Here is a 60,861-nt window from a genome sequence, read left to right on the forward strand (position 1 = left end):
TTGACTGTGTGGAGTTTACACATTCTCACTGTGACTACGCGGGTTTCCTCTGCTGTGGTCTGGTTTCCTCCCACATGAGTTTGTAGGCTAATTGGCCTCTGTAAAAAAATGCCCATAATGTGTAATCATTGGGTGAGAAAGTAAAATAACGTAGAGCTAATGGTTGGTCGGCTTGGACTCTGTGGGCTGAAAGGCCTGTTTCCATGCTGTATCACTAAACTAAACTAAACCAATTGGAAGAAGTTGGAATGTGCATTAAATACTCTCACATCATGCTTTGTCTGTCACCTTCCAATGAATGTACCCAATGACTAAATAAATCCCCGTTCCAGTTACTTCAATAGCCTGCTACAACATTTCTATCCTTTCTGAGAAGTAGCAGCTTAATTTACATAGAACATAGAAGAACAGAGAAAATAGGTGCAGGAGGAGGCCATTCGGCACTTCGAGCCAGCACCGCCATTCATTGTGATCATGGCTGATCATCCCCAGTCAATAACCCGTGCCTGCCTTCTCCCCATATCCCTTGATTCCACTGACCCCCTAGAGCTCTATCTAACTCTCTCTTAAATCCATCCAGTGATTTGGCTTCCACTACCCTCTGTGGCAGAGAATTCCACAAATTCACAACTCTCTGGGTGAAAAAGTTTTTTCTCACCTCAGTTTTAAATGGCCTCCCCTTTATTCTAAGACTGTGGCCCCTGGTTCTCGACTCGCCCAACATTGAGAACATTTTTCCTGCATCTAGCTTGTCCAGTCCTTTTATAATTTTATATGTTTCTATAAGATCCCCTCTCATCCTTCTAAACTCCAGTGAATACAAGCCTAGTCTTTTCAATCTTTCCTCATATGACAGTCCCGCTATCCCAGGGATCAATCTCGTGAACCTATGCTGCACTGCCTCAATTGCAAGGATGTCCTTCCTCAAATTAGGAGACCAAAACTGTACACAATACTCCAGATGTGATCTTACCAGGGCCCTATACAACTGCAGAAGAACCTCCTTACTCCTATACTGAAATCCTCTTGTTATGAAGGCCAACATTCCATTAGCTTTCTTCTCTGCCTGCTGTACCTGCACACCAACTTTCAGTGACTGGTGTACAAGGACACCCAGGTCTTGCTGCACCTCCCCCTTGCCTAACCTAACTCCATTGTGATAATAATCTGCCTCCTTGTTTCTGCCGCCAAAGTGGATAACCTCACATTTATCTATATTATTATACTGCATCTGCCACGCATCTGCCCACTCACTCAACCTGTCCAGGTCACCCTGCAACCTCCTAACATCCTCTTCATGGTTTACACGGCCACCCAGCTTTGTGTCATCCGCAAACTTGCTAGTGTTGCTTCTAATTCCCTCTTCCAAATCATTAATATATATGGTAAACAGTTGTGGCCCCAACACTGAGCCTTGCGGCACTCTACTCGCCATTGCCTGCAATTCTGAAAAGGACCCGTTTATTCCTGCTCTTTGCTTCCTGTCTGCCAACCAATTTTCTATCCATGTCAACACCCTACCCCCAATATTATGTGCTCTAATTTTAGTCATCAATCTCCCATGCGGGACCTTATCAAAGGCTTTCTGAAAGTCTATATACACTACATCCACTGGCTCCCCTTCATCCATTTTACTTGTCATGTCCTCAAAAAATTCCAGATTAGTCAAGCATGATTTCCCTTTCATAAATCCATGCTGACTTGGACTTATCCTTTTACTGCTATCCAAATGCACCGTTATTACCTCTTTAATAATTGACTCCAGCATCTTTCCCACCACCAAAGTCAAGCTAACTGGTCTGTAATTCACTGTTTTCTCTCTCGCTCCTTTTTTGAAAAGTGGGATAACATTAGCTATCCTCCAATCCACAGGAACTGATCCTGAATCTATTGAACATTGGAAGGAGAAGGTTAAATCGGAAGTGTCCGTGTTGCAGTTGAACAAAGGGGACTATGAAGTATGTACATTACCTGCAAAGTATCTACATTAAAAAAAAATGTTTTCCATGAAGATCTCTACCCTGAAGTTATAATCAGTGATGTTTGGCTCATCCTGACATGGTTTATGACATCAGGAAACCTTCTTCGCCATTGAGCCTTTTTATGAAATGCTCACACCTCAAGACGCCTCATGCTAAGGGTTTTATCCAAGAGATAACCAAGATATATCACTTCGCAACATCATATTTCACAACAGATTTACTCCTGCTGATAGAATAGCATTGAGCATAGTTCAGCCAAATCCTGCAGAGAGCGTGGAAAAGAGGTATTAAAGGCAGAAATAAAACCGTGATTGCAGTCCAGAAGCCAGGATCCTACGTGGGCATTGAATATTGAAGCTAAAAATTAGTGGATGCATTGTTCTGTACTGGGGCAGTATATTCAATTTTTGTCAGTTTAACCAATTACTGCACTCAAACACGGACACTAGTTTGCTTTTTAAAACACATTTAGCATAGTAAACTTTTCAAAGATACTTCACAGGAATGTCTCCAAAGCAAAATTTGATACATGCGATGAGAAATGTCAAAGAAGCTGAGTCACATGAGGAAAAAGAGATAGGTCGAAGGGCATACACAAAGAGAAGGAGACTGTGGGAAGAAATGCCAATGTCTGCCTGGGTAGCTGAGGCATTAGAAAGCTGGGATTTGTCAGAGCCCAAAGATGTCTGCCAGGGTGAAGGAATTACAAAGGGCAAAGATTGTAGAGAGATTTGAAAATAAGAATGATGATTTTTAAATTTGAGAACTCGTCTGACCAGTAATTATTGTCGGTCAGCGAGGAAGAGTCATGGGTGAACAGGTTTTGGTCTGGATATTTTTAATGTTAAGTAAAAAAAAATGCTTGCAATTACTAAAAACATCTTCCGAGGCACCATCAGTATTTAATATATTAGGCTGCATGTGACCTGATGTCTTGGTCTCAGCTTACTTTTCCATCTGCCAATGCTTCCTGTTTGTTTGGTCACTGAAGTAGCTGAAGGGTCCCGACGTGAAACATCACCTATCCATGTTCTCCAGAGATGCTGCCTGACCCGCTGAGCAATTTGTGTCCTTTTTTGGTTACTGAAATAACCTATTTTGTCATGAAAGATTCGCAAAGCCATTGTCTTGGACTTACAAAAAGCTTACATGGTGCAAAGGTTAATTTACTGGCGTATAATTTTTTTTAAATGTCGGGTATTTTGTGGGTCCATTCTTTCACTGCATTTCTTAATATTGCCTTTACATAGCAGAACAAATACTGTCTGGGTGCAGGTCTGCTTCCTTCCCTCTGTAAAAAGAGAGACAAGATTCTGGGGTAACTCAGCAGGTCAGGCAGCATCCCCGGAAAACAGGTATATGTTACATATTTTGGGTCTTCACCCAGCACTGGGTCTTTTTTTTGTATCCAGCACTTTGTTCCTTCTTTTGTATACCTATTCATGTTCTCCAGGGATGCTGCCTGACCTGTTCATTACTCCAGCATTTTGTATCTTCTTTTGTAAACTAGCATCTGCAGTTCTTTGTTGTACCTTCCTTCTATATTCCAATCTAGTTTAGTTTTTTTTAAATGCCCTTTTGATTTAATGTTTAATTTTCTTCGTTTTTAACAGAATAATTTTCCCTCGCACGCCAATGAATAAAATTCTTCTGTTGAGAGTTAACGAAGATATTTGCATTTCTTCTCCAACCTTCTGTGAAAATTATCACGCAGGCAATTTAACAGTGCTTACATAAATGTCATTCTGTAAATGGCCTCTATTATTTATGATAGCAGTGTAAATAACAATAGTAAAGCAGATGGTTAAACAGGTTCCTTTGTTCCTCTTTCAGGTCTCCACCAGCTGTTTTTTTGCAGATAACCATTTCCACCAGTTTCTAAATTTCCTGAATTGCAAATAAAACCATTGTATGCTAGGCTGTGTCAGGATTACTTTCATAATGTAAGCAGCATTTTTCCAAGGCCCTTTTGTCAAGATTGTGGGAATTTCAGTCGCTTGTCCATGCCGGTGCATTTGACGCAACACATGAGTCAGCCAATAAACTTTGGAGAGCAAAATGAGGAACCTAGAAGGAATCAGAGTTGTAAATTATTTATTCAGAAATTAGAACATCATCTGAGAACATTTTGACACTTCAGAATTATGGTGCCAGACAAATAATCTAGCGGCCTGTGGTTCCTCAGCACGGTGGATTTCAGATTTGGTTAATCATGTGCATTTTGGGGAAAACTGTCCACCAACTGTGTAAAGTTAAGCATGAAAACTACTTTATTGTTGTAAAGATGTATTTAGTTCACAAACATCCCTTAGCAGAGAAAATATGCCAACAACCTTAACCAGTCTGGTTTGTCTATGACTCCAGACAACCCAATGCTGTAGAAACATAGAAAATAGGTGCAGGAGTACGCCATTCAGCCCTTCTAGCCAGCACCGCCATTCAATATGATCATGGCCGATCATCCAAAATGAGAAACCATCACTGAGAATCTAAAGAGAGAAAGAATAAAACTGATGGACCATCTAGCATCGACCTTGCCCTAGAAACATCCCGTCTTCCATCAAGACAGATCTATCACAGGTAGCAACGTAGTGGTGTGCAGGTGGAGGGGAGTAGCCTTTGGAATCCTTTACCTGGCCACAACTGCCCAACTGTAACAGGCTGTGAGCCACGGAAGGGATAAACTGTCTTGAATTTATCCTCTGTTGCAGATACACATCGATACATCTGTCACTGTCAGTCTTGATAGGTGACCATCTTTTGGAGATAAAACGTCACGTTCACATCAACGACACATTCTATCATGTTGTACCGCATGCCAATTGTGCTAGATGAATGAATGAATGAATTATACTCTATTGTCACTCACATATGACAAGTCACAGTGATATTCTTTGTTTTGCTTACCCAAGGGCACCAACAAATTTACAAAGTATTCCATTTTAACACATTCCATTTGTGGTCCCCCTCAGTTCTCTGCGGTCCCCCCAAGCAGGGTCCCCCTTTGTTTTCCCTCTCGGCGGTTTCCCCCAAGCAGGGTCCCCCTTTGTTTACGGCGGCAGGTCCGACCTCCAGCACCCACCACCAGCCCGTCCTCGAGCGTCAGCGCCCGTGGTCTCATCCGCCTTTGCCCAACCTCAACCTCGTGCTCGTCCTCAACCACCGACCCTCGACCGCCGGCCCGACCTCACTACCAACTCATTCCCTTTCCTTACTACCAACTCAACCAGTAAATTAACCCTTTGGGCATCCTGCACCAGTGCTCCCAAGTTCCTGTGTACCTTCGATTTCTGAATCCTCTCCTCATTAAATAAATAGTCTACACCTTTATTCCTTTTACCAATGTGCCTAACCGTACACTGTGCTACGCTGCATTCCATTTGCCTTTTCTTTGCCCACTCCCCCAGCCTGTGCAAGGCCTTCTGCAGTCCCTCTGCTTCCGCAACACCACCTGCCCCATCACCTATCTTTGTATCATCCGCAAACGGCCACAAACCCATCAATTCCATCATCCATATCTTTAGCATATAACTTGAAAAGTGGGGACTCAACACCGACCCTTGTGGAACACCACTGGACACCGGCCATCACCAGAAAAGGCCTGGTTTATTCCCACTCTTGGCCTTCTGGCTCTTATTCCCACTCTTCCCACTCTTGGCCTCCTGGCAGTCATCTCTCTCAACTGTCCTTAGTTCGCTAGTATACATATATTTTCCTGTGGTAAAAACAGAGGAGAAATATTCACTGTGTACCTTACTCATCTCCTGCTGCTCTGAGCATAGACGATCACTTTGGTTTCTGAGAGACCCTCTCTACTTTTCTTTTTCCTGTAATATTCTTATAAAATTCTATGGCTGTTGGTTCTAAGGTTCTAAATGTGGCTCTAGCTTCTTCATTTTATGGTTCTACAGCTTCTAGCTTCCTGCACTGCCCTGTGTGAAATTATCCGATTCTATCCGATGTTACACGTACAAGGCACAGAAATCTGGCTGCATTTTTTCAAAGTATTCTGAGTGGGACTGTTGCTTCACCATCAGCCTATTCAGTGCTGATGGTACTGACCAGTTTTACACTCATAACTCATTCTCTTTTCCGCAGGTTGCCGAGGAGTGGACCAAAGTAGGTGGAGGAAGCTCTTGACAGCACTAATCTAGGCTCCAAGCTGGGTAATGAGCACAGAGAAGAAAGAGAAAGTTTTCTTTCATAAGGAAAAGTTTATAAAACATTTCCGATGTGGGCTGGAAGAGTGGCCTGGAATCGGTAGATGGATAGGGGTGGGACCAGAAGAGAAGTTAAGCTAGTAATGGAAGAGGGTAGCCCTGCAGTTATAAAATAAGTTATCAATTATTGGGATGAGAACGTACATGGCAAGATTAGCAAGTTTGCTGATGATACAAAAGTTGATGATACAAAATTGCAGATAGTGCTGATGGTTGTCAAAAATTGCAGCAGGATCTTGATCGGTTGACCAAGTGAGCTGGGGAATGGTTGAAAGCTGCCCACCTTGTTTGCTTCTCCCTTTATTCACCTTTCCCACCTCTTTCCCTAGCTGATTCCATCTGCCGATCAACCCTATCTCATCTCATTCCACTTCTGACATCCCATCTCTATCCCACTGATGCATACTGATGGTCTTTCCTCATCCCTTGTATTCCTGATGCAGGGTCTTGACTTACAACATCAACTTACAACTTTTGCCCCATAGATGCTGTGTGACCTACTGAGTTCTTCTCACATTCTGATTTTTTATTTCAGTTTCCAAAATCAAGAGTCTCTTTTGTTTCTGTTGATACAGGAGTCCGTTTAAAATATTTTATTATTAAGGCAGGCTTTCCACAGTGGAATACCTCGATATCCAATGTGTCACAGTTAAAGAAGCACATATCTGGTTGGCTACTGTCTCCTTTTTGCATATGATTATATGCAAAAATATCTGATTATATGACAAATATGATTATTTTACTGATTTATTAACACCCCCTTACTCCTGTGTGTCACTCCTATCTATAACAAGAGAATTACACCAAGCACTATGCATCTGTTCTGCCTTCACCTGACATCAGTGAATTTGTCTTAAATTGAAGTAGGCTACACAATCATAAAATGAAGATAAGATGGCACTCTTTGCTGGGGCAAAAACAGACTCGGCTTCTTCACCTGGAGAGGGAGTTACTCAAACGCCTCTCCACAAGCTTCAAAAGAATGATTCTGTTTGAAATATATAAACTACATTTACTATCTTAGCTGCACGGATTGGTTAGACTGTCTTAGATTGTTTTCTCTGGAGCGCCGGAGATTGCCGGGAGACCTGATAGAAGTATATATGATTGTGAGAGGCATAGATAAGATAGACAGTCAGAACCTTTTCCCCATGATGGTTATCATAGTACTCCGAATTTAGCCTAACCAAAACTTTTTAAAACAGTGAAATGACTTCCTGAATCTTTTACCCAATTACCCTCGCCATACCTTTTTTCAACATTCTATCTATTTGTGTTGCTACTTTCAGGGAGCTACTTATTTGTACACCTTTGTCCCGCCCCCCTGACATCAGGCTGAAGAAGGGTCTCAACCCGAAATGTCACCCTTTCCTTCTCTCCTGAGATGCTGCCTGACCTGCTGAGTTACTCCAGCATTTTGTGAAATAAATACCTTCGATTTGTACCAACATCTGCAGTTATTTTCTTACACTACTTGGACACCAAGATCTCTCTGTACATCAATACTGTTCAGGGTGCTCCCACTGCGTACTTTCCCCTTGTGTTTGACTCCTCAAAGTGCAACACCTCACACTTGCCCGGAATAAATTCCTCCTGCCTTCAGTTTTCAGTGCCCATATCTTTAACGGATCTATACCTTGATGTATCTTTTAACAGCGTTCTTCATACAACAGAGTTTCCAACACTGATCCCTGGAGAACACCACTGGCCACAGACCTCCAGCCAGAATAACACTCTTCCACCTCTATGCTCTGTCTTCTACGGGTAAGCCAGTGCTGAATATAACTACCATTTCCTCGTGCATCCAGTGCAACTTAATCTTCTGGATCAGATGTTGGAAATATGGTTAGAATTGGAAAAAATTGATTAATATAGGAAATTGAGGCTTTGGTCAAGAATAAGGAGGCATGTGACAGGTATAGGCAGCTGATATCAAGTATATCCCTGGAGGAGATTTGGGATCTAAGGAGCAAAATGAAAAAGGAAATCAGGAGGACAAAAACGGGGATAGGAGATAGCTCTGGCAGATAGCTTTAAGGATACCTCCAGGAGATTTTATGTACATAAAGGGAAAAAGGGTAACTGGAGAGAGAGAGTGGGACCCCTCAGGAATCAAAGCGGTCAATTCTGCATGGAGCCACAGGAGATGGGTATGGTCCTCAATTAATATTTCTTCTCTGTTTTTACAGTGGAGGACTGAGGAACTTGGGGCAGACACTGGAAGTGTCTTGAGAGTAGTCAGTATAAAGATTGAGGAGGTGCTGAAGTTTGGGACCCATATGAAGATCGACTAATCTCCCAGGCCTGATCAGATATATCCGAGGACACAGTGGGAAACTGGAGATGAAATTACAAGTCATCATTAAATACAGGCAAGGTGCCGGAAGACTGGAGGGTGGCAAATGTTGTGCCTCTATTGAAGATGGTCTGCAGGGCAAAGGCTGGGAACTACAGGTCAGTGTGATGGAAAGTTACTGGAGAATATTCTGAGGGACAGGATATGCTGGCAATTAGATAGACAAGGGCTGATTAGGGATAGTTGGCATGGTTTTGTTTGTGGGAGGTAGTGTCTCATGAACCTGATTGTGTTTTTTGTTGATTTCACCTAGAAGGTTCATAAAGGTAGAGCAGCATACGTATAAATGGATTTCAGCAAGGCATTCAACAAGGTTTCGCATGGTAGGCTGCTCTGGAAGGTTAGATCCCATGGGAACCAAGGAGAGATAGCTGAATGGATAGAAAGTTAGCTTCATGGAAGGAAGCAGAGGGTGATGGTGGAAGGTTGCTCCTCGGGCTGGAGGCCTGTGACTGGTGATGTGCCTCAGGGTTCAGTGCTGGGATCATCGCTGTTCGTCATCTATATCAATGATTTGGATGAGAACGTACATGGCATCATTAGCAAGTTTGCAGATGACATTAAAGTAGGTGGTATTGTACCTAGTGATGATGGCTGTCCAAATTCCAGCAGGATCTTCATCGGTTGGGCAGGTGGGCTGAGGATTGGTTGATGGAATTTAATACAGAGAAATATGCCAGTTTCATACACAGAGGCTGATGGTGCCTGGAATGCGCTACTAGTGGTGGTGGTGGAGCCACATATGATAGTGCCGTTGAAGAGGCTTTTAGATGGGCACATGGATATGCAATGAATGGAAGGATAAAGATCATGTGCAGGCAGGTGGGATTAGTTAATCTTGACACAGATATTGAGTGCCAAAGGGCCTGTGACTGTGCTATGCTATGTTCTATGTCAACTGGTTTGAGTGGGGGGGGAGAGGAGCCTTGCCAAAGATGGGGACTCCATCGAGACCAGTCGATTTTGTGGATTCACTCCCAAGAAGGTCGACCAGACATCTGTAATGGTAATCATGGGGACCACTGCACGCAAGACTGTTAGGGTGGATAATGTAATTCCACTGACCTTCTGTTTAATGGGAGCATTGAATTCAATGAGCTTGTTGGGGGGGGGAGATGCGTTGATGTCAGCAATGTTAAAAGCAGGACAGGACAAACACAGTGAATTACAAAGGCAAGGGGAAGTGTTGTTGAATAGAAAGACGTACAGGTACGAGTCATAGTTTTCTGAAATGGGCAACAATGGTTGTAAACAACTTGATGAATAAGGTACATGGCACACTTGAGATGGGGTGCTGAGTACTAGACATGGGCCATCGTGCCAGAACTGTACAAGATATTGGTAAGATTGCACCTGGAATATTTTGCCCTGTTCTGGTAACCATCGGGATATGATTAAGTTAGAGAAGGTGCAGAAAAGATTAACAAGGATGTTATTGGGACTGGAGGGACTAAGCTATCAGAAAAATATTTAAACATCACCCATGTAAGCCACCATATTTTGTATAAACCTCCACACAATAGATTAGTTGGTAAAATTAAAGCTCACGTGATTCTAAGGAGCAGTAATAGTATGGATATATAAATTGGCTAAGGAACAGAAAGGAGAATTATTTTGCTAAGATAGTCCCTCAAGCTTGAGGATGCCTTGCTTACACTTGGGTGCTGGTATACTCTAGCTCAAATAAGCTCATATAGTTTATCTCATGAACTCATGGGTCCTTCCACCACTTACATAGAAACTGTATACATCTTGATTTGTAAAGAAGATATATCACCATTAGCTTTCTTTAGCACAGTGGTGCAGCTCGTAGAGCTGCTGCCTCACAGCGCCAGAGACCCGTGTTTGATCCTGACCTCGGGTGCTGTCTGTGTGGAGTGTGCATGTTCTCCTCCATGCGCTCCATTATTCTCCCACATCCCAAAGATGTGAGGGTTTGTAAGTTGTGCAGTGTACAGACAGCGGATGTGAAAGTACGATAACATAGAAACGGCGTGAACGATCGATGGTTGGCATGGGCTCAGTGGGCCATCATGTTTCCATGCAATACCTTTCAATCAATTTGATCAATATAAATGATGTTTCTAATTTTTCCAATTGTAATTTGTTATACCGCCAAAACTTTTAAGTTTATCTAATATTCACAGCTGGATGGCAGGTGTAAAGAGAAAGCAGAGAGGCTTTGTGGGAAACAGACAGGCCCAGTGAATGGGCAAGGACATGGCAAATGGAAGGGTAAATATTGAAATTAGTGTAGAAACAAGGAACTGTAGATGCTGCTTTACAAAAAAAGACACAAAATGCTGGTGCAACTCAGTGGGTCAAGAGGCATCCCTGGAGAGCATGGATAGGCAATGTTTCGGGGCGTGCCTCTTCCTCAGACTGATACTGGTGAAAATGTGTGTTCATCCACTTTGATTGAAAAGTAGCGAGGCATATTTTTAAAATGGTGAGAGATTGAAAGGTGTTGGTGTTCGCAGTAACTGGAATATCTTTGTACGCGAATCATCAAATAATAATATGCAGGTACAGCAAGTAATTGGGAAGGGAAGTGGTGTGCTAGGCTTTATTTGCAATAGGGTTTGTGTACAAGTGTAAAACCATTCTACTGCAATTGTATAGGATCTAGCATGACTGCTCCTGAAGAATAATGAGAAGACAAAGGTTGACCAGATTGATTCTTAGGCTGGAGGATAGTATGATGAAGAGAAATAAAATAGATTGGCTTCACAAAGAACTGCACATAATGATTTCCAAAAAAAAATGAAGTGCTGAAGTAACTCAGTGGATCAGACAGCATCTCTGGTCCAGGTATATAAGTGATGGTCTTAGCATCATGTTCAGCACAGATATTGTGGGCCAAAGGGCCTGTTGTTGTGCTGCAATGTTCTATGACCAAATTGAAACATAGATAACTCTTATGAAACATGACATGAGAGATCCAGAGGTGATCTGGGCCCTGGCCAAGATAATTAAAAACAGGGTCATAGTTTTAAAATAAGGGAGTGGCCTATCCAGACTGAGATGAGAAAGATTTTTTCACCCAGAGGTTAGTGAATCTTCTAAATTCACAATCCTAATGGCCTATGGAGGCTCATTCATTGAGTACAATCTAAATAATCGTTTTATTTTATATTAAGGGTTGCTGCAAGAAACCAGCAGAGATAATAGTTTAGTTTAGAGATGCAACTTGGAAACTTACAAACCCGCACGTCTTCGAAATGTGGAAGGAAATAGGCGCACCTGGAGAAAACCCAAACGGCCAAAGGGAGAACATACAAACCGTACAGACAGCACCTGTAGTCAAGATCGAACCCGGGTATCTGGCTCTGTGAGGCAGCAACTTTAACCCTGCGCCACTTTGTAGATCTGATCTATTAGATCAGCCATGGGCTTAATGAAGGGGAAGCAGGCAAGAGCCGCCAATTGTTTTTAGCTTCGTTTTTAGAGATACAGCACGGAAACTGGCCCACCGATTCCGCGCCGACCAGCGACCCTTGCACATTAACGCTATTCTCTACACATGACGGGCAATTTACAATTTTACCGAAGCCAATTAACCAACAAACCTGTACGTCTTTGGAGAAATGTTCTCCTCCGATTTCTTGAAACCAACCATAATATCTCACAATTTCTTCTCGTAGTGACCGATAAATATTCACCATCACCTTCTGAAGCGACAATTCCACAGTGTTTCCCTCAGCTGTAACCAGCTCAATGCAAACCGCGCAAACGTCCATTACAATTGATTGACTGAACGAATGGGAAGGAGAAATGGAAAGAGACCCTTGAGACCACCGAGTCCACGCCCTACGCGAATCCACTTTCTACACGCCTGGGGCAATGTATAGTGGCCAATTAACCTACCAACCTGTACGACATTGCGATGTGGGTGGAAACCTGAGCACCCGGAGGAGACCGACGCGGTCACATGGAGAGCGTGCAAACTCCCCAGTGACAGCACCCGAGGTCTCTGGCGCTGTGGGGCACTTATATCACCTCTGCCGCTGCGCCGCCAAATTCGTAACCAAATTTGTATTTTGCAGAATCGACTTAACCAGAAGCTTTGAAGTTTTCAGCAAGTTTGATGCACCATATGTTTGATGCAATATATCTGCACTATTAATTTGAATTACAAAAGGTGAAATGTTGTCAGTGGAAGTGGGGCAAACATTTATGTCCACATTTATGCACGGTGTAACTTTGGATACTTATACCGTGCGGTATTGCAAACGTGAAGCCAAATCATAATTCAACTTCAGATTTTATGGGGATTTCTTTCACATGTCCAGAATTCCACCGTTAAAACTTCCAAATTTCTTCGAGAACGAATTCGTTTTAAAATCTTCTGCGCTCCAAAATCCTCGAACGATTTCCGATCCTGGGCTCTCTGTCCGCACCACCGCAGCCAAGGGATGTGAGTGAATCAGATGTTGCCAACGGCAAATGGATTTTGTAACATACAGTCCTTGTCCATCATCGCAATGCGACCCATCTCTGCGAGGGACATAATCAATCGCCCTCTCGTCTCGCACCCCTGCTTGCATGGTTTTTTTCCCCCCCTTGTATTTTTGCCACGTTTCACTGGGGCTAATTTTATTTCCGGACGCATCTCCCCTCTTTGCTTGGCGTCATCTATGAACATTGTCGGTGAAAGGGGCGGTGACAGATTGTGATATTGGCAGTGCAACCCGGGCAGTAGTCAAGCCTTATTCAGAACCGCCGTGCATTCGCCTCGCCGCAGCAACCCACACACACAGCTGGACTCCAAGAAAACGTGAGCTCCTGTGAAAGACTCTGCTCAGCAACATGAGTTCAGGCCGGGACAACGACCTGAAGTTACCGATCCAAGAGGTGCATGAAATGGGAAGTCTATCTAATAAGAACGCGTGGGATAACGCAGCGTACGAGGGTTCTCCCCCGAGCACCCCATTCAAAGTGCAAGCTATCTACAACCCCAGTTCCTACCCAACCAACCCTTACGGATGCGAAGAGCCCCCAGTGTATCCGGAGAAGAGCAAACCTCATTCGGGATGTTGCATGGCCTTCGTTAACGGAATTCGCAGTAAGTTAGAGCGGTTCGGGTTATATTGAACGTGGCTTTTAGAAAATAAAGTAGTGAAATGCTAACGTTTCCAACATGTACCCGACTTCTAAATTCCAGGTATTTACATGAAACATGGAACAGAACAGAAATGGAATAGGTCCTTCGGCACACTATGTCTGTGGTGACCACGATGCTAAATTAAAGTAACTCTATCTGTCTGCACATGGCCCACATATGTCCATTCCCTGCATGTTCATGTGCTGTCTAAATGCCTGGCAAACTTCACTACCTCACCTACTTCCAAACCCCCCTCCTCTGGCAGCGTGTTACCGGTACTCTCACCCGCCTCCCAATTCTTTGCTGCACATGTCTTTTAAGTATCCCCCCCTCGGCCTAAAGTTATTAAAGTTATACCCTCTAATATTTTACATTTCTACCGAGGAAAATACTCTACCCTAGCTATGTCTCATAATTTTATAAACATCTATCGAGTCTCCCCCACAGGCCCTAATACCCCAGAGAAAACAATCCAGGTTTATCCAATTTCTCCTAATATAGGCAGCATCCTGGTGAACAACTTCTGCACCCTCTCCCAAGCCTGATACAAACGTTTTGGATTTCCGCATGTTAACCTGTTAACTTGGGAGAATTTAGCAAAGATGTGCTACATAAAGAGCCAAATGGAATATGAGAGTAAATTACAAAAAGACATGAATGTTTTGTAGAATATATCTTAAATTTACATTAAAAAGTAAGAGCTCCCTAATTTTAAAAGTGGATGTCTAAACAGTAGGCCACGGAGAAAATATAATTCAAAATAATAAAACCCTTTTTAGTAGAAGGATGACTTGGTTTCAATGACATGCATGATAGATATTGATGGAGATGGCTCAAGAGAAATTGGATGGATCGGCATTAACTCAGATTTCTCTTCCTTTCCCAAGAAGTCCTTGTGGCTTGGAAGAAATTAAATATGTACCCATTACAATAAAGAACAGATGGAGATAATAGGGTAAATATCAGAAGTAGCAACTAGAATCTATTGATAAAAATATATATCCTTTCATATCAAAGGAAGAGGACAAATACTATTTTTTAAGGTGAGAAAATTATCCTATGGGGGAAATAGTTTGTTTAAGTTTAGATGAATGGATGATATTAGTGAAGTGACATTAATTGGATTGATTTTGGGAGGGAATTTTTACCTTTTGAGGGCATATTCTTGGGATAAGGATCCAGGTTTCCAAGAAAGCAATGCGGAAGACTTTTTCTTTACTTCATGTGGATTTTTTGGAAATCTTTGTAGAGGTTCAGTTATTGAATAAATTCGTCATATTTTGTTTCCTTTTGTATAATATTGTGACAGTGGGACAATAATATTGTTAGTAAATGAGAGAGCAGATTCAGAGCATCCGCCATTGGATTCTTTGCACACTATTGTTCTTGTGTGTGCTCATCAGGACTTGTTGTCAATATTACACAGAAATTACATTGCATGCAAAGGGTCTTGACATCATCACAAATACAAATTGCAGGAAAACATAAAAAGTCAGGAGAATATGGACAGGTGAGGTTTCAGGCCAGGACCCTTCTTCAGACCCAAACTGAAATATCACCTTTCCATATTCTCCAGATATGCTGCCTGACCTGCTGAGTTACTGCAGCACTTTGTGCCTTTTTTTTGTAACCCAGCATTGGCAGTTATTTGTTTCTATGTTTTGTAGGAAAACAATTTAGATTTTCAGTACTAAATGAAATTCAAGCTTTGGACTAGTGTTCAGCAACAAATAGACTTTTTACGAGCTTTAAATATTTGAAGTTTCTTTCATTTTGCAGGGTAATTTCAGCGGATTATACAACTGGATTTGTGTGGACATAAGATATGGTAGATGCTGGAATCTTAAGCAAAAACAAACTGTTGATGAGCACTGTTCCTCCAGCGATTTATGTTTTGGTATCGCATTGTGTCATAGTTGAAGGATAGCAACAACAATAATTATTTGAATCCCTCCCTCTTTTTGGATTCTGGGAGTATGGGCTGAAAGAGTTATCGTTAAACCTGACTAGTGAATTATAATGACATTAATACCATTTGGATAGGAGGATCCACAAAACCATAAAATTAATTGGAAAATGTTCATTGAAGAATGAATTACTATTTGAAGCCAGATAATCATAGAAACATAGAAACATGGAAAATAGGTGCAGGAGGAGGCCATTCGGCCCTTTGAGCCAGCACCGCCATTCATTGTGATCATGGCTGATCGTCCACAATCAATAACCCGTGCCTGCCTTCTCCCCATATCCCCCGATTCCACTAGCCCCTAGAGCTCTATCTAACTTTCTGTTAAATCCATCCAGTAATTTGGCCTCCATTGCCTCTGTGGCAGAGAATTCCACAAATTCACAACTCTCTGGGTGAAAAAGTTCCTTCTCACCTCAGTTTTAAATGACTTCCCCTTTATTCTAAGGCTGTGGCCCCTGGTTCTGGACTCACCCAACATTGGGAACATTTTTCCTGCATCTAGCTTGTCCAGTCCTTTTATAATTTGATATTTGAGGCAAAGATACATATATAGAACATGTCTATTAAATGCTTCTATCACATCTGATTTCATCACCACCCCTGAAAAGTGTTCTAGGCACCAACGCTCTATGTAAAAAAACTTGCTTAGCAATCTCCTTTAATCTTCCCCCTCTCACCTTAAAGCTATGCCTTCTAATATTTGACATTTCCAACCTGTGAAAAAGACTATTTATCCTATCGGAGTCTCTCTTAATGTTATATACTTCTATCAGGTTGTCTCTCATCCTCCAACAATCCAGAGAAACCATCCAAGTTCATCCAACCTCTCCTTGCAGCTAATATTTTCCATTCTAGGCAACATCCTGTGAACCTTTTGCATCCTTGCCAAAACCTAATCACATTTGATGCCACTTTGAGGGAACTATGGACTTAAACCCCAAGTTCTATCTGTACATCAGTGCTTCTGAGGATCCTTCAATTTACTGTATGCTTTCTTCTTGCGCACATGGCAGGACTCTTAAATATCTGAACATACTGCTTGAGAATGGGGTATGTGTTCTTGTTACTTCTTTTAAGTACTGAATATGTCTTTGTTTCTTTCCCTGATTGCAGGTCTGTGGGGCACAAAACTAACCGAGAACCTGTCCAACAATCCAGAGCTCTACATCAGGAGAACTCTGCGTGAATTAATAGTTTACATTGTTTTCCTTGTGGACATTTGTTTGTGTAAGTAAGTTATATTTAACCATGTCCTATCCACATTCCCTTCTAGCTCCATTATCGATTTTTAAAGGACAACTAAATGTTGATTTAGATTTTGCTTTATTTTTCTATTGGAGAAGAATTTCTTCTATAAGGTTTCCTGCAATACGTTGCTCTATTAAATATGTGGTGTATAATAGTGTTCCGAATTGTGCTTAATCAAGCCCACTGCCTGCACTCACTTCTTATCCTGTTCAAGTGGATGGATTGCATTTTTCAAACCCGCTGAAGAAAATAATAATAAAAACATAGAACATGAAACAGTGTGGCACAGGCACAGGCCCTTCAACCCAAAAGGTCCATGCCAGTTAAACTAATCTCCTCTGCCAGCACGCCATCGATATACTTTTCTAAAATCCCCGATCATATCTGCTTCCACCTTCACTACTGGCAGCACATTTCAGACACCCGCAAACTCTATGACTAGAAAACGTGCTCTGATCATCTTTTTTAAATTTTGCCCTTCACACCTTAAAGCTATGGCCTCTGGTCTTTAACATTTCCACTCTGGGGAAAAAGGTTCTGACTGCCTACCCTATCTATGCCTCTCATTGTTTGAAATACTTCTGTCATATCTGCACTCAGACTCCAATGCTCCAGAGGAAACAGTCCAACCGCTTCTTATAGCTAATACCAAAATAAAAGTTTAAAATATATATAAATCTATTTTAAACAATATAATGAACAAAGGAAACAATACGCATGATTGCATTTAACCCTTTTAAATAATAATAATAATAATAATGCATTACATTTATATAGCGCTTTTCAAACACTCAAAGACGCTTTACAGGGATTTTTTAGAATATAGAGAAGTGAATAAATAGATAAATAAGTAAACGAACAGAGAAAGGAGACAGAAGATGAGGTGACCTTCAGTGGTTGAAGGCAGTGCTGAAGAGGTGAGACTTCAGTGATGTTTTGAATGTGGTGAGTGAGGAGGAGTCTCTGACGGTTTGGGGTAGTGAGTTCCATAGGGTGGGAGCAGCTAGTTAGTTAAATGAACGTTAACTAACACATTCAAATGAATGAGATCAAGGTCCATGGAGTTGCCACCCCAGGCATTTAGCTGAATCCAGTGGCAGAGCAGGAGGCCGGTTGCCTGCTGTCTGATCTCCAGTCACCTTGGACGACCACCCTCCTGCAAATGCACTTGGTGGAAATCAAAGACCAGCTGACCAGTGGGGATCATTTCACAGATCTCTGGCAGAGCCAAGTATGTTTTACGCTGTTATTGCCAGTACTGAGACCCCCCTCCTCTTAATCAGCATAGTGACTCGTATATATCGATATAAATGGCCTGTTTCATTAAGAAAACACAAATTGGTGGAGTAACTCAGCAAGTCAGGCAGCACCACCGGAGAAAAAATATTATCCCAGACTTCAGAAAAACTACTAACCCTGCACAGTGCGGAAACAGGCCATTTTGGCCCACCAAGTCCACGCCGACCAGCGATCACTCCGTACACTAACACTACCCTACACGTGGCAACAATTTTTTTTTTTTTTAACTAAAGCCAATTAATCCACAAACCTGTATATTTTTGGGGCATGGGGGGTAACCAGAGCACCTGGAGAAAACCCACATAGTCACAGGGAGAACATACAAACTCTGTATAGACAGCATCTGTAGTCAGGACCAAACCTGGGCTTCTTCCAAATGGGAGCCTCAGTACCGCCTCCTTCTCGATCTAAAACTACCCTAGCATATTTTTATTCTCCACATTGATCTCACTATCCTCCTGTCCTTCTTTCCAACACCCCATCTTCACTTACACCTGTCTGCCAGAGATTTTTATGATTTTGAGGAGCATTCCACCTCATTAACTTTACCAATAATAACCTCTCCTGAATTTCTGATCCATCAGGAATCCTACTAAATGGTTATATGGGTTTGGTAAGCCCAACTGAAAGAGAAATTCAGTGATATATTCTGCAGGGCTATATGTTACAGTGGAACCACATTTTCATCATATTTCTATCATTAATATTTTAACTTAAAACTCAGAAATCCATGTGTCCTTGCATCACAGTTCGGTTTGGCAACAGCTCTACCCAAGACCACAAAAAAATGCAGAGTTGTTGATATAGCTTAGTCTGTCACACAAACCAACCTCCCTATCATTGACTCTTTCTACACTTTACGTTGCCTCAGGAAAGTAACCAGCATAATCAAGGCCCTTTCTCATGCCAGTCATTCCTTCTTCTCCCCTCTCCTGTTGGGCAGAAGGTACAAAAGCTTGAAAGCACTTACCACCAGATTCAAGAACAGCTTCTTCCCTTTATTACCAAGCAACCAATCTGTTTTCCCATAATCTAGAGCATGTCCCAATCTTCCAATCTACTTTGTTGCGGAGATTAGACTTTTTATCTGTAGCTGTAATGCTATTATACTGTAATACAATATTCTTCACTCTGGTATTTTCCTCTTTCACTGCCTGTTATGCTTGTCTTTAGCTTAATTGTACTCCTGTATAGTATGATTTGACTGGATAGAATGTAAACAAAGCTTTTCACTTTCTTTCAGTACATGTGACAATAATAACCCAATAGCAATACTAACACAAAAAACATCCATTGACCCACCCTCATCGATCACCTTTGACATGTCCTCAAGGAACTCAATCAAGTTTTTAAGACATGACTTCTCTGCCCCAGAAGGCAGTGGAGGCCAGTTCTCTGAATGCATTCAAGAGAGAGCTAGATAGAGCTCTTAAGGATAGCGAAGTCAGGGGGTATGGGGAGAAGGCAGGAACGGGGCACTGATTGAGAATTATCAGCCATGATCACATTGAATGGTGGTGCTGGCTCAAAGGGCCAAATGGCCTCCTCCTGCACCTATTGTCTATTGTTTATTGTCTATTGACTTGCCTCACACAAAGCCATGGTGCATATTCCTAATAATTTCCAATTGCTAGCCTATCACTGAGAATCTTCACAAAAAAAAATCCATTAAAGGAAGGTTCACCAGCCTATATTTTCCTGCTTTGTTGCTACTGCCCTTCTTGAGCAGAGGAACAACATTGAATATGTATATGAAATCAACTGGACTGGTCACAGGTAGCCAAAAGGTGCGATCTGAAGCCAAGGTTAATTATTGTGAACCGATCATCTGACAGAAAGCTTCAGCAACCTTGAAAGAATGATGTTGAGAGAGCAGGTTGTTCTTAATTACTGGAGACTGTTTTTTGATTTCTTTTTTAAAACTTGAGAAAGACATGAGTTCAGAGATGCAGCAAGTGGAGTCTTCAAGGAAAGTTTGGGAGCATGGGCTAAATGATGGACAGATGCATCAGTAGCAACTGAATGGATGATGGTCATTCTGCTGGCAGATGTTGGAAAAGAAGCCTGTGATTATCTTCTTACGATTATTCCGTGTTTCAAAGAATTAGAGAAACATTTGCACATTTGCCGTAGTTGACGAGTGGTGTTTGTAGGGGTTTGGATAGCTTAGCTGTTTCCTCTTCTTGCAGAGAAGAAAATATCTACACAATGATCTCTTCATGGAAATTACAATTGGCTGACATTTGCAAACAGGTTGCCCTGTATAGGTTTGTGATGGTCACTCTTAATAACAACCGTTTACTTCCTTGGTTTTCTGTTTTTGGCAGCTGGCCAGAAGGGATGTTTTATTATTTCTGCTGTTTGCTCAGCTTCCTCAAGTACACAACATCTGTTTGTCTCTTTTGGTGTTTTCTGTTTGGTGATCCACTGCGTGTAATTAATCTTGGCTTCAGATTGCACTTTTGGACACAAACCAGCACTGAGGTCATGAATTTTTATCTAACCAACATAAAAGCCGCAGAATTTTGTGTGCTTTATTCTAAGAAACAATGTCCATTGCCATTGAATTAATGAGTACCTGCAGAATGGTGATATGTAGGCAGACCTTGTGTTATATTAAAACATCCTGCTTTGGTTGTGGACAAGGAGAATTATGATGTGTGCTCCTGGTCATAAAACACTCTAAATGGTACATTTGTACGTTGGTCCTCCTGCAGCACCATTAATTCACTATCTCTGATGGACATGTGTAATAATTTAACAATTAGTGTTAAACGTTTTGTATTTTAATAAAAGAAGATGAGCTAGTGAATCATGAATCAGGCCGAAACAAATAATTGGGAATTGTGAACTTAGCGTCACTTAAGCTGTCTAATAGGTCTGAAGAAAGGTAGAAGTGATGAATGACTGACGTAGCAAAGCAGAAGGTGTATCTGATAAAGAGATCTTTCTTTTGAAAGAGGATTGTGTCATTTTTAACCCTGTATTTCCTTGGATGGATGAAGAAATATGGATTGATTTTCCTTGGTGTTTCTGTCATAGAGTCATACAGCATGGAAACAAGTCCTTCAGCTCAACTTGCCCATGCCTCATCTATGCTTGGCTCACTTGCCCACATTTCGCTCTTTATCAGCGCCTGATAAAATAGGCCAAAGTCATTGTGGTTTTGTTAAGGGGAGATGCTACGTGACAAGCCAGTTGTTTTTTTAAAGAGTTAACAAGCAAGATAGACAAAGGAGAGTTGCTGGATGTTGTTTACTTGGATTTTCAGAAGGCCTTTGATAAGGTGCAACACGTTCAGCTGCTAAAGAAGATAGGAGCCCATGGTATTAGAGGCAAGATATGTGCATGGATAGACGTTTGGCTGACTGGCAGAAGGCAGTAGTAATAAAGGGAGCCTTTTCTGCTTGGGTGCCAGTGACGAGTGGTGTTTAGCAGAAGTTGGTGTTGAGCAAGTTACTATTCAGGTTATACATGAATGATTCTAGTGATTGTTGAAAGATCCCTGCTAATGCTGCTACATTCTCAACAGCTGCCTCTTTCTCAACCCTGGGGTGTAGTCCATCTGGTCCAGGTGACATCCACCTTTAGACCTTTCAGCTTCCCAAGCACCTTCTCTGTAATAGTGACCACACTCATTTCTGCCCACTGACTCTCTTGAATTTCTGACACATTTGCTGGTATCTTCCACTGTGAAAACTGACAGGAAAAATGAATTCAGTTTATCTGCCATTTTTTTGTTCTCCATAACTACTTCTCCATTGTCATTTTCCAGCGGTCTAATGTTCCCGCTTGCCTCTCTTTTACTTTTTATATATGTATAAAAGCTTTGGGTATCCTCTTTTATATCCGTTGGATTGATTACTGAGAGTTTGCCTGGATGTTTTACTTATTTTGGCAGTAGGTTGAAGATCTCCATTAGGCTATGAAAGGTTTCTATCATTAAATTGGTTTCAGAGATCCACCACCCATTAACAAGGTTGTGAATATATATTTTTAGGAATTTTCTATAGTTCACATCTCACTGGCATAATCTGAATAAACACAAAAGGGAAGCAACTCACAAGGAAATGTCATGGATGACTTGACTCCCATTTGGGACGATGAATATTTATTGATAACCAAGAGCAGATTATGCTAGCTCAAGTTTCTTTGCTCAACATTTTCGGCCATATTTCTGTCCTTTGGAGAAAGAAATATGGGGTGTTAACATGGTTACTGCAGCCCATTTGCTGTCAGGGAAAAATTCATTGAGAATTAACTTTTGATAATTCCTTTATTTTCATTCTATAAAATTGACTGTAAAGATTGCATTGCCTATTCTTAATGTACTTTAAATTTAAACACGTTTCTTTCATCTCTGTTTTCCAAAACATTTTATTAAGTTTGAAAAATCTCACCATTTAGTGAGTGAGGTATCATTGAATATTAACATAATTCCTAATCACAATTCAAAAATGTTGGCGCGCTATCTGGAATGGATGCTTTTTTATAGACAATAAGGTGCCAGCATAGAAGAGTTCACACAATGCTGTACTACATCGCTCTAGTTTTTAACTTTTTAGAGATGTCTTTATGCCATACCGTCACATCAAATGCACCATCCTGAAGCCATATCAAAGTCGAGGAAACTTTAACTGTACAGTGAGCTAAAGCGCAGAAAGTATTTTATTCACAATGAATCACAGTGCTAAGTTGATAGATAACAAATAAACGGTTTGACATCCCAGAGAGACCTGCAGCAGAGCAGGTCCTCTACCTTCCTGATTCACAAGGAGCATCTCTATAATAAGTAATGAAAGGTAATTTCTATGTCTTATGTGACTTGTGCCAGATATCAAAGTGCTCATACTTTACATCACTGTTGCCCAGCCACATAGCACCACACTCACTTACCTATCCAAACAAAGTCAGAAAACAACAAGCACTACCTTTGGTTTTTGCTCCTAAAGTGTCTCTCAAAGATCCGCCTTTTGATGATATTATCCCTAAACACAACATTGAACTCTATCTTCTATCCCTGAACAGTCAAACTGCTTGTCCGGCATCCAGCTATTGATGAGCTGAAATTTCTAACAACTTGGCAAGACCAAAACTGTTGTCTGTAGTCCTCATCTGTGGACCCCATCCATATTACTGGCAAATACAACACTAAATCAAACTATCTGGTGACTTGTGTCATCACTGATGATATAGGCACACAATCATTGAGGTGAACTATCATTCAAACCCACCCCTTGCCTCATCTTATTTGCTGGCAAAGCATTATTCGTGTCTCGATTTACCTTTTCCAACACACTTATCCACTGGTCTCTCTCAATTTATCCTTGCAAACTTTATGTAATCCAAATTGTTCTTGTGCTGAAATAACCAAGATATTCTGAAGAAGGGTCTCGACCCAAAACATCACCCATTCCTTCTCTCCAGAGACGCTGCCTGTCCAGCATTTTGTTTTAACCAAGATATGTATTCTTACCTCTGTCAGCAACACATGGTGGATTTAAATTGGATTGAGTAAATTTCTCATTTTGATCGGGAAGTTATGATACAGCTTTATTGGACTTTGGTGAGGTTGCATGTAGCTTTATAGGACTTTGGTTAAGCTGCATTTGAAATATCGTGTGCAGTTCTGGTCCCCCATTACAGGAAGTACGTGGAAGCTTTGGAAAGGGTGCAGAACAGGTCTACCAAAATAATGCCTCGATTAGAGGGTATTGGCTACAAGGAGAGGTTGGACAAACTTGGATTGTTTTTCTGGAATGCCAGAGGTTCAGGGAAGGCCAGATAGAAATATATAAAATAGGCATCGATATTGTAGTCAGTCAGAACCTTTACCTGGGATGTAAATATCAAATACTAGTGGGCATAGCTTTAAGGTTAGAGGGACAAAATTGAAAGGAGATGTGCAAGGCAAGTTTTTACACTGATTGTGATGAGTGGGTGGGAGACATGATAGTGGCATTTAAGAGACTGCTAAATAGGCACATGGATATGCAGGGAATGGAGGGATATAGATTATGTGCAGGCAGATAAGAGTTGGTCTTGGCGTCATGTATGGCTCAGATATTGTGGGCTGAAAGACCTGTTTTAGTGCTGCATTTTTTTTTTGTTCTTTGTGTATGAATCTACTATCCCTTTGAACACCTCCCCTTTATCTATTTTTATTTAATCCAGTTTCTCCCTTGTTAAGTTAATTAATATTTTTGAATAGGTCTCACGTTTTAGCTGACAATTAAATATTGGACTGGATAAAGAGGAAAAAATATTCCATATACAGCTTTGTTCGGACTCTGCAAAAAAAAATGAAAGTCCTCAATATTTGCTAGATATGATATTTAACAATATAATTATATTTTTTTCCCAGTGACATATGGAATGACCAGTTCAAATACTTACTACTACACCAAGGTCATGTCAAATCTCTTTCTCTCAACTGCAGTAGATACAGGGGTCACCTTCCAAACTATTCGCAACATGGCTGACTTTTGGAATGTAAGTAGAACTAAGTATAATGTTTTTGTATTACAACAGTGCAATATGTAAAACATCATGGATTATGCCAGAGGGTGTTGTTCACTCATGCATAATGCTCGAAAATACTCAGAATTTACATTTGGCGAGAATGTGGATGTTTTTCTGGAATCCTGGCCTAGAAAGATTTATTAAGGCTGTATAAAATGGAAGAGTTTGGCATATAATATGTGTGCAAGGCTTGCCAGAAAACTAGTTCAATCGTGAGTGAGGATTAAGCAAATGAACACAGCGTGGGAGTGGATGGAGAACTCGGGTAGGCCACAGATCACCGGCCTGGGAGAGAAGAGGGTGACGGCGGAGTTGGAAAACAACATCTGATAAAGAGGCATCAAAGGATGGAGAAGCTTAAGGGGAAGGGATGTTGAAGAACAGTATGATTGGGTGGAAAAGTTACTGGAAAAATAATCAGCAATCAGACAGTTCTGTGGCAGCAGCAATTCCTCAGCATTACACCCGCAGGCCTGTTTTCAAGTATGAGCCTTAAATTTGTTTGATTAATTCAGGCAAGCTGTCTCGGCCATGTGCTCTGTAGGTTATTAGGCACAATAACCAATAGGTGCTCTGTCTCTTTTTCCTCAGCTCAGTTGGATATTGCTGAGACTGATTTTCTTAGAATAAAGCTATGAACCCTGTGAACAATGAACCCTAACTTGCTGATCCACACAAGCTACTGCTAACATTTCAGTGTAGTCTTCAGGTGAGCTGCACTGCCAGGAGTGTCACCATTAGGTTGAGAACCTTCATTGGGTTTATCATGCGTTTTGCATGTTCAGAGGTTATGAAAGGCAATACATAAATGCAAGCTTTCTCTGTTCTGCATTTTAGTATTGGCTTCAATTTATAGGCTGAGGCATTAAGTATACTGTAAGAGTTGAGACATAACTTTGCAGTCATACAAAATATTAGTTGGTCACACATACTGTACTGTGTACAGTGATGGTTGTCGCACGACTGGTTTCAACATCAAATGATGTGGTAGTGCTGGAGAGTGTGCAGAAGAGACTCATCAAGATGTTACCTGGATTGGAGTGCTGAATTTATCACAATAAATTGGCGAGACTGAATTTATTCTCACTGGAACATAGAAGCCTGAGGGTTGACCTTTTAGAGATTTATAAAATATGAGGGACTTGATAGGATAGGCAGAATCCATTTCAAAGGGCAGAGATTTAAAACTAGATGGCATAGGTTTAAGGTAAGTGGAGGGACATTGAAGGGAAATTTAAGGGGTATGTTTTTCCACATAGAGTGCAGTGAATATTTGCAATGAAATGCCAGAGGAGCTAGTGAAGGCAGATACTGTTACAGTATTTAAAGGGTGTTTGGCCAGGTACTTGGATAGAGACAAGTGATGATGCAGGCAAATAGAATTAGAGTAGATAGTCATCATGGTTATCATGGAGGAGCTGGGCCGAGAAAGCCCATATCTGTGCTGCACAGTTCTACGATCCTTTGATCCACTGTGAGTCGCATGTCGTAAATAGGAAATGAAGAAGCAGCTAATTGCATTTGGGATTAGCAAATAAAAGTTATATAATAGACACAGCCATCGGGCATTCAGTTTCAATATTCATATTCACTGAGTGCATGGAATGCGTTTTAAAGATTTCACGTATTTATTGAATTGATGGTGAGATAAACAGCAAAATGAGCAGATGTTTACAATTGTGAATGATTTGCCTGCTTAGTTGCTGAATGATGACGGATGTTCATTAAGCAAACATGCCCACATAAAGTCCAATTGTATGTATTGTGTAAGCTTGTGTGAGATGTTTATGGCGTGTGCATGTGCATGCATATGTGTATCTGCCTGTTTGTGTGAATATGTGTTTGAATATTTCTTTCATTGAAACACTTTGCTTGTAGCTTCAATGCCTCCGATGTACCTTTACAAGAACACACATATCCAGACATTATGCAGGTTTTGATTAAGGTTTAGGTTTTGGCTTATTATAGTCACTTGTATCGAGGTACAGTGAAAAGCTTTGTTAGGCAAGCTATCTAAACAGATGAAATATGTCATGCATAAATACAGTCAAAGCAAACTCAAGTCATTGAGTCATACGGCATGGAAACAGGCCCTTCGGCCCTACTTGCCAATGCCGACCAGCATGCCCTATCTAAACTAGTCCCACCTACCTGAGTTTGGCTGAAATCCTTCTAAACCTATCCTATCCTGTCCAAATGTTTTTTAAATGTTGTGATAGTACCTGCCTCAGCTACCTCCTCTGGCAGCTTGTTCCTATAAATACTACCCTTTGTGTAAAATAATTGCCGCTCAGGTTACTATTAAATCATTCCCTGCTCTCCTTTAACCTGTGTCCTCCGGTTCTTGATTCCCATACTCTGGGTAAAAGACTATTATGCATTTACCCTATCTATTCCTCTCGTAATCTTATACATCTCTAGAAGATCACACATTATCCTCCTGCGCTCCAAGGAGTATTGTCCTCGTCTGCCCAATCACTCCCAACAGCCCAGGCCCTCAAGCCCTGGCAATGTTCTCGGAAATCCTCTGCACTCTTTCCATCTTAACGACATCTTTCCTATAACCAGATCTGAACAATACTCCAAATGTGGCCTCTTAAATAAAGGTACAATGTTAGCTACACTCTAGTCCTCTGGGATCTTGCCTGTGGTTAGAGAAGATGCAAAAACCAAAGTCAAGGCTCCCACAATCTTTTCACTTGCCTCTCAATAACCTGAGATAGTGTCCTGAGCTCCTGCCTAATAATGTTGTTGAAACAAGGATGCTGGTTTACCAAAAAAGGCACAAAATGCTGGAGTCACTTAGCGGATCAGGCAGCCTCTGGAGATTTTTGTTTTTTGATAATGTGACTGAAAAGGTTGATGAGGGCAGAGTTGTAGATGCTGTGTATATATGTATTTCAGCAAGGCATTCCACAAGTTTCTGCATGGCAGGTTGCTCTGGAAGGTTTGATTGCATGAGATCCAAGGAGAGATAGCTGAATGGATAGAAAATTGGCTTCATGGAAGGAAGCAGAGGGTGATGGGCTGAGGTCTGTGACTAATGGTGTGCCTCAGGGTTTGGTGCCCACTGCTGTTTGTCATCCATGATTTAGATGAGAACGTATGTGGCATGATTAGTAAGTTTGTGGGCTGAGGAATGGTTGATGGCATTTAATACAGAGAAATGTGAGGTGTTGCATTTTGGGAAGTCTACCAATGGCAGACCTACAATGTAAATGGTAGGGCTCTGGGGAGTGTGGTGGAGCAGAGGGATCTAGGAGTGCAGGTACATTGTTCCTTGAAAGTGGTGACAGAGTAGATGGTGGGGGGGGGGGTTCAAAAATCCCTTTGGCATGTCAGAGTATTGAGCTTGGAAGTTGGAAGGTCATGTTGCAGTTATAAAAGAGGTTGATGAGGCCACATTTTTGAATATTGTATTCAGTTTTAGGCGCCATGTTCTTGGAAAGATATTGTCAAGCTAGAAAGGGTGCAGAGAAGATTTGTGAGATGTGGCCAGGAGGCCTGAGCTAAAGGGAGAGGTTGAGCAGGTTAGGACCTTATTCCTTGGAGCGCAAGAGGACGAGGGATGATCTTACAGAGGTGCACGAGATCATGAGAGAAATAGAGGAATAGATTGGATAAACTTTTGCCCAGTCTAGGGAAATTTAAAAACCAGAGGACATAGGTTTAATGTGAGATTTAATATGAACCTAAGGGGTAACTTTTTTACACAGAGGGTATTGGGTGCATGAAATGAGCTGCCCGAGGAGATAGTTGAGGCAGGTACTAACACATTGTTTAGAAATATTTGGACAGGTACATGGATAGGCCAGGTTTGGAGGGATATGGGCCATACACAGGCAGGTGGGATTAGTGTCGATGGAGCATGTTGAGCGGTGTGGGCAAGTTGGTCCGAAGGACCTGTTTCCAACAGTATGACTCTATGACACTGATCATTAGCAGCATACAGTTTGTGAAAATGTTGTCATGTTTCTGTTGAAGTTAATGGACATTGATTTGCATGGCTCTGAAACATTCAACTGTTTCAGCCAATGCTCTTTTGGGATCTTAATCAAGTTTCAGTGGGAAAACAGCAGCAGGGAGCCCTGTTGTCCCATTTTCTCATATGTTTGCATTCGATTGTGCTTTGCTCTGACCAATGATTCACAAATTTGCTAAGAATATTAACCTGTCAGTATTACACCAATGAAAATTTGTAAGCGAAATAATGTGTTGAAACATTCGAAGTGATAAATTTAATGTTCACTTCTGAAGTTTACACCAATCTGTTTCATTTAACACTTTCATTTTATGTTCAGTATGCACAGGGCCCATTGCTGAATGGATTGTACTGGACCAAATGGTACAACAGTGATTTGATTTCACATGGTCCTCATTCATTTATTTACTATGAAAATATGCTTCTGGGCGTTCCCCGAATCCGACAGATCAAAGTCATGAATAACTCCTGTGTAGTTCACAAGGACTTTAGAAAAGACATTATTGGATGCTATGATATCTATACAGCAGACAATGAAAATAAATCACCAATCAAGAATGGAAGTGCGTGAGTATAATCTTTTTACTCAAAGAATGGATTGCAAACATCATTGCAACTTATAGCTGTACTACATATTGGTATTTTTTTCTACTCTTCCTCAAAAGGCGGAATCATGAGTTCTGATTTTAATTGAACTCCACTCACCTTAACAATCTGTTCCAATGGTCAGTCTCTGAATGTGGGTGGGTGGAGCGGTTTTGTGATGGGACTGAAAGTATAAAGCATCACTCGATGAGAGAGTGATCCATTCTCCCTTCTAGAAAAGTTCTCAATCGTGAGCTTCAGCTGTTCGCAGCAGTAAAGATGTCGAAGCTATGCAAGACATCAATTGTAGCTTTTTTTGTTCCTTGTCTGAAAATCCTGAAAAGATTTCTGTGCTTAGAGAATTATACAATTGCATGTTTTCTGTTGTTCATCATGAATTTGCTCTGTGCGTAGGTGGACTTACTATTCCGAGAAAGAACTTGGAGGTTCCTCACACTGGGGTAAAGTAACGGTCTATAGTGGTGGTGGTTATTTCCAGGATCTCAAGACAAATATGGATGAAAGTGGTGTAATTCTGCAAGACCTAAAGGATAACCTGTGGTTGGACCGGGGAACTCGTGCAGTTTTCATTGATTTCTCAGTGTATAACGCCAACATTAACCTCTTCTGTGTGATAAGGTAGGTCCTTTCAAACTCAATTACCCCACATGGGTTACAGAAATGCACCTCTAAAGGATTCACAACTCAATTCCCAAAAATGTGAGATACAGAACGAAGTTTGGCCTCATGAATTTCCCGTGAAGAAACTCGACACAATTTCTGCTTCAAGTCACATAATTTATGTGATTCGTGTGCAGAAAGCAAAACTTCACATAATGGGGATATGCATTGCAGACCAGTTTCTCGCAATGCACCCTCCCTCCCCCTCCCCCCTCCTCCTCCCCCCCCTCCCCCCTCCTCCTCCCCCCCCTCCCCCCTCCTCCTCCCCCCCCTCCCCCCTCCTCCTCCCCCCCCTCCCCCCTCCTCCTCCCCCTCCCCCCTCCTCCCACTGTAGTGTTTAGATTTGCTTCCTTGAATACGTTGAAAAGTTTAGTTAATTTAATTTACTCAATATCTCATAGATACATTTTGAAGTCGAGTGAACGTAGGAATGTCATGCATACACGCAACCACATATGCACACGCACAGACACAAATACGCATGCACAGTGCTGAACAAACTCGGTGTGTCAGGCAGCATCTGTGGAGCCAATGGACGGAAGACGATTAGGGTTGCGACCTTTCTTCGAACTGATTGGAGTGGTGGGGGGGAGCGGCGGGGAGAAAGCTGAAAAAGAGAGGGGTGAGATAAAACCTGGCAAGCAATAGTTGGATACAAGTGAGGAGGGTGTTGATTGTCATATGACTGGTGTCATTGACAAAGCTGAATATGAGGTGCTGTTCTTCCAGTTTGCATGTGGCTGCACTCTAGCAATGTAGGCGGCCAAGGTCAGAAATGTGAGTATAAAAATTAGGAGAGTAAAAATGGTTAGCAACCGGGAAATCCAGAATGCCAAGGCAGAGAGAGCGCAGGTGTTCAGCGAAATAGTTGCCTAGTCAGCGCTTGGTCTTGCCGCTGTAAAGGAGGCGACATCAGGAGCTTCGAATGGAGTAGATGTTTGAAGAGGTGCACGTGAATCCCTGTCCCACCTGGAATTGGTGCTGGGATCCCTGGAGGAGGGAGGTGTAGGGACATGTGTTCCATCTCCCGCGGTTGCAAGGGAAAGTAACTGGGAAGGGGACAGGTTGCATGGGAAGGGATGAGTGAACCAAGGAGTTACGGAGGGAGGGAGAGGTGTGTGTGGAAAATGGAAAGGGGTGAGGACAGGAAAATGTGACTGGTGGGATTGCAGTGAAGGTGGCGGAAGTGTTGGACAGCTGCTGGTATCGAGAATAAAAAACGATTGCTGGAAACGTTCGGTAAGTCAGGCTGCATTTATAATGAGGGATCCCTTTCATTGGGGTGTAAATTTTGACCATTTTTTTAAGGTGCAAAGAAGGGTTGGCAATGCAGGGATCAGGAGGGAATGTGGATGATATTGTAGAGATGCAGTTCTCACTGTATCTGATGGCAGTAATGTCAGATGTAAGTGAGTGATAAAGGCTTGTTTAGAGTAATTGACTGGAGATTCCTGAGAAGATGTAGGACAGGGAAAGAGTAAAAAATGGTGGAGCTTTGAGATACAAACACATAGTTGCTCCAAATCTGAAATAATTAGGAATGCTGAAAGTACTCAAAGTCAGTCAGCAACTGTGGAGAAAGAATGCAACTGCCCATACGAACTAGCCTGTTATGATATCAACAGGAAAGGGTGTTTGTCTGAAATTATTGAACTAACTGCTGAGTCCTTCAGGCTATAATGTGTTGGTCAGAAGGTAAGCTGCTTCTCTCTGAGCTTACATTGGGTTTAATTGAAAACATTGTAAGACACCAAAGGCAGAGAGAGGTTGAAGTAAACATAGAAATTAAGTTACAGACAACTGCATGCTCAGAGTGACCCTTGCTTATTAAATGGACGTGGTCCCTAAAGTAGTTATCTAAATTGGCATTACTTTGGCTCACCCTCACATGTTTAGCCTGGTTTGAAAATCCATACTGGACTTGAAAGATTAAAGAGGACAACCAAATTGAGATTGCATGCAAGATTGGAACAGAATTAATCAGTTTTGTGGGCAAGGATTCCAGGAAATAACTCGGGGGATTGAAACGGTTTACATATAAAAAGGTATAAAAAGTTTATTTTTAGTTACCTGCTCCTTCCCATGAGACGTCATTGTGTCAGGAGAGCATTGCCACATCACAGACATTAAAAAAAATACTCATATTCACCCTCCTTAAGCCCAGAACGTTTTGGCTAAATTTCAATAAGGACCAGAATTTTTCACTTTTTTCATTTAGTCTAACCATTGCATGGAGGGAAATTATTTCTAGTTATTTTTTAACATTGTTTTGGCCAAGAAACATGATGTATATGGTTCTCTAATGGGTTTTATTCTAGTTTATTTAGAGCCATTGGTTCCATTCACAGAAGGTACTTATTTGAACTATTCCTGCTTTTTTTTAAAACAATTTGTAAAAATACATAGTTGCATGGTGGCAGTACAGAGGAATTAGATCTTTTAAGTATTTAGAGTCCATGCTTAAGATTTTGCCTTGGGTGCATCTGGTACAATTTATGGGCGGCATGGTGGCGCAGGGGTAGAGTTGCTGCCTTACCAGGTTTTGGTAAGAGACCTGGTTTTGGAGAGACCAGGTTTTGATCCTGACTATGGGTACTTGTCTGCACAGAGTTTGTATGTTCGCCCCGTGACCTACTTTTCTCCGGTTTCCTCCCCCACTCCAAAGACGTACAGGTTTGTAGGTTCATTGTAAAAATGTATAAATATAAATTGTCCCCCGAGTGTGTAGAACTTGGGTTTAAGTTTAAGTTTCCGGAGATTACTGGTGGACGCGTTGGGCCGAAGGGCCTGTTTCCGCGCTGTATCACAAAACTGCACTAAACATGTCTCATAGTCCCTAGATAGACATAATCCCTTACACATATTTTCAGTCTTCAAAAAGATGTGGTCAGGTGCCAAAGATGAATACTTCTGAAAGGTTTTCAGTGATTATTATTCTCTTGTGTTGAAGGCTTGTGGTAGAATTCCCTGCAACAGGTGGTGCAATACCTTCCTCACAGTTCCGCACCGTGAAACTCATCCGTTACGTCAATTCCTGGGATTATTTTATCATAGGCTGTGAAATAATCTTCTGCGTCTTCATCCTTTATTACATTGTGGAAGAAATATTGGAACTCAGGATTCATCGACTGCAATACATCAAATGTGTTTGGAATTGCTTGGACCTGGTGGTAATTCTGGTGAGCTCCTATTTTCATTCTTCTGTGATAACGTAGCACAGGAATAGGCCTCCTTGGCCCGCACGTTTGTTCCAAACACAGTTCCAAGTTAAACTAATCTCGTCTGCCTGCACGTGATCCATATCCCTGCAATCCCTGCATATCCATGTGCTGATCTAAAGGCCTCTTAAACATAATTTTCTTATCTACTTCCACCGCTACCCCTTGCCTCCAGCAAGTAGCAGCAAGGTCAATGTGCATTTACGCAGCATGTTTAACATGACAAAACTCTTACACAAAGAAGCGTTATCACACAACAAAACGGGCACAATGGCGCAACGTTTCGGCTGTAGCTTCACAAAGATTTCTTCCGCATTTGGAGTATTGCAGATGCAGCTCTGGTCACCTGGTTCCAGGAAAGATGTGGAGGCTTTGGAAAGGGCACAGAGAAAGTTTCCCTGAATGATGGCTGGGTCAAATTTCACTGTACCTGAACTGGTACATGTGATAATAAACTGACCTTGAAACCTTGATGAGGTGGTATTAGGGCAGCACAATGGTAGAGTTGCTGCCCTACAGTGCCAGAGACTACGGGTGCTGTCTGTACAGAGTTTATACGTTATTCCCGTGACTGCGTGGGTTCTCTCACCTTCCAAACAAGTGCAGGTTTGTGGGTTAATTGGCTTTTGTAAAATTACAAGGGGAATAGATAGGGTAGACAGTCAGAATCATTTTCCTAGGATAGAAAAATCAAATGCTAGATGGCATAGCTTTTAGGTGAGAGGGGAAGTTTAAAGGAGATGTGCAAAGCAATTTTTTACACATAGGTTGGTGAGTGCCTGGAACGTACTGCTGGGGGTAATGGTTGAGGCAGCTATGAGAGTGGCACTTAAAATACTTTTGGATATGTATATGCAGAGCATGGAGGAATATGCATTATGTGCAGGTGGATGAGTGATTGTCTAGACATGTTCAGCATTGATATTTTGGGCCAAAGGGCCTGTTCTTGTGCTGTACTATGTTCTTTCTATAAAATTAATGAATATTATTTTCCATTACAGATAGACAACTAGATTTTATAAATGTACTGACTAACAAGCCAGTGTTCGATTTTTCTGTTTCAGCTCTCTTTACTCTCAATAGGATTCCACATTTTTCGAACTATTAAAGTGAACATACTGATGGGCGCATTGTTGACAGATCCAGTAATCTACGCTGACTTTGAGTTCTTAGCTTTTTGGCAGACCCAATACAATAATATGAACGCTGTCAACTTGTTTTTTGCTTGGATCAAGGTAGACAACATTTCTAGTTATAATGAATAAATCAACAAATTCTGGATATTGCATCTTCAGATTTCTTTGTATGTTCTAACGCATTTGAGCTACTTTTTTGAGGAGTGATGAAGGTCATTTAGTGATGAAGGTCAGGGTAGGGCTGTGGATACTGTGCTCGGACCTCTGTTGTTTGTGATATATATAAGTGACTTGGACATAAATGTTGAGGGGAAGACCCTTAACAGCACCAAATAGCAACACAACGTGCTGGAGTAACTCAGTGGGTCAGGCAGCATCTCTGGAGAACATGGATAAATAAGTTTCCTGTTGAGACTTTTCTTCAGAAATGGAATTTGGCAGGTTAAGTGTAACTGCTCAGGTTTTATTGATTATTGGACTGATTTAAATCTGTAGCTCATCGTGAAAAAATGTTAATTAAGGCTCAACCTTAAACTAGTTCACTGGATAGAGAATTGGCTTCATGGATGGAAGCAGAGGGTGTAAGGTTGTTTTTTGTACTGGAGGCCTGCCACCAGTGGTGTGTTTCAGGGATTGGTGCTGGTTTACATCAACAATTTGGATAAGATTGTAACACTGCGTGATTAGAAACGTTTGGATTATGGAGAAAGGGAATGGTGAGACCAAATAAATATTTAAATACAAATCTTAATGAGGCATTGGTTGACTGGAAGCCAACATGAGTCAATAGCCTCAGGATGGGCTGGATCTGATAGGGAGTATTGTCATCAAATTTTTGGATTACTACCAGGCCATAGAGGGTAGACCAAGAAAATCTGGTCATGCTTGCATTGAAATAGTCTTCTAGAAGTGATAAAGACAAGGACTTGGGTAGAGTAGCAGGTGATCTGAGACAGTTAAGGAAGGGGCTTAAGTAATGACATGTGATGGAACTGGAAATAGACAGTCTTAATATTGGCACAGATATGTGATCTGGTGTACAATCTGGAGTAAAGAATGACAATTTACTTAACAAAATGGTTTAGAAACATAGAAAATAGGTGCAGGACTCGGCCATTCGGCCCTTCAAACCAGCACCGCCATTCAATATGATCATGGTTGATCATTCAAAATCAGTACCCCATTCCTGCTTTTTCCCCATATCCCTTGATTCCTTTAGCCCTAAGAGCTAAATTAACTCTCTCTTGTGAGAGATAAAATATCCAGTGAATTGGCCTCCACTGCCTTCCGTGACAGAAAATTCCACAGATTCACAACTCTCTGGGTGAAAATGTTTTTCCTCATCTCAGTCCTAAATAGCCTATCCCTTATTCTTAATCTGTGACCCCTGGTTCTGGACTCCCCCAACATCGGGAACATTTTTCCTGCATCTACTAGTCTGTCCAATCCTTTAAGAATTTTATATGTTTCTATAAGATTCCCTCTCATCCTTCTAAATTCCAGTGAATACAAGCCCAGTCGACCTATTCTTTCATCATATGTCAGTCCCGCCATCCCGGGAATTAATCTGGTGAACCTATGCTGCACTCCCTCAATAGCAATAAGGTCCTTCCTCAAATTAGGAGGCCAAAAGTTTTGTCTTAGTTCAGTTCTGAGGGAAGGGAAATGACTCAATGAATAGGAACAGAGTTTGTTATGACCTTATCTCTGTGTTAATTACAGAAATTATTTTCTCAATATTCCTCTTATTTTAATCAGATTTTCAAGTATATTAGTTTTAACAAGACAATGACTCAGCTATCCTCAACCCTGGCACGATGTGCGAAAGACATTCTTGGCTTCGCAATTATGTTCTTCATTGTATTCTTCGCCTATGCTCAGTTGGGATATCTTCTGTTTGGAACCCAAGTGGCAAACTTCAGTACCTTCCTCAAATGCATGTGAGTATTTTACTGCTTCAGGCCACATATAAATTATTTGATGAATATGTCACCTTGGCCACAAAAATCATAAATCAATTGTCTTTATCCTCTCCAGTAAATTGGGGGGGAAAATCTGGTAAGGACTTCATTGACAGATTTCAATTAGAAATTGTTAATTACATGTAAGATTGTTCATGTGGTTAAATTTTTTCTGGAAAGTAAAAACAGCCACTCTGGTTTGCAGTAAGGCATCCACTGTGATTGGCAGTATCAGGCCGACAATGGGAACTATAGTTTGTTTCTATGGATGGCATGTACGTATTACTAGGGTTGTTTCATCTCCACTATCAACACAATGCCTAACTAAATATGATGCCAGAGGGAGGAAACAAGCCAGAAGATTTTTTTTGGAGGGAGGGGTGTGGGGGGAGAAATAGGTGGGTGTCCAGGTGGGGCATGGGGAGGGAAGGGGGGGTTAAGAGGCTCAGGACAGAAAGGACAGTGTGGGGACAGGAATGGCAGTTCTTACCGACTCCGACAGTTATGTGGACTTACCAACTCTCACAGTTATCTGGACTATACTTCCTCTCACCCTACTCTCAATTCCATCGTCTCAGGCCTGTCTGCTCCCATGATGACACTTTCCGAACTAGGACATCCGAGATGTCATCTTTCTTTGGTAAATGTGGTTTTCGCCCTTCTGTTCTATATGGATCCCTCAGCTGCATCTCCTATGTGTACATAGTTCTGCTCTTGCTCCCCCCTCCCCCAGATGGAACAAGTATAGGGTTCCCCTGGTCCTCACCTTTCACCTCACCAGCCTCCGCATCCAACACAACATACATCGACATTTTTGTCACCTCCAACGTGATCGCACTGCTAGTCACATCTTCCCATCTCGATTCCTTTCCGCCTTCTGCAGAGCCCACTCCCTCCACAGCTTGGTTCACTCATCCATTCCCACCCAAACCGCACCTTCTCCAGGTACATTCCTATACCACCCTACATGTCCCACCCTACACGTCTCCCTGTACCACCTCCCTCAGTTCCATCCAGGGACCCCTTCCAGGTGAGACAGAGGTGCACGTGCATCTCCTCTAACCTCATCTACTGCATCCAGTGTTCCCGATGTACATCGGCAAGACCAAGTGTAAACTCGGTATCGTTTCGCTGACCATCTGCGCTCAGTCCGCCAGGTCTTATCGGATCTCCCCGTTACTAACCACTTTAACTCCCTGAGTAAAGCCACACGCAAACTGGAGGAACTGCACCTCAATATTCCACGTGGGTAGCTTGCAACTCAGCAGTATGAACGTTGAATTCTCCAATTTTAGGTAACCTCCAACCCCCCCACCTCCCAACTTTTCTCTCCCATCCCCTTCCCTCCCCTGTGCCCCACCTGGACTCTCACCTATTTCCACCACCCCACCCCACCCCACCCCCCCCCCCCCACCGTTAATTTCCACCCCCTGTCTTCACAATCTGCAACAATCCTGTCTCACACCTACTGTTCTTATTTCTGGCCTTTGTTCGAACCACCTGCCAGTCAAGAACACCCCCCCCCCCCCCCCACCTCACCTGTGTCAATCTGCCATGCTTTGTCCTGCCTCTTTTCCAGCTTTCTTCTCCCCCCTACAATCTGTCTGAAGCAGTGTCTTGACCCAAAACATCACCTATGTTCTCCAGCGACACTGCCTGACCTGCTGAGTTACTCCAGCACTTTGTGTCCGATGATGCTTTCAGCTCTCTTTTTTTTAATCAAACCCTCAATATTCCATGAAATTCAGGGTTCCTTAGAATTGTTTTCTGACTGGTCACATTCATTGCAACACTTTGGCCCAGATCTGTCACTGTATAGCTTTTAAATGTTCCACTTGTCAGATAAGGAATTACATGCAAGTGGGTCCTCCCACTCCAAGTAACTGGGGAACTAAATTTCAGGAGCCCAGCCAATATAGAAATATATTGTTTTTCCACCTCAGTTTGGAAATTCAAGAGATGTTGAAGAGCCTAAAGTATTAATTGATGAAGGTGAGGAAATATTCATGGAACATTAGAAACATAGAAAATAGGTGCAGGAGGAGGCCATTTGGCCCTTCGAGCCAGCACCGCCATTCATTGTGATCATGGCTGATCATCCACAATCAGTAACCTGTGCCTCCCTTCTCCCCATATCCCTTGATTCCACTAGCCCCTCGAGCTCTATCCAACTCTCTTTTAAATCCATCCAGTGAATTGGCCTCCACTGCCTTCTGTGGCAGGGAATTCCACAAATTTACAACTCTCTGGGTAAAAAGGTTTCTTCTTACCTCAGTTTTAAATGGCCTCCCCTTTATTCTTAGACTGTGTCTGCTGGTTCTGGACTCCCCCAACATTGGTTACATTTTTCCTGCATCTAGCTTGTCTAGTCCTTTTATGATTTTATACGTCTCTATAAGATCCTCTCTCATCCTTCTAAACTCCAGTGAATACAAGCTTAGTCTTTCCAATCTTTCCTCATATGACAGTCCCTCCATCCCAGGGATTAACCTTGTGAACCTATGCTGCACTGCCTCAATAGTAAGGACGTCCTTCCTTGCCATTGTGGGGTCTTTATCCAAGTCGGAATAAGCAATGCTGCCCATAGACCGGTGGCATGTGATCTTGGGGCAACTTCAGGAACTGTGTGGGATGGAGTGGTGCTCAGAGGAGACATATTTTGGGATATTGTTGGCTCTGTATTGCCATGGTTTACCCACTACCCACAGGGAATACTCGATCAGATATTTATTTGTGTTTCTTCATCTAATTCTGCTTTAATTCTTTTAACAGTTTCACTCAGTTCCGAATAATCCTTGGAGACTTCAACTTTGATGAGATAGACAATGCCAACAGAATCTTGGGTCCAATTTATTTCGTCACCTACGTTTTCTTTGTCTTCTTTGTTCTGCTCGTAAGTTGCACCTTGTATTGAATTACATATAAATGATGGAAACGCAAGAAGAGAGATTTGTCAATTTGAAGGTGGTGGTCGAAAATTTCAGAGGTAGTCAGAACACCAGAGAATGGATGGATCTTAAATGGCACTGAGTAAGAAAAGGGTCATTACGTTGAAGTTTAAATATTCCTGCTGAGCTAAAGGGCATCAGGATCAGGGCATCAATGTGGTGTCCTAGGAAAAATTAGAAGATAAATTTGGTTGACTTTATTAGAGGTAAGCATATTTCCTTCTGGCATAGGAGGCCATTCAGCCCATCAAATCCATGCTGGTTCTCAGAGCAATCCAATGAATCACATTCCCTCCCTTTCTCCCTGTAAACCATTCTCTCTCATATTGTCAGTCGTAGAGTGACAACAGGCAACAGGCCCTTCGGCCCAACTTGGTCATGCCAACCAAGTGGCCTTCCTGAGCTAATGCTATTTTCCTCCATTTGACTCATATTAATTTAGTTTCGTTCTTTTTAGTTTAGAGATACAGCTCTGTATCTCCAAACTAAACCAAATTAAGAAGTTTCTTGCAAGCAGGGATGAGGGATGGATCGCTTAGAAGACCAATCTTCACACTGAAGTTTACCGGTCAGGAGCCAGCCTAGCAAAATGAGAATACTCCATATGATCAAGTAATGATGAGGGCCGGACCATTATCTGTCCACTGCTCAATGCATGTGATTCATTGGATTGCTCTGAGAACCAGCATGGACTTGATGGGCTGAATGGCCTCCTATGCCAGGGCCAAATCAGAACATTTAATTTTGCGTGTCTCGGAAGCAAAGTAAGAATTTTGTAGATATGCACAATGGAAGGGGAAGAAGTATTCATACTAATTAATTTAATCATTGCATTAACTACTTTTTTTCTTTCAGAATATGTTCCTGGCCATTATAAATGATACATACTCAGAGGTGAAAGCAGATCTTTCTAATCAGAGAAGTGAACTTCAAATTACTGACATCATTAAACAGGTTTGTTTTCATATGACAATATGAAATGTAATAACCAAACAGTTACAGTTAGACAAGTAATAACCAAACAGTTCGAGTCATATAATTATACAGCCGAAACGTCGCCCATTCCTTCTCTTTTTGGGTCTATCTTCAGTTTAAACCAGCATCTGCAGTTCCTTCCTACACGAATCATACAGCCCAGCTTGCCTATGCCAACCAAGGTGCCCTATCTTCACTAGTACCAACTGTCCGCGTTTGGCCCATAATCCCTCTAAACCTCTCCTATTCATGTACCTGTCCAAATGTATTTTGGACAGCGGTAGAGTTGCTGCCTTACAGCGCCAGAGACCCGGGTTCAATCCTAACTGGCTGCATGGAGTTTGTACGTTCTCCCTGTGACCACATGAGTTTTCTCTGGAAGCTCCAGTTTTCTCCCACATTCCAAATACATACAGGTTTGTAGGTTAATTGGCTTCTGGAAGTTACCTCTGGCCTGTAGGATAGCATTAGTGTATGGGTGATCATTGTTTGGCTCGTACTCGGTGGGTCGAAGATCCTGTTTCCACACTATATCTCTAAACTAAATGTTATTATTGTTTCTGCCTCAACTTCCACCTCCGGCAGCTCATTCCAAATACCCACCACCCTCTGTGTGAAAAGGTTGCCCCTCAGATTCTTATTAAATCTTTCCCCTATCACCTTAAATCTATGTCCTCTGGTTCATGATTACCCTACTCTACTGAAAGATTCTGTGCATCCACCCTATATATTTCACTCATAATCTTATACACCTATATAAGATCACCTTTCATACTTCTACATTCAAAGGGCTAGCCTGCCCAACCACTCAAGACCTCAAGTCCTGGCAGCATCCTTGGAAATCTTCTCAGCACTCTTTCCAGATTAACAATAACTTTTCTAATGCAGGTTGAACAAAACTGAATATAATACTCCAACCGGCCCCAATAGTACCTTGTTACAGCTGTAACATAACATCCCAACTTCTGTATTCAGTATACTGGCCAATGAAGGCCAATGTGCTGAAAGCCTCCTTGCCACTGTGGCAATTTTGTGATGCCTGTGTTCAACGATTAATACCACTACATGGTGGTTCTCTGTACTTTTGTGACAATGATTTTTAACTTCTTTGGTGAAATAATGGGCAGAGAAATTTCACATGAGAAAGCATTGTTGTTCATCACCTGTAAGTACTAGATTTATGTATTTTATATCCTGTTTTAATTTTAGGGGTACAATAAGGCTTTGATGAAAATGAAGCTGAAAAAAGAGCGAATTTCTGATGTGCAGAAAACTCTTCAGAACGGATCCAATATGCTGAATTTTGAGGATTTTCGAAGCAATCTCAAAGAGTAAGGCTGAAAATATATCTAATTACAGGGCAAGTTTAAAATGGAATCATTTTTTCAGGAGATTTGGAAAATTATTGATAAAAATATTCCAGAATTCCCAATTTACATGCGTTGTGTGTGTGCAGGATTTCTTAAAATCAGGCTTATGAATAGAAAGTAAAATAAAAATGAAAGTAATAGAAATCTGAAACAGCATCAAAACAACGATGGAAATGCAACAGCCTGAACATTCATGTATAATATTATGAGAGGAATAGATTGGGTAGATGCACAGAGTCTCTTGCCCAGAGTAGGTGAATCGAGGTCCAGAGGACATAGGTTTAAGATGAAAGGGAAAAGATTTCATAGGAATCTAAGGGGTAACTTTTTCACACAAATTGTGAATGGAACAAGCTGCCAGGGTAGGTAGTTGAGGCTGGGACTATCCCAACGTTTAAGAAACTGTTAGACAGGTACATGGATAGGACATGTTTGGAGGGATAGGGACCAAATGCAGGCAGGTGGGACTAGTGTAGCTGGGACATGTTGGCCGCTGTGAGCAAATATAGACAAAGGGTCGGTTTCCACACTGTATCACTCTGTGACTCTATGACTCTAATTGGATGGTACGTTCCCATCTCTCCTCCTGCAGCATTGCCAGAATTCAGTTGTTTAATGTCAGTCTTTGACACCTGACTGAACCAAACTATCGTTGAAGGTGCACGTTCACCTGACATTGTTGCTGCAAATTTGGTGTGGATTGGGCTTATGGTGAACAGGGCTCGGGATGAATTCCTCCCAGTGGACCACATTGACTCGAAATAGATTTAACTTATCTATGCATTCAGTGCTGAGATTGCAGTGCTTTGTGCTCTCTGCTGGCAGCAAGCTCTTGACTATTGAGTCAAGACTATTGGCTATGGACTTAACATTTGCCAGCCAGAAAAATGTTAAGGGTAATAGGCATATTTCACAGTGATTGCCTTCACTGTCATTTCATAAAAGGGACAATTTTGCTTTCATGTATAGGACAGTTAGCAACACTGACCAATGTGGTGGGAAGATCTTTATTCCACTTTCTCAGGGTTTATGGGTTACTGTCTTTTACCCTCTTTTATCTTTGTCAAGTTCTTGCTAGTTCTCCTGGCTCAGGACAGATGGATTCTGTGTGGAGGGATACTAACATGATTTGTACTCTCGAAATGAAACAAGAAAGGCTGTCCAAGCCGGGGTGGTGACAGTCATGTGAGGACCTGCAGGTTACAGCTGGCATGTGGGTGGTGTGATGTTGCGCAGAAAAAAACATTGATTTCCCAAAACGCTCTTCCCACTTGGACCATCCAGTCTTTTGGTCATTTAGTTGCAGGTCGCCCAATGGTTCTGTATTCAAGAATCCAATTATTTTTCAGCTTGGGCCACTCTGATCAAGAGATCACAGAAACCTTTGCAAGATTTGACTGTGATGATAATAAAATATTGGATGAACAAGAGCAGATGAGGATGAGGAACGAATTGGAAGAAAAGAAGGTAAGGAAATTAGATCTAAGAACATTAATTCACCAAGAATGATGTGCGAGCTTGAGAATATCCATTCATTGCCACTTGCATCTGATTTGTTTGAACTTAGCAGTGGGACACTCACAAATAATAACGAAATGTGGTTTCCTATGTATAACCTAATAGGGAAAGTAAAATAAATACTTGGATACTTCCACATATGAGAGATTTAGGTCCAAGGTTTGGCTGGACAAGCTGGGTTCATTCTCCTTAAACAGAAAAGAAAATTGCTGGAGTTCTGCAGGATTATGATGGGTTTAGTTAAGGTAAATGAGGGTCGATTCCAATAGCAGATAGTTTGAGGTCAGGAAATAGATCTAAAATGATCGTCAATAAATGAGGACGCAATGAGGAGAACTTTTTACACAGAGAATTGTGCTGATCTGTGAGGGTGGTGGAATCAATCAGGGTTTTCCATAGGGTCTCATTGGTGACCCTCGGACAATCCTTGATCAGATTTTGCTAGCTTTACCTTGCACTAAACGTGATTCCCTTATCATGTATCTATACTGTAAACGGTTCGATTGAAATCGTGTATTGTCTGGATAGCACGCAACAAAAGCTTTTCACTGCACCTCGGTACATGTGACAATAAACTAAACTGAACTGGAATTGGATAAGTTTGTTATGGAAATCATTTGATAGTCGACAGGAAAAGAGAAAGGAATAGGATTGCTCTGCGTAAAACCAGTGGATTCCTGATGGTTACGGTTTTAGGAAGAAATTGCTAGTAACCAGATCTAATGGTTTACTGGCAGCGTGGTTCCCCATCTCGAGGCACATCAGATGGAGCTTACATTACAGCCCTAATACTCATGGTGCTGTACATTTGCTCTTTCGTGTTGCAGGTAACTGCTTAGTATAAAATGGATTTCTCACTTTTAAACTGATTAATCAACTTAAAGAATTGTGGGATGCTGAACTGGGTGATCATTAGACAGCGGACTCGGTGGGCTGAAGGACCAGTTTCCATGCTGTGTCTCTAAACTAAACTAAACTAAACTAAATAAAACTAAACTAACAAATTAAAGAATTCTTCAGATTATTTCTCCCTAAAGGGGAAATGGGCAATCTTTTTCAAAATTATGATTGAAATTAAGATGTAAGGTCAATGTTTAAAAATACCACTCCAGGATGACACTGGGAAATTGGAACATTTTTAGTCAAACCTGCCACAAAGAACATAGAACATCAAACATAGTGCAGTACAGCATGAGAACAGGCCCTACGGCTCACAATATCTTTGCCGAACATGATGCTAAGACCATCACTTATCTACCTGCACATAACCCATATCCTACAATTCTCTGCATATCCATACGCCTATCCTAAAGTCTTTTCCCTGACACTGTTGTATCTGCTTCAACCACCACCGCCAGCAGCGTGTTCCAGGCACCCACGACCCTCTGTGTAATAAAAACATCATGCCTAGTTAAACTGATCTCACCTGCCTGTACATGATCCCGATCCTTCTATTCTCTCCACTTCCATGTGCCTATCTAAAAGCCTCTTAAACGCCAATATCGTATCTGCCTCCACCACCACCCCTGGTAATGCGTTCCAGGCCCCGACTACTCTCTGTGTAATAAGACTTGCCTCTCACATCTCCATTAAACATCTCCACAGACATTAAACTTTCCCCCTCTCACTGCCCTCTAGTGTTGGACATTTCCACCCTGGCAAAAAGGTTCTGAATGTTTACCCTGTCTGTGCCTCTCATAATTGTACGCACTTTCCAATAAGTCTCTCCTCACCCTCAGACATTGCAGAGAAAACAATCCAAGTCTATCCAACCTCTCCCTGTAACTGATTCCCTCTAATCCAGACAGCATTTTGGTAAACCTCCTCTGCACCCTCGCCAAAGCTTCCACATCTTTCCTGTGATGAGGCTATCAGAACTGCATGCAATGTTCCAAATGCAGCCAAACTAAAGTCCTATCGATCTGTGCCATGACTTCCTGACTCTTATATTCAATGCCTCTAGCAATGAAAGCAAGCATACCATATGCCTTCCATACCACCCTATCTACTTGTGCTTCCATCTTGGGGAGGGGGAGAGGGAAGGGGGGAGGGGGAGAGAGGGAGGGAGAGGGGGTGGGGAGGAAGGGGGATGGGAGGGGGAGGGAGGGAGAGAGAGAGGGGTGGGGGGGAGGGGGATAGGGGGGGAGGGGGATGGAGGGAGGAGGTGAGGAGGGGGAAGGAGAGGGTGCTACACCAATGCAGGAGAGGTTTGGGCCCAACGGGTTCATTTGGTCCAATAATTTCTAAACATGAAACTACTCTGAAGCAACAGCATGTTTGACATATGATGTGCTCTCTTCTTAAAACATAGAACGGCGCAGCACAGAATCAGGTCTTTCAGCCCATCATATCTGCTCTGAACACAGAGCCTGTGTAAATATGGTCCATATGGTCTCTCTCCCTCCATTCCCTGCCATTTCATGTGCCCGTTTAAATTCCTCTTACATATTTCTATCATAACTGCTTTTACTACCGCTCTTGGTCACATCTGACATTTCTACCCGAAGAAAACAGACTGACAATCTACCATAACTATGTACTTGTCATAATTGTATATATTTCTCTCATGTTGCCCCTCAGTCTCCAGTGCTCTGGAGAAAAGGATCCAAGTTTGTTCAACCTCTCATTATGGCTAATGCACTCAAATCCAGACAGTCAATGTTTCCTGCTCCCCTAACCAAGAGCACGGCTTCTGTGGGAATTAGGATGGACTGATGCCCGGATCTTGAAAAATGAAATGTTAAAAGAAGCAAAATTTGAATGATTTCCTGACTGCATATTATTTAGAGAGTAACATTTCTGATGACTGTGCATTCAGCTATTACTGGATTAAACTAGCATTCCGTTGATCGTGGATTACTTTAATATCTATTTTTATTTTTCATAGATTGCTCTGAATGCTAGAATGGAGAACTTTGGAAAGAACACGGATAATGCAACTGTTTTCAACCAGTCTGCTGAAAATGCAAAGAATGGCAGTAAAAAAACAAACGGCAGTGTGACAAATGAGGAGTTCCAAATGTACGTATCCAGGAGTGAAGTGGCAGATGCTAAAAGTAAAACCAAGTGAAGCATAGTTACCTTTATATTAAAATCTGTGTGTGATAATAGTCAAAGTATTTTCTGAACAAACACATTTCTCATTAGCAGCAGCATTTCATGAAGTATTGAAAATATAATACGATGTTATTTCAGAATGGAGCGCCGAGTTGTCCAGCTGGAACGTTCAATCAGCAACATCATATTTAAAATTCATGCAATCGCTGATAAACTTGAGATAATAGAAAAAAACAGAGACCAGACGGGACAGTTCGTACAGAATGTTAAAGAGGTAAAGCTGACCTTTCAATTGATCTTCCTTCATAAAATGTTCTCTGGTAAATTGTGAGAAAGAAAGACAGGGGTTTATTTTAAAATATTGAGTTGGTCTTAAACTCAAAGCTAGCAAGGTGAAACTCAAAAATTACAAAAAACTAAAGGAAAGAGACATGAGCTGAAACATGAACCCACAAGAAACTACAGAGGAGGTTGAGGCGTGAGCTGCTAGAGAAGCCCAGACTACTTCTTCATTAATATTTGACACATTAATATTTTAATCGTTAGTATAGCTCCATCAGTGCATGTAGTAGTATTTCTAACATAATTTACAAATGTATCCAGTCCGCAGTTTTGTTCCTTATTCCAATTAGTTTGTCTGATAATTCAATGTGGTCTCGTTGGAGCATTCATCATTCCAGACTGATGCATGCAGAGTAGAAACCTGCAAAGAAACAGAAACAAACCCAGCCTACCGCTGGTAGCGTTAATTAAGTTTCTCCTTTGTGGTTTATACTGCTTCGACTGCTCGAGGAAGAAAAAGGTGAGGGAGGTGAGTGGGGGTGGGTTGATGGAAGAAGGGTTGAGTTCTTGGTGGAGTTTGTGAGAATATGGCATTACACTACAGAAGCCACAACAATAATTGGGAATTTGTGTTCATATGGATAACGTACATTACAGAGAATTATTTACTTTCAAATGCATTTCATCGATTTGGCTGCTCATGAATTAACCCTCAAATTGCTTTCTCAAGGATGAAAAAAATGCTGAGAAACTGTAACATTCGGGAAAAGAAAAGCAGTAAAATCGGGATTCTGACTCGGCTCCACACTGAAATCATTGAGAAGAATTCCCTTGGTCACAGCCCGGTTTGGCTTGGCCAGCCCATGTCGATTTCATCTCAAATAATAAGCAGCAACCTTGTGCTAACACTCAAAAATAGGAGTTTCAGTTGGGCTCTTGTAACAATGGGTGGTACAGATGGTAGATGTCTTCAAATTACAGTAGTTTTTTCATTATTTTATTTCCCGTAACCTATCATTTATGCAACAATCTCAGAAAAAACTGCAAAATGTAAATAATTTTTAAATGTTCGCATATATTCATGTATTTGGAAAAAATGTTCCAATTACATGAACATATGCTAACATTCAGATATACCAATACTCAGTTAGTTCATGAGTTCATATGAGAGAATTAGGCCATTCGGCCCATCAAATCTCTTCCACCATTCAATCGTGGCTGATTTATCTTTCCCTCTCAACTCCATACTCCTTCCTTTCCCCAATAACACTTGACACCCTTACTAATCAAGAATTTGCCTTAAAAATACCCAATGACTTGGTCTCCACTGCTGTCTGTGGTAATGAATTCCACAAAGTCACCACCCTTTGGCTAAAGAAATTCCTCCTCATCTCCTTTCTAAAGGTACATCCTATCATTTGTGGCTGTGCCATCTGTACCCAGACTCTCCCACAAGTAGAAACATCCTCTCCACAGCCACTCTAGCCAAGCCTTTCATTATTCGGTAAGTTTCAATGAGATCCCCCCCCCCCCTCATCTTTCTAGACTCCAATGAGTAACGGCCCAGAGCCATCAAACACTTATCATTCCCAATCATCCCCTGGATCATTTTCATAAACCTGCTCTGGACCATCTCCAACGCCAGCACATCCCTCCTCAGATATGGGGACTAAAACTGCTCATAATACTCCTAATGCGTTCTGATCAGTGCCCCATAAAGCCTCAGCATTACATCACTGCTTTTATATTCTAGTTCTCTTGAAATGAATGCTAACATTGCATTTGCCTTCCTTCCTACCAATTCAACCTGCAAATCAACCTTTCATGAATCCTGCACCAGCACTTCCAAGACCCTTGCATAACCGATTTCTGAACCCTCCCCATTTAGAAAATAGTTTATGCCTCTATTCTTACTACCAAAGTACATGACCACACATTTTGCTACACTGTATTCAATCTGCCACTTCTTTGCTCACTCTCCCAACCTGTCCAAGTCCTTCTGCAAACACCCTTGTTCCTCTGCACCACCTGCTCCTCCAGCCATTTTTGTATCATTAACAATCTTGGACACAAAGCCATTAATTCTATCATCCAAATCATGGCCAGATCATGGCAGAACACCACTAGTCACTGGCAGTCAACCAGAGAAATCCCCCTTTATTCCCGCTCTTTGCCTTTGGCCATTCTGCTGATCTTCTATCCATGCGAGTGTATGGAACATCGTATTTAGCAGCCTCATGTGCCGCACCTTATCAAAGGCCTACTGACAATCCAAGTAAACAACTTCTACTGACTCTTTTGTCCATCCTGTTATTTATTTCCTCAAAGAATTCCAACAGATTAGTCAGGCAAGATCTCCCCTTCACAAAACAATGCTGACTTCAGCCTATTTTATCATGTGCTTCTAAATACTCGGAAGGTTCATCCTTAATAATGGACGTTAACATTTTACCATCTACTGATGTCAGGCAAACTGGCCTATTGTTGGTATTCCATTTATACATGGAGGAAGAGGTTCATATTGGTCATTTCTCCTTCCTTTAAACCTAGAGGCCTTTTCTGTTGGGTACCACTGATATATACCATTATAATTTCACTGAGTGCATGCAATTTAAACCAGTGTTAGGCAAGCTGATTAGTAAAAGGAATATCAGGTTCAATCCCAAAATGTGTTCAACCAGTTTGGCCTCACCAACACAACACAAGACATCTTGTCCCCTGCTCTGAATGTTAACTCTGAACTTTGACTTTACCTAACTGCCGATTGGATTGAAATTGCTACATACAAGCTGCCACTACACATTCAGGGTGCCTGGATCACAAAATTGCTCTGTTTCTCGTAGTGTCTACAAAGCAGAAACCAATAACTTTGTGCTTTGTTTATCCAAACTGAAAATGAGCCTGCCTTCATATGTTGGTGCTTCGTTCTGACATGTTACCCAAACAGAAAATATTCTGGCTGAATCCTTCCGAACTCAAACTCAGCTCCATCTTCCCACAAATCAGCATTCACAAACTGCTTCCAGAATCCTTCACTTACAGTACGAGTGCTGTATCTCCACATATCTGGAACTTTCACGTCACTTCCTTCACCTCAACTAGTGTCCAAGACATGGTGACTAAACTCACCACAGTTTGCATGGTGAAGAATTATGGCTGCTGCTCTACTACTCTTGCTTTAAGCTCAAAGATCTAACCTATCCACAAGTTGATTTCAAATTTCACAAAACACAAACGGTGCAGCACAGTGGTGTAGCAGTAGAGACCCTGCTTCGATCCTGACTATGAGTGCTTGTCTGTACGGAGTTTGTACGTTCTCCCTGTGACCTGCGTGGTTTTTCTCCAAGATCTTCGGTTTCCTCCAATACACCAAAGACGTACAGGTTTGTAGGTTAATTGGCTTGGTATAAAGGTTAAATTGTCCCTTGCGTGTGTAGGGTAGTGTTAATGTGCTGGGATTGCTGGTCGGTGTGGACTCGGTGGGCCGAAAGGCCTGTTTCCACAATGTATCTCTAAACTAAACTAAACTTCTTAGTAAATCTTCCAGAATTTCCTCTGCATGGTCTCTCACTACAATACCAAAACAACAATTCATGTGAGTACTCTGTTTTTTACAGAATGGTATAAATAGGCAAGTGGTGGTGAGACTGGGACCATGCAGAAATGCAGATGGAATATGGTAAACAACTCAGCCCTGTTACCCACACTTCTTTACGCCAAATCAAATATTCCACTTTCTGGGAAGCAAAGTGTTTACATGCCCATAACTGGCACTGGAGCCTGCTTTAATTTATATAAATAGTGTAACCCCCCCCCACAAAGACTGTGGCCTTACTGTAGGTTCAGTGATGGGTTGAACCTCTCCTACAACAATTCAGGGGAAAGAGTAGAGTTGAAGAATTAAACTAAACTTTCACAGCACCGCAAAAAGCTATTCAGCCCATTTTGACCATACTCTAAAAAATGTTCATCCCATTTCCCAGCTTTCTTTGCCCCGCAGGTGTTACCTCTTCTTGTACTCACCCAGCGTCATTTTAAATATGATTAGGGTTTCCACATCCATTCCCCTTTCAGCCAAAAATAATGTTTATATAACTCTCTATAAACCTTCTAGTACTTACCTGAAATCAATTGCTATCCTTTTGCAGTTGAGTGCCTTTGCCTGTACTCCTTACAATGTTCCAAGTCACCAGCAAACTTGGATATATAGCTTTTTATCCTCTCATCCTAAGTGCTTATAAATGTGAGTAGTTGCAGTCTTCAAACAGGGATCCAGATTATCTGAGTGCTATTTCATTATTCTCACTGTACCCTGCTGCCCAGCCACTCTTCTAGCAGGAAGCAGGTAACAAATTACTGATTTGTCTTCAGTTTCATGAGATTCTGCTTCAGCTGGCTATCGATTGCTAATTAAAAATATGAGTTTTAGCCAATATGAGTTGTTCCATGTTGACAACGTTCAGCCACCTCTTCAAAAAGCTCAGTCAGGTCATGGACTAAAGTGATTTTCTAACCACAGACATTTGGCTAAGAGGACTATAATCTCCTGTTTTCTGGCAACCATCTTTATAAATGTGACATAGATTGTTGATTCACTCCTGCATACATTGATTGTTCAACCATAGTGTCTAAATTGTGAGTGTCAATCCCTCTATCCAAATCCCTAATGTGTGCAGGCCTCTGTGGTGGGAGTGTTCCCCAAACTAATAACATTCTGAGCTAAACCCAGCTGGCATAAATTGGCAAAACTCTTATACATCGGCGAGACCAAACGTAGACTGGGCGATCGTTTCATTGAACACCTTCGCTCAGTCTGCCTGGACCTACCTGATCTCCCAGTTGCCAAACACTTTAATTCCCCTTCCTATTCCCACACTGACCTTTTTGTCCTAAGTCTCCTCCATTGTCAGAGTGAGGACAAATGCAAATTGGAGGAATAGCATCTTATATTTCACTTGGGCAGCTTACAGCCCAATGGTATGAATATTGATTTCTCTAACTTCATGTAACCCTTGCATCCCCTCCCTCTCCATCCCTCCCCCACCTAAGTTGTACCAGCTTCAAAATCGCCTTGTGGGTCTCATTGTCTATATTCATTTTCACCTTGCACACGGCTAACAATGGTCTGTTTACTTTATCATTGTCACTTTTTTGCATATCTTTCATTCATTTGTTCTATATCCCTCTACATCGCCATCTATATCTCTCGTTTCCCTTTTCCCTGACTCTCAGTCTGAAGAAGGGTCTTGACCTGAAACATTACCTATTCCTTTTCTCCAAAAATGCTGTCTGACCCGGTGAATTAATCCAGCTTTTTGTGTCTATCGTTGGCAAAATTGGAAACTATTATCAGCACTCTGTCCCTGTGATATTTCATAGTATTTCATAGGTGTTCAAAGGTGTTCCTGCTGCTGATTCACATTGTGAATTGAAGATTTGAAACTGACATCAAGGAGCTATCTCTTGACATTATGAACGATCCCTCTAGCCAACACAACTGAAAGAAATTAGTAGATCAATTTTATTAATTGACGTTAATGTGGCTTCAGTGACACAATGAGCTATTTCATTTTCCTATGTAATAAGAGATAATTTATTGGTTATGAAACATTTCATGACTTCCTTGGGATGTGAAAAAAGTTATGTGAAGATAATTACTGCAAGCAATTTCTCACATATTTTTCTAACATGTCTTTTGCTGACAAATCTGAATGTTGCTGTTGAAATCATGGCCTTAATGCTCATTTAATGTCTGTTAGATTGTAACATTTACTCGTTGCACTTCTAAAATGCAGGGGGGAAACTAGTAACACAAATGCTAAATTTAACTATTTAAAACAGGAAAGTAGTAAATGGATGTAATTGTAATTCATGTAAATTGGATCTGTTCAATGCAATGTAAACACACAGATAGAAGGATAGAAGCTTCTCCGTGGCTGGTCTTCCATGACAATGTCTCAATGGAAGATGGTGGAAAGATTACTGTGAGTGGGTTGCAATAATTTCATGTACTATTTCTCACCTATAACGCATACAAGAGTTGGAAATATATACCGTATGTCGCTCATATCTCATTTAAAGGCCAGATGATGCCATTTTAAAGCAACATTCAAAGTTCAGGACTGACGTTCCAGTAAGAAGAGGTAAGGATGGCAGAGTAAGGGAACCGTGGCTAACCAAAGAGGTTGTAAATTTGGTCCAAAAAAGAATAGGACATGCATGCAAGATTTGAGGATGGAATCAGACAGAGTTTCTGAGGAATATAAAGATAGGAAGGAGGTGCTTCGGCAGGCGATTGGAAGGACCAAAAGGGGACCCAAAATGGCTTTGGCAAGTCGGATTAAAGAACACCCCAAATCTTTTTATATTTGTATCTTCTGTTCAAAGGGAGAGGGAGAATAGGGAATGACCAGGCTGTAAATGGTTCTTAATTATGTTGTCTCCTTTCCTGAGACAGTGTGAAGCATGGATGGTGTAGACAGAACGGGCGTCAGAGGTCATGGGGGAAAAGGCGGGAGAATGGGGTTTGGAGGGAGAGATAGATCAACTATGATTAAATGGTGGAGTAGACAATGGGCCGAATGGCCTAATTCTGTTCCTATCTCTTATGATGGTATGATCTTATGACGGGGGGGAGGGGGTCGTCAATGGCAGCTGGTTTACGTGATGGGCTTGGCAGTATTCACAACCCACACGTAGGATTTTTAGAGATCTTTCCCTTTCCACTTTATTACTCGAATGATTGTTTGACAATGATTAGAGAGGAGCAGATGTAAGATATTAAAATTAATTAATAGTTAATGTATTGAGATTTAAAGTGTTTCCCTCATTGTACCTTCCAATTGTGATGCAGAAGTGCAATAGTTATCCTCATTACCTAAGACAGAGGATTCAATGTAATGTCAAACATAAAGCACTGTGGCTTCACAATATCTTATGTACTTTACTTGCATGTGGTAAATTTGATGTTTATTCTGAGTGAACTGCTTAATTAACAAATGTAAATTCTAATAAATATGTACAAGCAATGTCACGTTGATTTATTTTATTAGCAATTGCTGCATAACTCGGCAAGTCGTTATACAGATTATTAATCAATGGTAGTCAAAATCTGTTTGCATTCCCCTGAGAATCGTGCAACTGGGACATTTATGGTCATTAAGGAAACCTGGCTAAACGAGGGATAGCACTGGCATCTTAATGTTCCAGGTTACAGATGCTACATGCATGAAAGAGGTGATGGGACAAGAGAAGGGGGAACATCAAGGCAGTAGAATGAGATGACCTTGTGATGGTTTATCCAGTGATGCAATATAGTGGATCTGAGAAATAAAAAGGGGATGATCACCTTGTTGGGAGTGTACTATTGGCCCCGAAATAGTCAATGGGAATTAGAAGAACAAATATGCCAGGAGATTGTAGGCAACTTCAAGACTAATAGGATTTTCATAGTAGGGGATTTTAACTTTCCCCATATGGACTGGGACTGCCATAGTGCCAAGTGTTGGACAGGTGGAATTTGTCAATAAACTTTCCTTTGGTAATACGTAGAGCGTACTACAAGGTGAGAGCAAAGCTTGACTTACTGTTAGGGCATTGGAAAGGCCAAGTGACTGAAGTGTTGGTGGGCAAGCCTTTAGGGAATAGCGGCTACAGCTTTAAAATAGTTATGATAAAGACAGGTGGGCCCCACAAGGTAAAGTTCTGAATTGGGGTAGGACTAACTTTGAAGGTGTGGGACAGGAACTTGTTTAGTTCAGAGCTCCAGCATAGAAACAGACCCTTCGGCAGCCATGGGGGAGGTGAAGATCGGTGGAGTCAATGGCCCAGGCCCTGGGGCGGCCAAAACAATACGGAGAAATCATGTATTATTTTGTAAAGAGGTATTTCAATGTATTGTCCTATCTGTTATCAACATTTATAATGACAGCAGTGGTTGTTAAAAAAACGGTACTTACAATATAATTGCATGGTTTTACAAATAAGACCCAGATTACAGAGGTTTGTTTTCTGATATCAGGGCAGCACTCAATGCCATCTGGAACTTGCCACCATCATTCTTCCAAACCCTGGGCGAGTGAATGACGTACTGTACTTTCCCCAAGCTCCGAATGGCACCACTATTGTGGTCACGTTATCATGGGTTCCGTACTGCAATGCCTGAAAATTACATGAAAAGTTTTTTTTTTTAACTGGTCAAGAGAGTATTAATGCCTCAGAGGCTCCTGGCTCAAGTACATGTTTGAAAGAGTTTAATTACAGTTGGAAGAAGATTACCAGAACAAGTCTGCAAGTGTACAAATCAAAATTGAATAGCAATTCAGGGAACATCACTTAATTTACGTGCTAGTGAGGGTAGATAGGACAGATGAATGTCGGGAGTGGATGCGAAAGTGGGATAACAGAATTTGTGTAAACAGGTGATTGATAGTCAGTGTGGACTCAGTGGGCTGAAAGACCTGTTTCCATGCTGTATCTTGCAATCCATCAATCAGCCATGATCATATTAAATGGTTGGGTAAGCCTGAAGGGCTTACTTCTATCTACCTCTGTTCCTATTTGCTTGTGTTGTGCACAGAGGTAAAGTGGTTCAGAAACTGGTTGTCATTCATTATGAATGATGCATTTACAAATCCTAATTCCATTATGACTGGGACCTGTGGAATGTATGATTAAAAAGTTACCACTAACACCACAAGAATGGAAATTCAGGCTGTTCGTGCAGATGTAAAGTTCTCAGTAAACTCTTTACTTGCCTGCTCATTTACAACGACTGCAGCTTCTGATGGATCTTGGCAATTTTTCACAATGTCGCATACTTCTTGAGCATCCATAATGGCACTAACCCCATCAGTAGTCAGGACCAGGAAGCAGTCTTTTGTCTGTTGCAACTTATAAAGATGTGGAAAAGAAAACCGAGGTAAATGAGATAGTTTTTTTAAAAATCTAAATTTCTTTGGACAAGAAATTTGAAATAGTGAGGGCCAAACATTCTACCTCCACCGTTTTAACTTCAGGTTGAGCTGTTACTCCATAGGGTTTGAGATCAACATCTCCAATGCTACGGGTCATGGCTAATCGACCGTTCACATATGGGCTGCCGGCACAATTCCAGTCTATGAAACCACCACACTCCTTGATCCTTGTATTAAGAAAATAAGCCTAATCTTAAAAAGTTCAAATACAATTTCCTTTCAACTTAATTCCAAGAAAAGATATTTACATGTTGACTTCACAACACCAGTTTTGATAAAATGCACAATAACCCAAATCTGAGTGGCAACCGGCTCAAGCTCCCCTCCAGAATGATGAAGCAGGAAATTAAATGGGTTGATGATAGTTGATAGGGAATAGGTAATGTTTAACGAATGCATACATTTTATCCATCTCTCTCTCTCGCATTCAGTGATACATTTAAATTGACTCTTTCCAATACCGACCAGAGGCTAAACAAAAAGCTTAATATTTTAGAATCAATGTTTCAACTTATTACCCATTACTTGCATAATAATGTCATTATAGTACACTTTGCATTCATATATTTTCCAAAATGGTCACTTGAATGAGATGATGTTGAAAATATTCATTAAAATACGTCACCTTTTCCTTTCATCTCTCCTCCATGGGGTGTGATCCTGTGTTAATTGATTAGCTTTTCCTTCATGACAAAGAATAGCTTGACTATCTCCAACATTAGCCACTGTGAGAGATTCTTCCTTCAACAAAGCCACAGTTGCTGTTGTTCCTGATGTGAATAGTTGTCCTAGAGGGTTAAAAGGGATATGTGTAAAATTTGAGTTGTTAGTCTATTATACAGTGAACCAGTACAAGAAATTGCAGACTCCCGTACACGTTTGTTGCTTTATCTATCTGCCCGTACAGTGAATCCCAACAAATCCAAAGACGTACAGGTTTGTAGGTTAATTGACTGGGTAAAATGTTAAAAAAAAAGAAAAAAGAAAAAGAAATTGTCCATAGTGTGTGTAGGATAATGTTAATGTGCAGGGATCGCTGGGCGGCGCGGACTCGGTGGGCCGAAGGGCCTGTTTCCGCGCTGTATCTCTAAAAGTGCGAGTCACACAAACCAACCGCCCTTCCATCGACTCCATTTATACCTCACGCTGCCTCACAAGGCCACCAGCATAATCAAGAATAGGGAATTCATATTTAAATCAGGAATGCCAATTAGAACTGAGATGAGAAAAAACTTTTTCAGTCAGAGAGTTGTGAATCTGTGGAATTCTCTGCCTCAAAAGGCAGTGGAGGCCAATTCTCTGAATGCATTCAAGAGAGAGCTGGATAGAGCTCTTAAGGATAGCAGAGTCAGGGGGTATGGGGAGAAGGCAGGAACGGGGTACTGATTAAGAATGATCAGCCATGATCACATTGAATGGCGGTGCTGGCTCGAAGGGCCGAATGGCCTCCTCCTGCACCTATTGTCTATTGTCTATTGACAGCCAGTGAGAATGCTTATAGACATCAAGCAAACCATTCTAAAAGCTGACATGGTTAAAAGGCCTGGATGAATGATTTTGAGACAATTTAAACTCCCACTTTAGCATTTGTGAAGGAACTACAGATACTGGTTTAAACCAGACTCAGGCAGAAGAAGGGTCTCACCCATTCCTTCTCTCCAGAGATGCTGCCCGTCCCGCTGAGTTACTCCAGCATTTTGTGTCTATTTTAGCATTTGCGAAGTTCTATTCCTTCGATACACAAACAAGTAATTTAATCTATCATAGCATAAACACACATTCCAGGTTTAGGTAACTGTCAAAATTAAATACTGTTCTGGAATATTGGAACTTACCTTTCCCCGAATCATAACTATTTTGCGCGAAGTCACTATCTATTTGCAGAAAAGATTTCAGCAAGACTCTTTCCAAATTTTCCTCTTCCTGTAGATTGTTTCTAAAAATGAACAAAAGTACTAGTTGTACCCAAGTTGGTTTTAAATTCAGGTATTGTTAGGAAGTAGATACTTGCTTACTGTATATAACATCCAATGTATCTGGAACAATACTCGGCAGCATCAGTCCCTCCATGTCCATCAAAGACAGCAAAGCAGAACAACCCATTGGCAAGTTCAGCTATACTGAAACGATCTTCATTCTGCCTTCTTTCTCCAGTCAGACTTGCAGAGCCAATGTTAGCAACCTTTTTACTTTGAAGATCTCCTATTCGAGGCAGATGGATAATTGGGTCATTTAACCAAATGCCAAACCTGTCCCACGTTGCCAAATGCTTATTTATTTCAACGGCTTCTCTATTTGCTTTAGCGCTGGAAGAGAAGAAGGATTCTTGCTGGATACACGCGAGCTTTGCTATTTTAGAAACTGCAGCTCCATGATATCGACACGCAAGAGCAATTGCAAACATAGCCATGATGAAGTTACAAAGACCTAGAGAAAACAAAATGTTATGATCGACATTGCTAGGGAGGTCAAAATCTACATTGCAAAGTTAAAAACCTTTCACATTGCCCTCCACTAAACATCATAAACATACCAAATCATAATCTCAGGGCTCTTGTGTTTAGCTATAAGAATTAAATGAATTAAATTATCAAGGAAAGCACAATATTTGTTTTTAATGGTCTAATGCGTACATACTGTACATCTTAGAGCTATTGGGTTCTAAGTTGGGAAGGTGGGCCTGGAAATGGTGAATGGAATTTAACTCTGACAAGTGTTTTTTGAACAAAGAAATCAGATAAAATCGATGCCTGGCTTTCTGAACATGGCAAGTCAGGTGGACAGAGAGCAAAAGAGGGAGTCTAATAATCTTGCCTTCATTGGGAAGATTATTGAGCACAAAAGTTGGGACATCATGGTGCAGCTGTATAAATCGATGTGAGACCTTAGAATTTAGATTTTAGAGATACAGCATGGAAATATGCCCTTCGGCCCGCCAAGTCCACGCAAACCAGCAATACCTGTATATGACTTCTATCGCACACACTAGCGACAAACTTTACCAAAGCCAATTAACCTACAAACCTGCACACCTTTGGAGTGTGGGAAGAAACCAGAGCACCTGGAGAAAACCCACGCGATCACAGGACGAAGGTTCAAACTCTGTACAGACAGCACTCATAGTCAGGATTGCACCTGGGTCTATGTCGCTTGGTGGAAGGCTTGGAGTATTGTGTGCACTTCTGGTTGCCCAGCGAAAGAAAGGCAAATATTTATTTGGAAAAGGTGCAGAAGAGATTCATGAGGATATTTCCAAGATTGCAGGCTTAAGCTACAGGGAGAGGCTGGATAGGCTGAGACTTTTTTCCTTTGGAGCAGAGGAGGCCCAGGGGCATCCATATTGAAGTATTCAAAATCATGAGAAGTATGGATAAAGTGAATACTCACAGTCTTTTTTTCCTGGGTAGAGGATTCTTACACTACAGCACATAGTTTTAAGGTGAGAGGGAATACATTTAACAGAGACATCAGGAGCAACTTTTTCCACTCAGAGGGTGGTCCAAATCTGGAACGAACTGCCAGAGGAAGCTATGAAAGTGGATACAATTAAGACTTTCAAAAGACATTTGGATAGGAAGGGCTTGGATGGATGTGCACCAGATAAAACCACCCCTGAATTCCAATCTACTCAGCATGCACAGGTTGGGCTGAAAGGCCTGTTTCCATGCCATAAAGCTCTGTGACTCTATGATGTTAAGTTCTGTGACCTCTGAACAGGCAGACCTGAGCACATTCTTTATTGAAGGCAGCCATTCACAACAAAACAGTATCTGGTGCAATGTGTGAAAGTCATAAAACATTGTATTTTTTTCTAAGTTGCACGAACACTCAAACATATTACATTTCCTCAAATTCAAACTAAACTGGAATTAAACGCAAACACCTTCCTCCCACAATGCAAAAAAACGACATCATTTTCTAATGCAGATATACGTCCTTCAGCATCTTCCATATCAAATGTATTCACAAATATCATCTAAACTCTATCACAACAGCTGCATGAGTAATAGAAGGATAGCATTCCACAGACCTGGAATTAGCCGTTGTAAGAGAATGGACAATCAACGCATTTACCATGGGATGTTCATGTGGGAGATTTCACAAATTGCAGCTCCACCCGTTCAAATCTGGACGATCCACTGTTCATTAACTTCTTGATTCCTAATGCAGATGTCCACAACAACAACAACAAATTAACATAGATCCTAATTTCAGAGGGAGTTCAAAGGAAACATGTCTTGCATTAGTGTTCCTCAAAGATGCTTTTCTGTTTCTTTCTCCAGAAACTCTTTGAGGAGCAGAGCTTTTTGTTTTCATTTTAACAAAGTTATAGATCTCCCCTATGCATCACACACACACACACACACACACACACACACACACACACACACACACACACACACAACTCACACACACACACACACACACAACTCTCACAACTCCATCTGCATGAAGTTAACAAGTTCATTCGTCCTAGTTGGTCCACACCTCTACGTCGCACTCAGAATCACCCAGTTATCAGCAAGAAGTAGGCATCATCAGGATCTGTTTAGTCATTTTTAAATAACAATTAATAGTCACAAAATTAAGTGAACCATTTGAAAAATCTGTATAAACAATCATAAAAAGATGTGGTTTAAAGAAACTGCAGATACTTGTTTTTTCTAAAGATAGACACATAATGATGAAGTAACTCGAGATGTAAGTCGGGCAGCATCCCTAGAGGACATGGATAAGCGAGGTTTCAGGTCGGAACCCTTCAAACTGATGGCACGGAATCATCCCTTCTCACCCAAACCAACCCTCCTCAAGAACTTTCCCCGGCAACCACAGGAGATATAACACCTGTCCTTATACCTCCTTCCTCGACTCTATCCAGGGACCACAGCAGTCCTTCCAAGCGAGACAGAGGTTTACATGCACCTCCTCAAACCTTATCTACTGCATCCAGCATTCCTGGTGTAGGCTCTTGTGCATCGACGAGGCAAATTGTAGACTCAGTGACTGCTTTGCCAAAGCCTACCGGAACTCCCAAACACTAACCATTTTAACTTCACTTCCCATTTCCATACTGACCTTTCTGTCCTGAGCTTCTTTGCCAAAATGAGGCCATGCACAAACTGGAGGAACAACACCTCATATTCCACTTGGGTAACTTTCAACCCAATAGTATGAACATTGAAGGTAAACACAAAATGCTGAAGTAACTCAGTGGATTACTCCAGCATTTTGTGTCTACCTTCAATTTCAACCATATGCAGTTCTTTCCCACACAGTATAAACATTGCATTCTCCAATTTTAGGTAACTTCTATAATGACCTCCATTCCCCTCCCCCACCCCTTTACTCTCTTCCCTCCCTCCCCACCTCCCTTCCACTGACAGACCTTGCATCAGTTTCTTTTCCCTCCCACCCTTCCACCAAAAGTCTTTCAACTTACTTCAGTTCACAACTATGTATCCCTTGTGAGCTC

The 60,861-nt window shown here is 41.5% G+C and overlaps 2 protein-coding genes across 2 annotated transcripts; one reads left to right on the forward strand and one right to left on the reverse strand.

Annotated features, from left to right (window-relative positions):
• Positions 1-13,367: 13,367 nt before the first annotated feature.
• On the forward strand, positions 13,368-49,609 carry LOC144600812 (polycystin-2-like protein 1). The gene is made up of 15 exons (XM_078412703.1): positions 13,368-13,623; positions 16,745-16,858; positions 24,543-24,670; positions 29,002-29,249; positions 29,682-29,906; positions 32,899-33,127; positions 34,231-34,401; positions 36,061-36,242; positions 39,036-39,156; positions 40,067-40,165; positions 41,396-41,517; positions 42,906-43,023; positions 45,962-46,095; positions 46,270-46,405; positions 49,361-49,609. Exons 1-15 carry the CDS (start codon positions 13,368-13,370, stop codon positions 49,607-49,609), a joined length of 2,532 nt encoding a protein of 843 aa, XP_078268829.1.
• Positions 49,610-54,441: 4,832 nt separating this feature from the next.
• LOC144600891 (protein phosphatase Mn(2+)-dependent 1K-like) lies at positions 54,442-57,798 on the reverse strand. Its single transcript, XM_078412778.1, has 6 exons — positions 57,404-57,798; positions 57,224-57,324; positions 56,014-56,176; positions 55,411-55,555; positions 55,170-55,304; positions 54,442-54,573 (listed from the first exon to the last, which is right to left on the reverse strand). The coding sequence occupies exons 1-6, from the start codon at positions 57,796-57,798 to the stop codon at positions 54,442-54,444; spliced, it is 1,071 nt and encodes a 356-aa protein (XP_078268904.1).
• Between the last annotated feature and the right edge of the window lie 3,063 nt (positions 57,799-60,861).

The sequence above is a fragment of the Rhinoraja longicauda genome, chromosome 16 (genome assembly GCF_053455715.1).
Source record: "Rhinoraja longicauda isolate Sanriku21f chromosome 16, sRhiLon1.1, whole genome shotgun sequence".
Taxonomy (NCBI): domain Eukaryota; kingdom Metazoa; phylum Chordata; class Chondrichthyes; order Rajiformes; family Arhynchobatidae; genus Rhinoraja; species Rhinoraja longicauda.

What these genes read in the sequence shown, in the direction of transcription:
- LOC144600891 (XM_078412778.1), bottom strand. Translation starts at nt 57,798, where the DNA reads ATGGCTATGTTTGCAATTGCTCTTGCGTGTCGATATCATGGAGCTGCA. An exon ending in AGGAGAGATGAAAGGAAAAG is followed by an intron (nt 55,556 to 56,013) that starts GTGACGTATTTT and finishes TCTTAATACAAG; the next exon opens with GATCAAGGAGTGTGGTGGTT. An exon ending in CAGTCGTTGTAAATGAGCAG is followed by an intron (nt 54,574 to 55,169) that starts GCAAGTAAAGAG and finishes TGTAATTTTCAG; the next exon opens with GCATTGCAGTACGGAACCCA.
- LOC144600812 (XM_078412703.1), top strand. Translation starts at nt 13,368, where the DNA reads ATGAGTTCAGGCCGGGACAACGACCTGAAGTTACCGATCCAAGAGGTG. An exon ending in ACATGGCTGACTTTTGGAAT is followed by an intron (nt 24,671 to 29,001) that starts GTAAGTAGAACT and finishes TTTTATGTTCAG; the next exon opens with TATGCACAGGGCCCATTGCT. An exon ending in TCGTACAGAATGTTAAAGAG is followed by an intron (nt 46,406 to 49,360) that starts GTAAAGCTGACC and finishes TTACCCAAACAG; the next exon opens with AAAATATTCTGGCTGAATCC.